A 72,089-nucleotide genomic window follows, 5' to 3' on the forward strand; every position below is an offset into this window, starting at 1 on the left:
AGATATCCTACTTAATGAAATGGTCGTGATTATGTTTAGTTTGTTATTTGGCTCTGTCTTGTCAATTCTTATCAAACATGACTTCTAATGACGGGGGGTTATTTCTGGGCCAGAATTTCTTATTCACATCAAAAGAAGAGAACTCTGAGCTGAAGGCCATTGACTTTGGATTGTCGGATTTTGTCAAACCAGGTATTTTTGAGTCCTTTTTATGCATTCTGCCTGTTTTTCAGTCTTACAATTTTGGTTTTTCACCGCCTTACAGATGAAAGGCTTAATGACATTGTTGGTAGTGCATACTATGTGGCTCCTGAAGTTTTGCATAGAGCTTACAGTACAGAGGCTGATGTCTGGAGTGTTGGTGTGATTGCGTATATTTTACTATGTGGCAGTCGTCCATTTTGGGCACGGACTGAATCTGGGATATTCCGTGCCGTATTGAGAGCTACTCCAAGTTTTGATGAACCTCCATGGCCTTCTCTATCAGATGACGCAAAGGATTTTGTAAAGAGACTTCTAAATAAAGATCCAAGGAAAAGAATGACTGCAGCGCAGGCATTGAGTCAGTTTCTCATCTATCACTTCAGGGTATTCATTTTTCTTCTACTCTATTCTGTTCCTTACAAGTGTATACTGCAGGTCATCCATGGATTAAAAATTATAAGGACGTAAAAGTCCCTTTGGATATTCTAGTGTTCAAGCTCATGAAGACATACATGCGTTCCTCCTCTCTACGAAAAGCAGCTTTAAGAGTATGTATATCTCTGAAATTGCTTTAAAATCAGGTTGAGTTGATTGTTGTGTGAATAATCTGAGTAATAAACCAGTAGACTTAAGACCTAGACATCCATAAGACCTAATTCTCTATCAAAATTCTATATATGTAGGGTTTTCTCTTTAGACCTGCTAGGTGTGTCTTCTTGAGTATTGTTTTTTACGTATTTTTTTTCTCTCTAATTATTTTATTTGCTAATGTTCCAGTGTTTTCTCCATTGCTTTTGTTGATCAAACTTCCTGTATGTTTCCCAATAACTTAGTAGCTATATATATGGTGAGCATTGGAACAGGCTTTGTCTAAGACATTAGCTACTGAAGAGCTGCAGCATTTGAAGGAGCAGTTTGCACTTTTAGAGCCAAACAAAACTAACACTATTAGCTTGGAAAATATCAAAGCGGTTGGTTTCTTTCTGGCTCTTTTTATACACTGTATTAAGAGAATGATGTTTAAAATCTCATAATTTGAGCTGCTGGTCAGGCCTTAATGAAAAATGCAACAGATGCCATGAAGGAATCACGCATTTCAGATTTTCTGGCATCAGTAAGTGGTTTGACTTAGCTTTGAAATGCCTATATATATATATATATATATGATTCAAATGCCATTTTGTGAATATACTGTTTGTTGATACAAATGATTCTGTGTGGAAGCTTAATGCATTGCAATATAGAAGGATGGCTTTTGATGAGTTCTGCGCTGCTGCACTCAGTGTTCATCAGCTTGAAGCACTTGATCGGTGGGAGCAACATGCACGCTGTGCCTATGAACTTTTTGAAAAGGATGGAAACAGAGCTATAGTCATTGAGGAACTAGCTTCGGTATGTTTGATTTTACTGTCACTTTAAATAATTTTGTAAATGAAAATATCAAACAGTTTCCCCCTACTTTAGTTTGTTACAATATCTGGCAACATAGTATAGAGCATACCGTGTTGCTTTCTTTTACAAGCAGTTGTGTTATGTTCTAGTTTGGGTTTGAATTTATCCATAAGAAGTTTCTTTAGTTAGGAAACACATTTCATTTTTCTCATGTGTGGTTTTGACTAAATAATCAGGAGCTTGGGCTTGGTCCATCTGTCCCTGTTCATGCTGTTCTTCACGACTGGATTAGGCACACTGATGGAAAGTTGAGCTTCCTTGGATTTGTTAAGTTATTGCATGGACCATCTCGAAGTCTTGCAAAACCTCACTAGCATGTTTAGTGCCATGGAAAGATCCATTATACTCATGATAATCAACCTGACCAATCAAATTCTGGTCCACACATCACAGTAAAGGATATCTCCCACTGTTGAATTATACTCAACACAAATCATCTGGGATTTTCTCCCTCGTTCTATACTGGAGCCCCTCTACACTTGAAGCCGGAGTAAAACTTGCTTCTACAGCCATTAAATTATGTTTTCCACTGTAAAGTTGTATTATGTTTAAGGTGCAGGTGTTAATGTTTTGTGGTTGTTGTAGATGATCTTACTCCTAATATTCTAACATGTTTTGAGATTCACAACAAGGGGTTTCATTCATGTCCAAGGTCAAACTAAATTTATAGCATTGCTTTTAGACTTGAGCGAAATAGTTTTTAGAACTCTAGGTTTCATCTAATGATCCTAACTATGTTGGTACTGGTAGATTCTAACTAGCTGAAGCATCATAGACTCTGCATTGTGACTATTAATAATAATTGGTAAGTTATGTCTAACAGTTTTAACATTCTCACTAACTCAAGTTTTAGCAGTACCTTTGCATTTTATATTTCAAATTTTAGTCAGATTGAAATTCATCAATTAAATGAAATTAATAACTTAATTCCATATACAACAAATGCAGTGACACTGTTCACTTGCAAGCACGAATAAAGAGTGATTAAGAATGCGTGGGCCAACCCGATTTATCATGGATTTAGGACAGATTGGGTTGAAATTTTTTTATAAATTTCAGTATCGGTTAATTTTTGATCCGGTCCACTAAGAACCCGAATCACCCAGATTGAATCTGTGGTGAACCGGATTGCCTCTCCAATCCACTCACAGGTAAAGAATCACACAATTCTTTTGTATTTGGGTTGCATTTGACTGTTTTTTCTTTTAGCCAACATATTTGGTTGACAAATACAACTATAATATTTTTGTGATTTTGGTTTGTATTTGGGGTTGAACATTATTTTGGATTGTATTTAAATTTATTTAAATTTTAATCATAATTATAATTTAATTTTTTTAGACGGATGAAATTTTTTTTTACTTTTTTAGTTAAGCCTGTTTATCAATCCGCAACCTGTGGTAGGCTGGTCGGACCGGGCTGGATAATTCATTTTGACAATTTACATATAAATAGGGTCTTCTAATATTCTTTTAATTTTTAATTATTCATAAATTTTTATTAGTTTATGACATAGTGAGATTGAGCGAAAACATTAAATACTCGTCACCTTTGAATATAACAGAAAAGAATAACACTGCTTCACCTAATCACTAAATATAGATTGAGAGAAATTTAAAATATTTTTTAAACTAAAACTTAAACAAACCTAATTAAAAATTAAAAGATGAAGATTGTGTTAAAAAATAGAAACCAAAAAATTTCTATTACCCTTCCATCTTGCTGGGACATGTCTAAAATAGTAAAAAAAATCAATAATAACAATTGTATAAAAGGTATTAAAAGCAACAATAACATAATTAAATATTAAATGACTAAAATTCTGAAAAATAAAAATAAAAATCAAGGATTTAATAAAACATAAAAACAAAAATTACGATTAAGTCATAATTCATTTCACCAAATTCTAAACAAAATTATTTTTCATGAGAGAAAAACAAAATTATATATAGTCATTAGATTCTGAGTTTCATAGTGTGATCCATTTGGAAGGAAATAAGTATGTTATCCCATACCTAAAATTGATTGGATAAACAGTACTGTACTTTGCATGTGGAACCTATGCCTCTAAACATCACCTTTAAGTTCATTATCATAAATATGTAGTTGAAGGTTTTTTATCAGTGAGTAAATTATGTAAGTTTTCTTCTGTTTATTTCTTAAAGTTACACAAAATTTCTCACTTTTCATAAATGCAATTCCAAATAAACCTAAAATTATTAATTTCATGTGAAATTCGGAAAACTATCCTTGTTGCGAATATTGATTCATCGCACAAAATTTTCTAACTTTATGATTATTGGATAAGAAGTTACAAATTTTATATGCTACAATGAGAATATTATGTTACAAATTTTGTATTGGTAGGACATGTATTTTTATTACAATTAAATTGAAGTAGTTGATGGTAGGGTTTCTGCTATTCTATTTGTGATAACTTATCTTCCTAAACAATATATATATATATATATATATATATATATATATATATATATATATATATATATATATATATATATATATATATATATATCCACATTTTCTTTATCTCAAAAGTAGTGTAGAAACACAAGAATTTTTTTCATTGAAATGAAAAGAAGAAAAAAAATATGCAACTCTAGTTATTTTGGAAATGTTTAAGATCTTTGACTCATGAACACAAGAAATCAGGTTGATATACATGTATTATCATCATTAGGATTTATCTTTTTTTTTTAAAGAAAGCTAAGTTGAGTTCTTCATCTATATGCATTAAATAATATATAGAAAATCAACTTTATTTAGTTGGAAAAAATCTTATGATTTTGTGAATTCATTTATATATATTATGAGGTTTTCTCTAAGTTTATCAATAAAGTTTCATACTTGAGTTAAGCACTTATTATTGCATGAGATCAATGATACTCTTCTAGTACATAAGAAAAAAACGATTATGTGGAGTTATACATTTATATTTATTTAAATCAATATCAATCATAAACTCTTATACATTAATCAATAATGTGACATAAATAGATAACCCAGGTTTTTACCTAGATCTCAACATTAACGTACGTACACATGCACATAAAAACTTTAAGACAACTTTGAATTGAAGAATTTGAATTTAGAAGAAGGTAGAAGGTTCACGGATTAAAGTCCATTTGTTTGTTCAAGATCTACTTTTCATAGGGAACATTCAGACTCCATGCTGTTTAGTTTCTGTTCTGGTATATTCAATAAGTCTCACATCACTTAAGAGTCGTGGTCAAGTGTAATTTAAATATTTCTACCTCTCTCTACTTATCGAAATGTCTTTTAAAGACAAAATCATGATGAAGTTCAAATGTTCCAAAATAGAGAATACCTCAAAAATATGATTGTCATTCCTAACGATGATCCTACCTCCCTCTACTCTCCTCTACGAAACCGATGAATTGAATCGGAATCGGAACAGTTTCACTTTTTCAAACCTAAAACAGTGGTAAGCCTTTACCGCACCATTTGTTTCAGTACTTTCAGAAATAATGAAGTTGACAAAAGACGATCATAAACTTGAACATTTGGGTCGCTTTGCAGTTTCAGAATTATGGTTTTTCTATATATTAATATTAATATACATATATATTAGCTGGTTCCCATAATTGTAAGTAATTGATGTAGACCATACTCTGATAAGAATGTTAAATACCTTCCTCTTGTTTTGTTCTTCTGCTACAAAGGATTATTGCAATGGTCCCCTCAATGCATTATTTGATGGTTTTATTTTATTCTCAGCTCCAACTCATAAAGCTTTTCCAAATTGCTTTCTACTCAGTCAAACACATTGCTTCCTTTCTTTATTTTTGCAAATAAAGAGTGTAAAGTGTGGTCCTAGTTCAATACACAGTTTTCATTAACATCTTTTTGTGATATTGTTTTTTTTTTCTCCTTTGTTCTTATCTCTCTCGTACATTTTTTCGGTACAATTTCTTTTCAATCTTGTATTCAACTAGAAATTTCATATATTAGCAACTAAATCTTTTTGCATACATTTCTTACAGTATCTTTTGACCATAGAAAGGGCTTTGAAGGGAATCAGAGGGCCTAAGGGATCCTAACCATCCCATTTTTTTATGATTCTTCTACTACATTATGTATGAAATATAATATAATATGACTCTCCTATAATATTTTAATTCTGTTTTAGAATTTAGTATTTTCAATTATAATATTTAATTATAAAGATAACATTTTATCTTTTTTCTAATATATAATATAATTTTATTCTTTACTTATAAGAAAATATGTTAAAATTTCTTATAAATATCATGTGAAGTTTAATTACTTCTTTGTTAGACATAACTCTCCTCAAGAAAATTCTGGCTCTGTCTGATCATTGAAGAAAACAAAAACAGCCTACATAATGATTTACTAGTATGTTTTTAGTCTTTCAAAAAAATGATGAATTAATTTCAGGTATTTTTAACTATCAGAATCTTTTAATATACGTTCTGTTTCTATTTATAAATTAATGTTTTAATAGTTTAATTTAAATTGTCTATAATAGCTAAAAAAAGTAATCATATATTCATTTATGATAAATTTTCTCATTTTTATTTTTATTTTACATATCTTCTTATGCACTATTTTTTTGCTATATATATATTGAGGTTAAAAATTGAAGTGTGAATTTAAATTCATATTGAATAAGAATAAAAAAATTGAGTACATATAAAAAAGAATACTTTTTAAGTTGGAACAGTCTTAAATTTTGATGTGAATTGGGTTCATGTTTCAATGTTATTTGTATTTGGTATCTACATGACTAATTAGTGTTATCACGGTGATTATCTCTGGAAATATCTATCACTTGAAAAAGGAATTAAAATGTTAAGCTCTCTTCAGCCGTTTTTCTTCCTCGAGAAGAGAAATGAAGAAAAGAAGAAGGTGAAAGTAGTTGCAAAACCTTGTTGATTGTGTAGCTTGGGGACTCTCACATATATTGTCATTTCTCTATCACCATATGCTGTGTGTAGGTATGTTGCCAGAGTTCTAATATTCTATTTTAAACTTTTTGACTTTGTCAAAATTATTTTAAACCGTTTACTCTTACAAAAGAAAAGAAAAACTCAATTATTCTATTTTAGGATGGAAAAGGAAAGAAAGTTGGTAATAAAAAACATTATTTTAGTAGCACCTATTTGCCCACTCAATTATTTTCTCCTTTTGCTTACGTAATTCAGAATGTGATGTGCATGCAAAGTTAATATATATAGCTTCTAGGAAACATGATATACTCTAAACACGATATATTGTTTTAGATTTAAAAAAAAATGGATCTAATTTAGTAAGAAAAAACTAAGTTTATGTCTTGCTTTTTCAAATTCAATAATTTTCCTTAAAAAAATGTTATTTTAGATGTTACAATGTTTTATACGAAAACACACTAAGTTAGTAATAAAACATTGAATTGTAAACTGTATTTATTCTTTTTCCTATCCTTATAAATTTTTCAAATTAATTTCTTTTATACTTTTATATCATACGAGGAATTGTTTCGTTATGTTTTAAAAGTTATTGTTTCAGAGAAGACGACAAAAAAATGTAAGAATCTTCATTGAAAATAAGTTACATCAATTTCAATTAGGGTTTTCTTCATTTTTCAAATAAATAATTATATGTTCCTATATTTTACGAATTATTTAAGATGTAGGTTTGAAGATATTAATAACTAATGTTTTTAAATTCACTCATTGAATCAATCAAGACATTCATTCTAATTTCTGGAGATTAATCATGATCAGACTGATATATCAATAAAGCTATAAGGATATAATTAAATAATAATAAAAAAATATATCGTAATTTTATAATGTTAAAAACTGAACTCTAAAACATAATTTATAGATTTTAAGATTTAAAATAGAAACAAAAATTAAAACAGAATATGTTATCAAATTTAAATTAAATTTTTAACAATATTTATTTATAATTGTAATAAGTCTGTAAGTAGAATAAAATTAGAATAACAAATATTTTAGATTAATTTTTAGCTTTAATAAAAAAATATAAAATAATCATTGTAAAATATCTCTCGACTAAACTGGTTCAGATTTTTTTTTTCTTTCACTGATTTTTCTTGTGGTTACTTTAAATATAAACTGGTTTAGATTTTATTTTATTTTTGTTCTTTTCTTTGATTTTCTCGAGGTTTCTTTTGTGGTTACTTTAAATAAGTTATCTGACTATAGTTACCAGTTCGATTTAAGAAAAAAAAAACTAATAACAATGGATTTCGAGGATAAATTCGGTATGACTTGAAGTATTTTTACAACATATAAGACATTTAAAAAAATAATAACCCCAATAATAACAAAAGTGATATTGATAGAAAAATTTGAACAATATTTTAATGAAAGAAAACTACCAAACAAGTTTCATAAGAAGTCTAGAACATTAAACTTGATTGGATAGAGATATTGTGGACACTAATGGTTGTGATGGGTAATGATCTGAAGCCCTTCATTTGTAACACGCAAGATGGTTGTAAGAGTTATAGTGTTCATGTGTGAGAGAAAGCAAGATATAAATTAGATGTTCTTACCAAGGGTAACTTTTGGTGGGAGTTGAAAGTTGTGACATGACATGATGCAATGCAAGTTACTTTTTTAACTACGCCTTCACGTTATGTTAGCTTCAGGTGAAATACTTTGCATAGATATTTGCAGGTGTGCAGCGTGTTTGTTTATAGAGAAATGAGACGAAATGGAAGCGCTTAAATACAAATTCCTCTCTCTTTTGTCTCTAAAAATGAGAATGTGAACAAAGGAAAATTAGCTCATAACGATATGTATATGAAGAATCTAAGAAAGAATATTTACAATTCAAAGAATTTACGAGGAAATTGAAAGTTAAAATATGTTTTCTTGAAGTTTATAATATGTGAAGAAGGAGAAAACTTAAGAGAAAACTTAAATAACATAAAAATCATAAACACATTTGAAATATAGTTTTTAGAATAATTAATTTATGTTTTTATGTTTTTGGATTTTACATTTTATTTTAAAAATTAGTTTATATTTTTATGTTTTTGGATTTTTTTTTTCTTTTAGAGTTTTTATGTTTTCTTAAATTTATGTGTTTTGAGATACCAAATCCTAATATAGACATTTTTAGTTATATATTAAATTTTATTTCATTAAAAAGAGAATTCTCTTTGTTATTGTCTTAGGCTTTATGTTCTTATCAAATATTAACATCTTTGATTGTGGCGAATCTCACTTAACTTATCAATCTGTTAGATTGTGGCGTTCTCTATCCCTATTTATTCCACGTTTTTCTCTGATTTATTTTTGTCATTCTTGTGAAAGATTCAAATTCAGAAACGATCGTATTTTTCCTAAATAAGATTGTATCACTCTAACTATCATATGTTAAATTTAAATTATTTAAATTTTCGGTGAATTAAAAATAGATATCTAATTTCAAGATAAAAAATAGATAAAATCAACATAAAGTTAAAACTCTATGTCCATAATATATATATATATATATATATATATATATATATATATATATATATATATATATATATATATATATATATAAATCATTATCAGCATACTCTAATATGAAATCTAAATATCTGTCATCATACTAAATTAACACCTCTTTGTCCATCTCAATAATAAAATAGTGGATGCAAATATGGCTAAATCACCAAAATTTCAATAAAGAATTGTTTATTTATTTATTTTCATGAACATTATCTTTTTTAATGAAATTATATCATTTAAGTGTAGATGAAGTTTAAATACATTATTTAGTCCCTATAAAAATTAAAATTTAAAATATATCTCTAGAACTGTCAAAATGAGTTAGAACCCGCGAGCCAAAACCCAGCTTACCACGAGTTTGGTCTGGTTTGGGTTGAATTTTTTTTTTAAATTTTAATATGGATTGACTTTTAACCCAGCTCACGTAGAACCTGACTCACTCGGATTGAACCTGTGGTGAGCCTTGGCTCACCAATCCGTAAATAAATGGTTATACAAGTATTTTTTGTTAAGTTAGACTTTGTATTTGGGTCATGTTAGGTTGTTTTTTTTAGCCAACACATAGATAATTTTTATTTTTGTCATTTTGGTTTTTATTTGAATTGTATTAAAATTTATTTAGATTTTAATTAGAATTATAATCTAGTTTTGACTAAAAAAAATTTGTATTTTTTTTAATTAAGTGAACCCGTGAGTCAACCCGTTTAACCCTCTAACCCGCGGTAGGCCAGGTCGAGTTGGAATTTTGTTGACTCGCTAATAAGTGAGAAGAGTTGGGTTGACTCACTAAGTGATCAACCCGTGCTGGGTCGAGCCGGGTCAAGCCGAGTTACCCATTTTGACAGCTCTATATATCTCTCAACAGTATTGAAGATCTCACATCAATTAGAAATAACACAAGTTTATTATACATAAGTTAATGCAAACGTCATCTTACAAATTGATTTTGAAGGATTAAGTTAGACTTAAAATTTATTTCTTAACATAGTATCAAAATCATGAATTAAAGTCTATCATAACTATATTTATTATTTGTTGAGCTTTTCATATCAATTGTCATTAGGTCAGACCATTTATTAATGTTTAGTCCACCTATATCTATCTCAACATAGATAAATATATCGAAGTTTACACATTAAAAAAGAATAAGAACAAATTTATAATATATAAATAAAGACGACCTTATCTTACACACTTATTGATTTGATAACATTAAATTAAAGTCCATCTCACAATAAATAGAAATATAACTCAATTGATTGTAGTTAATGATATTTATTATTTTTGAAACAATTGCGGAATGGAGAGTGTTAATCCGACAATTGTCTCCCCGTAATTAATCGCATAGAATTGCGAAGATTTCGGGTATGGCCTAGACGGGGACTATTTGATGTGAACCAAAGATGTGGCAACAAGACCTTAATCTTTGATTTTAACTAATATCTTTAGTTTGAGTGGAAGTTTAGGGTTTAATTTTGTTTTGTGGTTGTGGATATTTGATCTGTCTGTGATAGCAGTAGTACAAGGGAATTGAGAAGTCAACAGAGGCATTAATGAGAGAGTGGCATGACACGTTGCTGTAATTAAACTTTTCAGATACGAGTCGGGGACCTGGCATATGACATGATTCATAGCTACCTTACCAATCATCATATCATATCATATCAAAAGCATCTCCAATCATGCAACGCGCATCATCACCAACCATTTCATGTGGTGGAACCCTGCTTCTCGTCATCAACTACTGTTCCCATTCCTATTCCTTCTAGCTGTCATTTCCATTCTTTTTGGAAAATCAATTCAACACCTTGCTTTTTCCCACTTTCTTTCTTTTATTCATTCTTACACACACTTGCATAAACCAAAACAATTCTTCTCAAGAGTAGTAGCCTCAAAATAACACCACTTAAACAACCTTTAATTTATACTTTTAACAGATTCAATTCAATTCAAGCACAGCAACTCCGTACACAGTTTTTCTGTGTCCAAAATTAGAACACGAATTCCTGCTATTATCCATGCAATCATGTCCCCATCTCACCCCTTAACTTTTCCACACCTGGGACCCATACCTCCCATCCTAAGCAACTCGACCCATTATGGACAAATTACTCATTAACCACGATTTTCTAAATGACAAATATAATCTGACAAAACACAATAATCCAAAACCAAATTAGCACACAAAGGGACGATGACATCACACGCTAATATAATACATCATTTTCTTCTTCTTGTTTTTTTCTTTCTCAATCTCTACAACAAAAACAGTAATTACTTAACTCACCCAAATTAACAATCTCTGTACACATAGGTAGCAAAGCAAGCACACCGAGAAGAAGCCCCCCCCAAAGAGGTGATTGGAAAATCATAGATGAAAAATGATTGGCATTGGACCGTATAGTGTAGGAGAGGAGAATGTAGTATGGTATAGAGTGAAAAAGAAATAATTGAGGGGGGACATGAAATTAATAGGAGTGACTAGAAGAATCTGGCAGAAGGGGAACGAAGATCCATCTCCTGGGTCCATGCGTTCCGGTCCTGGACGTGCAAGTGCCAGAAGGTTTGAGCCAGTGCGTCCGGGTCCATTGTACTCTCTCCTCCTCCTCCCATTACTCCACTGCTTTGCTCCCCCGATGAATTACCCCTCTGCAATGACGTCGTCAATGTTGCTCCTCTGCCCCACAACATGCAAATTCATCCGTCAATACCTCAACCTCCATTAACATCATCCATCGTTTCTTTCTTTTAACCAGTGTAATTTCTAAACACATTACTCAAGACAGTTATATTTTCCAAACATCATAAATTAACCAAACAATTATTGTTGAACTGCTACATCCCATGTTATGAAGCCTTTTCCAGACTAGTAGTATATATGCAATGTTGGCAAAAGAAAAGAAAGGAACCTGGGTGGGCCGATAAGACCGTCGATGATAACATGAGCTACGTGCACTCCCTGAGGCTGAAATTCCTTGGCCAAACATTGCGACAGTGCTCTCAAAGCAAATTTCCCACAGCCTGTCTCATCTCCCCATTGGGTCCAGTGTTCTCACAGATTCAATTAATTCAACTCAATTTAATTATTCTAGAAGAAGAAGGAGGAGGAGGGGAGTGAAAAGAAAAGATATATAATTGATATTTACATAGTTCGGAGTATCCAGCAATGCCGTTGAGAGACGTGGAACAGCCGGTGAAGAGAAGGGTTCCCTTTCCTCTTTCAACCATGCCGGGCAGCACCTTAATTATATATAGAGTTGGTGAATGAAGGTGGCGATGTAAGAAAAGCACAGTGAGTGAGTATAAGAAACGGTACCTGTTGAGCGCAGTGAAAGGCACCGACAGAAGAAACGGCAAGGGATTTGTGGAAGGAATCGATGCGAAGGTCTTGGAAGGAGGTGGGGTAAGAAGATAAGGGTTGGTATGCATTGTAGACGAGAATTTCGACGAATCCCAGAGACAGCACTCCCTCGAATGCCTCTCTCACGCTTCGGGAATCGGAACAGTCTATTCTTATGGCGAAAACCTGCGCCTTCTCTTCCCTCGCTATTTCGTCCGCGAATCTCGACAATCTCCCTGTACTTAGTTAATTACTTACTTCATTTGTATCTGTCGTACCATAACATATGATAAGAGAATATATAATAGGAATAATAATAAAAGTGGTTACGGACCCAGGTCACGAGCGAGGATGGCGACGGTGTAGCCTTCGTGAGCGAACTTGCGAGCGATGGAGAGACCGAGGTTGGGGCCCACGCCGACGATGGCTGCAATGCCTCGTGAGGAAGCGGAGCTGGCCATGTTTCGCATCTCTGTATGAGAATATGGTTTAAGAAATTGAAGTTTGAAGGAATAATTAAGAGTGGGAATATTATATTATGGAAGGGTTTGGTTTGGTGGAATGAAGAAGAGTGAATAAATGTAGTGAGATATTTAAGTAGTGGAGTGGAGTGAAGATGATGAGTAGTAGGGTGGTTGTGTCTGAATCATTGCCTCCCTTACAACCAGCATTCGCTTACCCTCCTCACTCTTCTTTCTTTCTCTACTACTTCCTCTCAACGTCACTTGCCCCATTCCTAACCATAAATATTACTGCTTTTTTCTACATTCATAATCACACAACCCTAATTTTTTTTATTTTTTTTATAATTTTTCTTAAGAAATGCACTTCTTGAAATTTTTATTCAAATATATCCCAGTACTAAGCAATGATTGATACCAAGACGGTGAAGGAAGATGTACTCCTATTGTATTTATGGTATGATGATACGAGTCACGAGTACGGTAGAATATTTTAAAAGAGTAATATCTCGTTCTTTTTCTAGCAACTACTACATAAGTTATTATTTTATTTTATTGTAACCTTTTATTTATATTTATATTTATTATTATTATTACTATTTGGTTCCTCACCACTTGCGGTTCCAGCTCGGTGGCAGGAACATTGCAGATGTGGTGTTTAGTTGCAGACACGGTGTTCCAGTTCAATAATTATTCACAACAGAACATCATTCATGTCTTGGAACTCAAAGACAACACTACTTCGCTGAAAGTATCGGTTATGTGAACTGTCGGTTCATGCCCTCGCTCCATACAAATATTATCATACAACTTGGACAAACACAACTCAAGTATATTATCCAACATTCACGTCAGGGCTACTCATTTAGGTTTTTTTTTTTTTTTAACATTTTTGTTATGTTCCAAAATCTTAGTTTATAAATGAGGTAAGAAAATGTTTTATATGAAAATAGTAAGTTTGGTTTATTAATTATAAATATTTTTTTATGATAAGCTGATACAAAAAATATGGTGATATATATAGGAATATGTGGTAGATGTTATTAGTATTTTGTTAATGAAAAAAAGTTAAATCCACACCCTTTTTCACTCTCTTCTCAAATCTGTTAAAGTCAATATTATAATCTTTTCTTATAATTTTATCATTGAGTCGTCTATAACTAATATGATTTCTTTTGTTCATTTTTTATATCAATTTTAGAACAAATTCTTTTATCTTGAAATATTGATATTTGATAACAGAACATGAAATGTAGTCATTAAAAAATAAATACTTAGTGATGTTTACCAATGCATTCCTATAGATAAATAAAAAATTTAATTACTCATTTGATGATGTCTATTTTTGTTCAAAAATATTAAATTGGTCTTCAATTTGTTTAGTAAGTGAAAAATTGATGCAATTTGATCTTTTTTATTAATTTTTCTTCAAATTGAGCAAAGATTTTTTTTTCAAAATTTAAGCATTTAAAGAGAGTTTGTTTTGTTTGTATAATTAACATAATCCTACTGTCAAATTTGATGAAAATTTTATGAACAGTCTCAAGAAATTTAACAAAAAAACAAATAACATTAATTTTTTAAAAAATTGTGACCAAATTGCATCGATTTTAACAAATTAGAATCAATGTGAGACTAAAAAAAATTGGATGACCCAACTTGACATTTTTTTAATAAAAATATGGACCAAATAAGTAATTAAACCTAAATAAAATGACATATTTGTACTAGCTTGAATTTTTTAATATATTTCAATCACATCAATTTCAAATCAAATGGATCATTTTAAATACAAGTGTATAAAATTTGTATAAGTTTAATGAATATATTATAAACAACACACTTATTATGGTTTCCTATCAATATCCAATTCCCTTACCAAGTGACTCAAAAGTTTGATCGCTATTGATATAATTGAGGGAAGACGAATAGTATCACTCAACTTGTATATGCATAAGGTCCAAGACGAATTTGGATTTTCTGGTGAATTTTTTGTGTTGTTTTCTATTGTGCCTTCAAAATATCTTAATGATAACTGATTTTGAAATTTTAAGATATATTTAAAAAGATATTTAAAGTACCAATATAATATATTTTTAGTGCTCAACATAGGACATCACTACAAAATTAAGTATATCAATGACATAGTAAAAACACACCACACAATCGTATTAAATAAAAAAATGAATTCTTTTTAATGAGAATTCAAACAATATTTTTTGTGGTGCAAGAGAAATTGTTTTCATTATATCCAGACACGTGAGACATTGTTGGATCATGACTTTGTAATTAAAAGGTTAAATTACTCTTTTGGTCCCTCTATTTATCATGAAACTTCAGTTTGGTCCTCAAGTTTTTCGTTGTCTCAATTTGGTCCTCACTGTTAGTTCGACCAGACAGTGTTAAAGTCAACGCCACGTGTCAATTTCTAGCTTTTTTGAATTTTTTAAATTTTTTACACGTGTCACTTTATAGTTGTGTCATGTGTCAAAAATCATGTAAAAAATTAAAAAAATTCAAAAAAAAAATATTAAAAAATATTAAAAAAAATTCAAAAAAACCAGAAATTGACATGTGACGTTGACTTTAACATCGTCTGGTAAAAGTTAACGGTAAGGACCAGATTGAGTCATTTTAAAAAAAAATGATGACCAAATTGAGACAACGAAAAACTTGAAGATCAAACTAAAATTTCATGACAAATAGAGGGATAAAAAAATAATTTAATCTGATAGATAAATAGTCTAGTTTATAAAAAGTCATTATAAACTCAAAATATCATAACAATTCTAGAAAACAAGTAGCAATCACTTTAAAAAGGGTTGTAGTTTGAAAACATAATTGAGTTTCTTTCTATTTTCCTTTTTTCTAAATATTAATTAAACAATTTTTGACGCAGAAATACCAATCACAACAAATGAAAGATGATACTGTCAAAGATTTAATGTCAAAATAACGCATACTTTAAGAATTTACATTATTGATCCCTTAAAATTGAAAGTCAAATATTTTAAAATAAAGACTTAAACGAAAAAAAAAATTGTTAGATATATTTTCAAAGACATTCTTTAAAGAAAAAAAAATCTATAAATACAGCACATTAACTTATCCTTGAAAAATAGTAAATAATATATTGATCAACTCATACTTGACATTCACTTGTGGTAATTTTGATAGGTTCTAACACCTATCACATACATGATGGTGTTTAGGGAAACGGATATACAAGGTTTATACTAAAAACAAACAATTAAACTAAAATATACATGCATATGAATGTCATGAAGGCTACTTGAGTATTAGCAATTTGTTATTCATTATGGTTATTTTGCATTAATCAAAATCATAATTGGAGTGTATTCAACTATGATCTAACACATATAAATATAAAATATTATTTTTACTGAAATATGTTCATAATTGCCTTTAAAATAAAAGGTCAGTACAAGTAATTTGACAAGTGAGATAATGACTTGTTTTATCATATGAATTGAATATCTCTTGATTCATATTTATATCATGAACTTTGTTCATTTGATATTGAAATTTATGATTTAAATTTACACTCTTTAGAAAGCTATTTTGTGAAAGTCCACTTTTGGAAAGTGAGTTAAAAAGTGAAAATTGAATGTTTTTAAGGAATAGAAGAATGAACTAAGGTACATGAAGGATTTCCGCTTCTAAGTTTATTAATATTATGAAACAAATAATCAACCAAATTAAACTTACTACTTCTAATGTTCTTATTGTTTTATGTGCTAGTCACAACCTTTAAAATCATTTTTTTGGGGGTCAATTATAGATCTAACTCAAAGAGATTCGGAGACCCTTTCTGAACTGTTACTAATCACGACTCACTACATCTTCCAAAGAGGTTTGATAATATAACTTAAAATACATTACAACACAAAGAAAAAAATGTATTATGTAATTTAAAATGACTTTGAGAAGGAAAGGTAACCTTTGTATACTTTTAAGGTGGAAAAATGATTTGACAATTTAAACAGATTAACTTCTTATTAGAAAAATATTAAACAAATAATGTTACTAATAAAAAAAATATGAAAAATATAATAATAATTATTTAAAAAAATAATAATACTAAGACATATATATATATATATATATATATATATATATATATATATATATATCGAATATTAATCAGATCCAACAATTCTTATAACAAAAATAGACCAAAATTAAATAAATAAAGGAGTAGAAGTATCTTGGGTTGAGGTCCACAGAGTGTTGTCTTTAGAGATAAAATGCTTCCACTGCACAGGACAATACACAATCCCCTCCCAAAATACAACAATCCATCAGATCAACCGAGTATAGCGAATAATCTTTGAATCTTATTAACACCACTATTTTTGTACAAGGGTTAGAGCACCCCTTAAGTGTTCTTTTAATTTTAATTCATTATTTGCTAAAAAAAATTTAACATCACTATTTTAAGAGATAGTATAGAGAAGAAAATAAAACACTTTTGAGAGAACTCTAAAATTTGTTGGTGTATCTTTTCATGCACCTAGGTGATATTTATAAGTAGAAAAGAGACACAAGAATCAATCGTAAAAAAAAAAATATAATCGTTAACCATAAATATCATTACCTCATAAAATTAAAAGTGCATGAAGACTTAAGTAACAGTAGGATCATAATTTAACAGTAGAATTTTTATTTTTAATTATTTATTTTTAAAATTATATTAAAATATTTCCAACACTTCTTATTGTCTTTTGACATCATCTCAAATTTCACTCATCTATTGTACCTAACTAAACTTTTGGTCCAATGAAACAAAAACTCTGCCTCTCCACTCTCATAAAAAGTAATTACATTTAATTGGATTCAAAAAATAAATAAATAAAAGAAACCACCCTTGAAATTCTTGTACAAATTTGTGAAGGATCATACAAACTAACAACAACAAACTAAATCAATGAGAACGACAACTAAGTGATTCCGTACAAAGATTAAAAAGTAACTAACTTAAACTTCAAATGTTTTAAACAAAATAGACATCCAGCACCTTGTAAGTAACGATTAAGAATTGAACTTTAAGTTTAACTCAATCCAACAAAATCATCTTTTAAGATGAGGTTTACATCCATTTATATATACTAAATTGACCTTATCTCTAGTCGATGTGAGACTTCTAACACATTCCTATCATGCCGAAGTATATACATGTCGAGTGTGAGACTTGACATTAAAGGATGGTCCTACAACGATTCGATAACAGGTGAAACAATATAACCAATAAACAACAAATCTTGCTAGGATAGACTCTAACAATGATTATGATACCATGTTAATAAGTGAATTTTAAGTCTGACTCAACCTCACAAAACAAACTTTTAAGGTAAGGTTTGTACTCACTTATATACTCCAAATTGACCCAATCTTTAGCCAAGACTTCCAATAGATTTTGTGGGACTGTAAAAGCATAAATTAAAATTGATATTTTATACCATGATTTACTCTCTAAGAAAAAAAGGGTAATGTGAATTATTTGGAAGTTTCCAATCCCAAAAATCTACAACAATTTTAATTTTAATTGGTATTGCTTAGATAAAAAATAAGGAAAAAAGAATTAACATTGTGTTTGGATGATGGATTTCAACAATTTCAAGAAATTGAAATACCTAGTGATTGAATTACTTGTAATTGAATTATCTTCGTTTCTTAAATAATTAGTTTGGATAAAGTAATTGAAATATTTTACATTTCGATTTTCTTGTTTAAATAAAGCAATTCAATGTCTATTTTACTGTGAATTAAACTCTACCTTTAAGTCTAACTTAACTTAGCTCAACCTCAAGTGATTCGACCTATTTCAATTTGAATCTATTTGACCTCAACACAATTTGAATCGATTCTACCTGAGTCGATTTGAATTGATTCAGTCCGAGTTGACTCAACTCAACCTTCTGCAGGGTATATTACTTTAAAACTTATGTATTAGTCAACTCAACTTGACCCTTAGCCTAGGCCGACCTGACTTGAACTTTGGCCAAGACCGACTTAACTCATAACCATCTCGTCTAGACTTTCGGTCTGGGCCTACTCGAGTATAATTTTGGCCTAGGTCGACTCCAGTCAACCTTTGGCTCAAGTTAACTCGGCTTGACGTACGACACGGACAACTAGGCTTGACCTTCAACTCAAACCAACTTGGTTCACAGCCATCTCGTTTCAACCTTCAGCCAAGACTAACTCGGTTTGACATTTGGCCAAGGCCGACCTAGCTCGACCTTCAATTAGGGATGACTCGGCTCGACCTTCGGCTTGGCCTGAGTTAGCTCGACCTTCGGCTTGGACCGACTCAACTGACCTCCACTCAGGCTGACTCGATTTGACTTTCGACCTGGGTCGACTCTTCTTAACCTTGGACTCGTGCTTCTACTTGACCTTCGACCCGAATTGAGTTATCTAGACCTTTTGTACGACTTGACTCGACTTTTTGAACTTCTGAACTTTTTTTGTCTTAAGTAATGAACAATTCCACAATTTGAAAAATGTTAATTTCTTTCGATTTTTAGTGATTTTTAAATTCTACATTTTAGTTATTTGAAATACTCTCTTAAAATTTCTCAATTTCATTTTTTTTTTAATTTTTTCATCCAAATATTTCATTTTTTTAAAAAAAAATTAAACTTTCCAAATAAATTAATTAACGTTTTAAATTGTATCGTCCAAACATACCATAAATGAAGTTATATTCCACATTTGGATCAACTTGGAGTAACTATCCCGTTTACGGAATCCTTTGTTCTTAATGATCCTTAGAGTTGACATTTTCATCTTCTCACGTTTAAATTCCAGTAATATTAAAAAAGTAAAATATAATTAAATTTATATATTATTTGTAATATTTATAATACTGTTCAATAATTAACCCACTTATTGTAAAATAAATATTAATATGAAATGTTAAAAAACTATTGTTTTTCACATGTTTATTTTCAAAGGCCATTTGAAGTTGTCGTATATATCCGCATAAGGGCTACAGATACCCATTTATCCACAAAGGTGGAATTTTAGGTAGCCCAACAGGAATAAGATTCCATACACCTGCCCTCTGTTATTGTCTACACATAATTTTGTTTTGACCATAAAATTGTGTTTTTTTTTTTTTTTTCTTTTTGCATTCACCTTTCAAGTTTTAAAGGGCTAAAAAGGATCACAAACTACCTCAAAATTATAACCACTAAATTAGGGTGCTTCTCAGGGTCAGTTGGGTATAAGTTTTTCTAAAATGAAAGCTTGCAATCAAAGAATAAATAAACTTAAACCTAAAAGGGAAATGTTATTTACATAGCTTGTGGGTAATCTCTTTCAGACTCCAATATTTAAGAACAATAATTCCAATATTTAATAAATTCCTAAGGATATTGTTCAGCTGAATTTGGTACAGCATGATTGCAACGTAAGAATAATAATGGTTTGGGAATAATCCTGGTGCAGAGCGAGAGAGAGAGAGTATCTGGAACCCTGTTTCCTTCACACACAGTACATATATTTGGTTCAAATTTTCATGTTTATTCGCAATTATCAGCGTGCTTTCATTTGGCATTCATGATAATAGAGGAATCAACCATATGGATAATAGTAACACTATGAACTAGTACTCAGAATCCATGATGGGGAAAATGACACGCATTCAATCATTATTATGCGTTTGCCTCCAAAGTAATCTGGAAAAAACCACAACTCATTCCGTAAGCCAATCTCGCTTCGCCATTTTTCTGTTCTCTGTATGTTCCAGAGTTCGGCACATCCTATGTTAAAACTTCAAACACTTGAAAAAAAAAAAAGAAATATCAAAGATAATTGTTGCTGGAACTCGCTATTCTTAGGGACTGAGATCACATCAGAGGAACAAATTGATACTATATTCAAACTACGGTCCCTTGCAGACATGTTTCCTTTTCATCCTTTTTGGCAATCATGCGAATTCGGAAGCGGAGTTCGTGATTTTAAGCCACACGACGAGAGAGAAGTTAGATATGCGTGTTGGAATGCTTTCTGGTTTAGTGCTCCAGTAATAAAGTATCAAAAAAATATTTTTATTTTCATCTACGACTTGTCGTTTTCATCACATTCCACCAATATTCTTTTGTCGTTTGTCAAACCTATCACACTCTCTCTGTATTAACATGTTAATTAATTAATCCAACAATTCATTCCCATAAGGGACAAACCACACCACACCGAGGTGAAGAAACAAAGTATTATAACAACAATTCAAAATTAATTATATAACACTTTTAATTCAAAATATTATTATTATTATTATTACTTTTTTACATTGCAATATTGTCATGCCTGCATGTAGAAAGTTACCCTAGTCTTGTCTGTTAAAAAACTGAAATTTATGAAGCTCAAGTGAGAGGAAAAAATCAATTTGGTTCGAAAAGGTTGGCTATTCTTCTTAAACTCTATATTTATCGTTTTAAACACTTTTCTAACTTTAAAACGAATCTAAATTTCTATATCTTTTTGTCATTCTCTTCCCTTGGTTGATTGCACTACAAATGTAAAAATCGGATAGTTTGTATTCCAATTATGTAGTGTAGAGATTGAATAATCCATAACATGTTTGTATATTATATTTCTCAATTGAGTTTCAGTTATTCAATTTTTTTATTAACATGATATCAATTTATTCACATGTTATTTTAAAAATTTAAAAATTTATATTATTATAATTTTATAATTATTGTCACTTATGTGATAATTTTTATTAGTAATTTCAATTACTATAGTTTGTTTTTTAACATAGTATCAATAAATTTCCAACCTCATTCACAATGTTCTTATCCAAAAATTTAATAATCAACCTTTGGTGAGCAAAGTATTGACCCGTAAAAAAGTTTTCATAAAAATCAGTCTTTAGCGATGTTGTCGTGTGTATTAATTATGAAGGAACCACACATGAATAATGCAATTCTCTTTAACATAAAAAACATTTGAAACATGGCTGCGTTCTCCACTCTTGACACTGAAAATATGTGAAACATTTAAATTAAAACTTCATGCATGTGTTGTAGAACATGGAGGTGATGACTAAACTGAAAAGTTGACTCCACAAGTGAATGCACTTAAAACTTTGACATGATTCATAAGATGGAAGAAGGAATGACAAAAAACTCTATACTAATATTCATGGATAAAGTCCGTGACATATACTAAATAATGAGGTGGGTACAAGTGCCTTTTACCTGCTCATACTTATTTAGTTTTTTATACTTTTCTTAGATAACAATTATTAGTGAGTTTTATTTTAGTTTTTTTTTTAAATCAAATGATCAAAATAAATTTACTAACGAAAAAAACATTAATTATTGAAGAATTATTTAAAAGTTGATTTCATATATTTTTATTTTCTATCTAGGCATATAAAATTGAAGTTATTTTTAAAAATATTAATTTTTAAAATCTATATTTTGGTGAATCTCATTTGAATTGTAATAATATTTTGAAATTTGATTTGAATTATGCTTTAATTTTTTATTTATTTAATTTTATAATTTAAAGATTTGTTTTTAAATAATTGTTTGTGGGTATAATGAGTACCCACAAATATAAAAAAAAACTTGAGAGTATTTTCTCATGGATAGCCAACGAGTAAAGTGACAAATTTCTTTAGGCCATCGCGGATGAACATTACTTGTACCTCTTTAATATCTTCTACGATTAGAGTCAAATCAGATATACAACTAATTTTGCAAAATTCTTAGGATGAAGTAGTTGAAATTAGTGAGAAAAATGATGAAATAAATGATGATTAAAAAAAATATAAAATAACATATAAGAACCACTAATTTAGGTGACATAATTCACACAATGCAATTAAACCACTAAAACTTAATAAACTACAAAAGTTTATTAAAGACTCAACTCAACGTCACAAGTTTCATAAGGAACTTAAAAGTTAATTAAACCTTTGAAATATAATAAAATTGGATTCCAAATTCGGGTAATCTGACAACACACAAAAATAAAAATACAAGTTGACATTATTTGAAGAGTCCCAAAAGAAGTTTTTGTAAAAGAGATCTTTTCCCTTATTCATGATTTTTTCATGCACATCCCTCCACTTAGTGTTAGTGTTGAATAATTCTAAATTAGTTATATCTAATATTTTTGAATTACAAATTTTATAAATATATTATGAATTGTACAACTTAAAATATATTTAGGAGTGATAATATATCCAAAATTTCTTAATTACATAACTCACAATTTATTGAATTTTAAATTATACAGTTTCAAATACATTTTATAATACATGATTTGAAACCCAATTGTACAATACTAAATACATATTCGTCTATACAATTTGTAACACCTTTTTAAATTATGAGTTGCACAAATCTATAATTAATTTTGCAATTATGCAACTCAAAATGTTTGTAATTTATTAGTAATTTGGACCTTTTTCTTATAAAAGTTCAAGAAGAAAGAATTAGAGTGCTAAACGAAATTATCAGTCCAATTAGAATCTAGCCATATTTTATTGGGTCTGCTCCACGATAAATGCGGCTCAGTTACTCCACGGGCTTTTCTTCTTGCAGTCCTATTGTTTTTTTTTTTGCACTCCTAAATTAAGAAATGTTCGTTTTATCTTTATAAATTTATAATAAAAAGACAAGTCTTTACTTCACCTTCTTCCTTCTTACACCCAAATCTTATCTTTGGTTTGTTCTCGACCTTTGTTAAGTCTTTCTTTCTTATTTTGGTTCACCATTTCTTCATCTTGGTTTGATCTTTTACGTATGCTCATGCCTCTAAACCTTTTTACAACTTAAAAAGAATTTCAATGATGAACCCAGACAATGTAGAAACACTCAACGAAGTCTAAAAATAAATGAAGATGAAGAAAAGTTCGGTGCAGAATAAAGAAACACTCAAAGAAGTCAAAGAATAAATGAAGATGAAGAAAGGTTCGGGTGCAGACGTAAAAGAAAGAAGGTGAAGTAAAGACTTGTCCAATTTTATTATAAATTTATAAGGATAAAACGGGTATTCTGTAATTTAGGGGGTGCAGGAAGAAAAACCCTTACTCCACCAGCCGACAGGATTAGGCCCGGTAAGGAAATTAGCTTGACCCCGTATGAAAATCAAAACAACTTTCTTTCTTTAACTCCTCTCCTTTGGTCTCCATCTCCAACTTCTGCACCAGGCTATTCCTAACTTCGCCCCGTCCCGCGATCTCACTGCTCATCTCTCCCTGGATTCTCCGCACTCCATTGCAGATCGATAATTGCAGCATTGGAAAGCACAGTTTCGGGTTTTCGAAAAAGCGCAAACAAGATTTGAATGTGGTGAAGTAGTGTTGCTGGTTTGGGAACGCGATCCATGGAGTGGACGACGCTGCAGCACCTGGATCTGCGCCACGTCGGCCGTGGAGTTAGGCCTCTGCAGCCTCACGCTGCTTGCTTCCATCCTCACCAAGCTCTTGTCGCGGTCGCCATAGGAACCTACATCGTCGGTGAGACACCAACACTATCTCTTTTCGTACCTCTTCGATTCCTCGAACTTAGTTTACCTTGCTAATTCGCAATTCAGTTTGTTTAACTGTGTGCTTGTTATGGTCGTTTGATGGTACTTAACTTGCACTGGAAGCACTAGTTTCTTAAGGCGCGCACTATAGTAGAAGTAATCTTGTGTACTGATTTGATCCGTGACATCTGAGCCGTTGGTAATTAACTACGGTTCTGCTGGGTATTCACAATCATCTACATATGAACTATGAAGCAGACACTCACTCAGACGCTCATATATATATATATATATATATATATATATATATATATATATATTTGTAATGGTTGATGAATGCTCCTGCGGCTTAATTTGAATTGAAACTTTAGTTTTTGAAGGCACAAACACCAGTAGAAGCTATTTTTTATGTTGATTTGATCCGTGATACCTGAGCCGTTGTTAATTAACTACTTTTTTACTGTATATCTATAATCACCTCGTTAGGAACTATGAAGCAGACACTATCACCTCATGTTACATATTTTACCGGATCCAAGTTTGAACTATGAAGCATACATTCTTTCTCACTCTCTCTGAAACGTACATAAGCTCCTAGATTTGTAACATTTTGGTATATGTCATATTTTCCTATAAAGGTCTAAAATTGTGTCATGATCTTTAACATCTCAGCCAAAACTCCTGTTGTGCACCTATTTTTAAAACCTTGTTGCCAACACTTGCTATTATTGAGCCCTCTGGAACAACATATAGATAATTTCTCTCTACATCTTTCAGAAGGAAAATCATAAGCATATGCTGAGGAGTGGGGTTTTTGAGGAAAAAAGGGAAGGGAGTGAAAATATTTCATTTCTAATAAATGTTCTCTAATTAAATGAATAATAAATTTTTTAGAATCATAGAAACAAAGCGATAGATTAGTCTAAACTTGACATCAACCTGGCCTAATAGATTAGTCAAAATGTTTTTCATAAACAAATGATTTATTATGAAAGTTGAGAAAGATTCAAATGCAAAGGATAAAATATCCTTAAGGAAAAAAGATGTCATGAAAAACGAAAAGATAAAAAATATGGACGAAAAACATGCAACATTGCATGCCAGACACTTGAGGGTTTATCAAAGATACTCCTATATAAATGCAATACCGCAAAGAAGGTAGAAAACTTCTTGATTCCTAATGAGCTCAATAAAAGAGTCCAGAGAAAATTCTAGCATATCTTTCTAATAAAATACACCAAAAAATAGCCAACTCAGAACAATGCTAAATCTTTACAGCATGCCTAGCATTACTGAATCCTTCGCATTAATGCACAGAAGGCTGCGGAAGATTCTTGGGACAAACCCGATGCTCACCAAAACACAAGAACTTATTTTTCAAGAAAAGGAAGGTGCCAAACAATGCAAGAACAAATAACAGTCCACATTACACAACAATCAGGAGATAAACTTAGGGATCTTTGAATCTGAAGTAAATCATTGGTTTTAATCCGATCAGGAACAGTAGTCTGAACAAAGGATTTGATCAGGAAGGAGTGCATGATTTTCACAAGAACTTATTCTCAGGGCAGGAGGCATTGCTGTGAAATGAAGTGAGAAACTGAAAATAGGATTTGCAGGAAAATAAATCTTAGATGTTTAGAGACCAAATCCTCTTATCTTATGTGGATTAGAGGACAAATGGATTAGTGCAACAATGTCATAAGAGACTGAACTACTGTTTGTAGCTTTATAGGTTAGTAATGGCTGATATTGTCAAGTACTGTTAGAAAATATGGGTTTAGTAATGTATATGTTATTGTCCTTTCTTTTTTAAATTTAGTCGGGATTCTAATCGATCTATTGTCTTGTGTAAATAAAGTGTTTTCCCATATTTAGAACTCTTGTTTGAGTCTGAGTTGAGTGGACTTATTGTTGTTGCATGGTGCATTTCCTTTTGTGTTGACTTGATTTGGGTTTAACTGTTTTACTTGATGGTTTGTTTCAATGTATGCAGAATTTGATGCATTAACAGGAAGCAAGATTTCCGCTCTTGACATTGGGGCACCTGTTGTACGAATGTCTTATAGTCCTACAAGTGGGCATACTGTGATTGCAATCCTCCAGGTTGACCATAACTGAACTTTTCATGTGCCTTCATTCATCCCTCAAAATAATCCATTTTGCTGTATCTGAAATTCTTAGTGGAAAGTGTAGACATGCTTTCATTATGATGAAAGAAGGATGTAGTTTTGCAAAAGATTGTGGTTTGTTCAGAAACATTAATTTTCTCTCTGTTGCACACAAATGTTCAGGATTTTTTTTTTTTCTGTATTTTTGGCTATAGAGGTGGTAATATGCAAATAAAATCTTGATGGATGTATTGCGGATGATGTGGACAACATTTTAGGAATTAGGATCTTTCTTAACTGATGAAGTATTTGACCTGATGAAATCCAGAAAAAAAAAAAATTAAAATTAAGAAGTTTCACTGAAAAGAATGTTTATATTATTCTTTGATTTTAATGTTAATGTTCATTTAGATACAAAAATGCTTAAGCACAGATTCTCCTATTCATTTCAACTTTTGTTTTTTTTTTCTAATCAGTTTTGATCTTTTATGAATTTCGTTTGTTTCATATTCTGTTACTTAGGTCTTTTTGCAAGTAAGACAATTCACTTGCTATTCCTGTTTTATTTTTTAGTTATGCCCCTCAATTGTATTCTATATTAGTTTATATATTGTGATTGGGCAGTTCTTTTCTTCTTATCGTGCCTGTTGGTTGATTTTACATCTGTAGGATTGTACAATACGGTCTTGTGATTTTGACTTAGAGCAAACATGTGTATTACATTCACCAGAGAAGAAGACAGAGCAAATTTCTTCTGATACAGAAGTTCATATGGCTTTGACCCCACTACAACCTGTTGTTTTCTTTGGGTTTCATAAACGAATGAGTGTGACAGGTTGGATATGCCTTATAATGTGTTTAAACAAATGTGTTTGTACTAGTTTGGTTACTGATGGTGATTGTTTCTGTTAAATATTTTTTTGCACAAATGAAGTTGTTGGAACTGTTGAAGGTGGTAGAGCACCCACAAAAATTAAGACAGACTTGAAGAAGCCTGTTGTCAACCTTGCTTGTCATCCTCGCCTCCCTGTTTTGGTAATGTTTTCACTGTGCATCATTTTAGGAGATTACATTTTCTTGTAAGTACATGTGATGTGGTTCTGGTGTAAGACATTTCTAGTGATGAGTTTCTTATGTTAATGATATACTACAATCCTATGTTTTTTGAATTTGACTGGATTGTTTTTCCATCACAGTATGTTGCTTATGCAGAAGGGTTGATTCGAGCATATAATATTCATACCTATGCTGTTCATTACACACTACAAAGTAAGATGATTTCTTACATATTAATTTCCTATAGATATGCTTTATATTAATAGTTTTTGTATTTATATTGTTTTTACTACTCAGTTGACAATACCATAAAGCTTGTTGGTGCCGGTGCATTTGCCTTTCATCCGACCCTGGAATGGATTTTTGTTGGGGACCGACGAGGTACACTTCTGGTCTGGGATGTATCAACTGAGAGACCTATTATGATTGGAATGTGAGTTTAATTTACTATGATCTGGTTTTTTTCTTGTACCATGATTGGGGCTTAGTCATTGTCACCTATGGTTTCTTATTTATTATTATCCTGTGTTTATATGTAAATATTTGAGTTTAGGCTGCTTCTTATGGTTATATGTAATAATTTTTTGTTATTGAAATTTCAGAAAACAAGTTGGCTCTCATCCTATAACATCAGTTGCTTGGCTCCCCATGTTGCGCTTACTTGTAACTCTATCTAAGGATGGAAATCTTCATGTTTGGGAAACACGTGTTGCAGTTAATCCTAATGGACCTCCCACTCAGGCTAATTTTTTTGAGCCTGCAGGTTGGCTATATTGACTCTTGCTGCCTTTACCTTGAATACCTGATGACTTCCTGTTGGTGTTGAATTTTGATAGCTTATTTTAATTACAATGCAGAATATTTCTGCTTCTACTTTTCCTCTCTCCTCGTAGTTATAGAATCTTTTAATAGATAGATATATAGTGAGAGAACATAATAACAATAGTCATACTTCATTCTTGTACTATTCTTTCTATGAGTGTTTGGCTAATATGTATTAAATTATGATGCAGCTATTGAATCACTTGATATCCCTCGCATCCTTTCTCAACAGGGTGGAGAAACAGTTTATCCATTGCCACGCATCAAATCTTTAGAGTTTCATCCAAAATTTAATTTAGCAGCACTAGTTTTTGCAGTTACGTGCTACCTTACTTTGTTTATACCTTGCTTGTATGTGAATGTGGAAGATAAATTGGTGTTTATTTTATCAGAATGTGACAGTAGCCGACAGTTCAAAAAATAGGGCCAGATACAGTAGAGAAGGGAGAAAGCAACTGTTTGCAGTTTTACAAAGTGCACGAGGATCTTCAGGTAATTGCTTTTCATTTTGTATATAATTAACATTAAAGATATGCTGATGGTAGAGGTGCTTTGCAGCATCTGTTTTAAGGGAAAAACTTTCTGTGTTGGGTTCTTCTGGAGTGTTAGCAGACCATCAACTTCAATCTCAACTACAAGAGCATCATCTTAAAGGGTGAGTTAGAAAATGCAGCTATCTAGAGGATCGGATGTCAATAGTCTCTTATAAGAACATGATAAGGTTAATTATGCTATGCTGTTTGGACTAAGGATCTATTTGGCTTACTTTTTATTTTGTTTGGTTTCATGTTTTCATTAATAATTACAAAATGTGTTACTTTGTTTTCAAAGTTCATTTTGTTTCCACCATTTCCTCTTCTAAAATAGGAAATAAAGTGAATATGGGAAATGGGATTAAAACTTTCTCTTAAACCACTTAGGCTTATATCTATTCTACTACTAAGAGTTTTATCTTGATTGGGTATCCTTCTATGGATCTTGATACCAATATCTGCGTATGGGTTTGGTCAACAAATCTACTAGTATTGAAGTTGTCGAAGTATTGTGTTTTAATTAGTGAAATTTGAAATACTGCACTGTAAGTTTTCTGATTTGTTTTGTTACACGCACGCATGCACTAAGTTGGTCATATCATTAGCCAATGTCACTATGGTGTAGACTAAACATCTTGAGTTGCGTGTGAAGTTTGCAAGCTTGAGAATCTGTAGATCGTTCAATATGTCCAACAACAACTAGGATACGCTCTATAATATCATCTTTCAATTTTGTTTCTGGGCCTGACTCACCTTGAAAATCAAGCTCATAGAATGAGTTGCACCCCATTTATATACTCTAATTTGGTTATATCTTGTTTGCCCTACATATTCTATTCTTTGTCATGGAAAATCCAATTAGATTATTACTGTTTAGTTTAGTTTTGGTCGCAGAGCTACTCTTGTTCAATCCTCTGCCTTTTGTTTTACACCTGTAGTGCAATTTTTGGTTCAGCCAGTTACCGCTGACCCAGGTGTCAGCAGGTTCTTATGTAGTTGAGGAAGCACCTCTGCATGTCTCTGGAGTGTGCTGCTGGGATGTAGGCTCTTAAGGGGTTGAGATCTTGTATCATGTAGAGATACGGTTAATTGTTGATCCTTATAAAGATTTTTCAGTCCTCAACTTTTAAGTTGATTTTGTGATGTTAAATTACACACCTCAAGCCCAAAATCTAGGGGGAACGTCTCAAGTGAAAACTTTTGCTACTGTGAGAAATGAAAACAATAGATGTAGACCATAGAATCATGTTTTAATGGTTAGGATTAAAAGATAAATGCACATAGTTTTCTTAAGTAGTCTTATGGTGAGTAACTAATTTTTAATCTTGATCATATATGTAGGGTTGGATGACTTATGTTTATATTTCTTACATTCTTAAAACGGGGACTGTTTTTACCACACACACACACACACACATATATATTGTAGTGCCAGCATGAGAGGTGAAAGAAGTAAATCTTGATCAAATAAACATACAAAGATGGTCAAGATTATTTTCTTCAATTTTAATCTTAACCATCCATTTTAATAATACAGTTGATGCTCACTTCTATCATCTCTTACCTAATACATTTATATTTACATGTTAGAGTATTTATCTTTGTATTCAATTATTCTATGCATTTATGTTCTAAAATCAAACCAGTATTGTTATTAATGACTTTTTTATAATATCTTTTAAATTTGTTTCTTCCTGTTACATTAAGTCGTTGTCAGATATGCATAAGTTGTTACAGTAGCCTTGACATTCTTTTCAAATTATTATATGATGATCATTGTAAAGTGGAACATAAAGGAGTGTCTTTTCTATTTTATTTTTAAATACTCAACCTTAAATAAGATGGAGATACATATATATAGAGATGTCAAAATGGAATTAAACTCATAAACCAACTTGGCTCACCACGGTTTCAAGTTGTGGGTTGGAAAAAGTTCTTTTTTTTTTTTTTAAATGTGGATTAAATTGAACTTGATTTGGTGGGTTTGAGCTGGGTTGACTTGTACCCTCTAACAACAACTTTTTAGTATATTTTTTACCATTTTTTCATATTTTTATTATAATTATTTACTACTTATAATTATGTAGGCTGGCAATTTGATCTTTTCAAAACTAGATTGTTGTTCAATAATGTTTGAATAATTTGGATGTTTAATTTATTTGTTGGAAAATTATGACACTTTAATTTTTAACTACTATCTTTATAATAATTTAATGTTTGGAGAAATAGGTAAACACTTTGATTGTATTGTTATACAAAAATGAGTTGAGTTAATCCATTTTGATTGTATTGCAATAAGTATATAAAATAAATTGGAACAAGATATCTTTAAGTGAGTCAACCCACTAACCCATCAATCTGTGCTGGGTCGAATTGGGTTACAAAATATTTGGTTCACCAAAAGGTGAGCCGACCCGGATAAGTCGGGTTGTCTCACTTTGGCACCCCAACATATATAGCTGAAAACAGTGTTCTATTCTATTTAGTATGCACCAAATGCAAAATCAGGACACTGTTATATTTTGTTCTATGCCTACCAAAAATAGTTCTAAGTAAACAAAACAACGGCGTTCCATTCCATTTGTTCCTATTTTGTTCTGTTCATGCTACCTTGGGGATGACTTGGTAGGATCAGTTGCTTCTCCTGTCAAATTGTGGGGTCCAAGATAATCTATTATTTCATAATCACTATACACACTCCAAATTTAGTCTTCTGGTAATTGTTTAGTTTAAGCATTAAGTTATCAGTTTGAAATTTGACAATGGTTGGATACTTCCCTAAATTGTGCTTAATTATTTTTTCCGTAAGGATCTGATGTCACTGTTGATATCTGTACTATTTATTGCAGCCAAGGGCATCTTACGATATCAGATATTGCGAGGAAGGCTTTTCTTTATAGTGTATGTTTCTAATTTTATTTATTTATTGTTGTTATTGAATTGGAGTTAATGTTGCATATGGAACTGATCTTCTGCTGTTATCAAATTAAGACTAAAGACAATAAGTTGTCTTCAAGAAATAACAAAAGAAACATCTAGAATTGAGTCATGTAACAGGCTTATCAATCTCTCTTCATATGTAACAGAGAAAACACTCCAGAGTGTTTTATAAGGAAAAAGGAGTTGGGTGTGGGATCCTTGTTACGTGTTGTCTTTTATAAGGTTAAACCCAAAGGACAACTAGAATTCACAATACAGGGTTATTAGTTGTACCAAAAGGAATAGTTCTAACACTCTTTCCACATACATTAAGCACTCTTTTATTTTTAAGGGTTAAATATGTTTTTGATCCCTCAAGTTTCAGTGAATTTTGGAATTAGTCCCTTATCAAAACTTTATACCAATTTAGTCATTCATCTTTCAAAATGTGTGAATTTAGTCCTTTTAACCAAATTTTGTTAAGTTTATCTGATGTTTCAAGCGCATTTCATGATAGTATTTAAGTTAACATTGAAGCAAAAATGTGTCAAACAGTGTAAATAATTTAAATACTATCATGAAATGCGCTTGAAACGTCAGATAAACGTAACAAAATTTGGTTAAAAGGACTAAATTCACGCATTTTGAAATATGAAGGACTAAATTGATCAAAAATTTTGATGAAGGACTAAATCCAAATTTCGCTGAAACTTGAAGGACCAAAAACATATTTAACCCTATTTTTAATTACTGACACACTCTACCAATACATATTTTCGTTGTATCTAAGGTTTTGGATACAATGGGGTCTGATGAACGTATTGGTGCATCACAGGCTTTACTAAAGCCATGTCTTCTAAATGGAATAAGGAGAAAAGAAATTGAAGTCCTTAGGGTAGACCCAATTTTTATACAAAATGTATTCCAGAGAAAATCTGCTGCAGATCAATGAAACATTTTTTTTTTCCTGTTTCCACATACTATGTCATTACATTATGCACTTTAAGAGACAAAGAAGTGAGAGGTCTGCAATTTTGTTTCTTACATCAAGTTTTTCTTAATGATACCTTTACATACTTTTGTAGCATTTTATGGAAGGCCATGCAAAAATTTCTCCTATATCACGCTTGCCCCTTATCACTGTTCTTGATAACAAGCATCATCTGAAGGACTTTCCAGTTTACGAGGTATGATTCATGTAACAGTTTGTTTTGAAAAATTTGTTTTATTTTCTGTTCAATCAACTGACGCCATTGTGCACTGCCAGCCTTTTCATTTGGAGCTAAATTTCTTTAGTAAAGGAAACCGAGTTCTGCATTATCCTGTCAGGGCATACTATATGGATGGACTGAACCTTATGGCACATAATCTTTCTTCTGGATCTGACACTGTCTACCGGAAGCTATATACTTCGGTAACATAGAGAGTAGTATTTTTGACAAACATCATTCTGTATTTGTGATTTTTTGTTGAGATTTTCATTTTACATAATATTGATTTGCTGGAAGTATTTATATATTTCAACCGGAAAATTATGCAAATTTGGCATATTCATCCTTGTAATGTTATTCATTATTTTTCTATAGATTCCTGGAAATGTGGAGTACAGAGCAAAATACCTGATACACAGTAAAAAACAGCGCTTATTTCTTGTAGTTTATGAATTTAGTGGTGCAACAAATGAAGTTGTGCTCTACTGGGAAAATAGTGATGCACAGGTAGCAAACAGTAAAAGCAGCACAGTAAAAGGTATTTCTAACTGGAGTAAACTTTTTTCTCAGTCAGGTTTGGGTCATGTGTTACATCTTAATAATTCAAGTAACCGTCTTGTAGGTAGAGATGCAGCATTTGTTGGCCCCAATGAAAATCAGTTTGCAATCCTTGATGATGACAAAACAGTATTGAGTGTATATACTCTACCAGGAGGGGCCTCTCAAGAAGCTAAGGACAATGAAAATGTTTTTGAAGAGAACCCAACTGCAACTGCAACTGCAGAGACAACTGTTGGTTCAATTCGTGGCCCAACACCGTATATGTTTGAAACTGAAGTTGATCGCATTTTTTCTACTCCATTAGGTGCTTGAATATCTCAACCATATGTGAATCCATTTATCTGTCCATTAACAGACAAATTCGTCACTTGTTGAAATTAGAATATAGCATTAAGTATTGAAAGTGATTTCTGTGAATGTAGATTCATCTTTGATGTTCGCTACTCATGGAAACCAAATTGGAATTGCAAAGCTCATACAAGGGTACCGTCTATCAACTTCAACTGCCAATGGCCAGTACTTATCAACTAATAGTGAGGGGAAAAAGTCAATTAAGTTGAAAAGAAACGAGATTGTACTTCAGGTATCATTTAGAAGTGTGTGTTTCAATTATGGTTACCAAATAGCTCTTAAGTGCATCTTTGAAGTTAAGTGAAAATAGTTGGAAAATATGAGTTAGAAAAAGAGGGAAACAAATTGTTTAGTAGTCTATGTGTTGGTGAAGGTTGGGTTTGCCTCATGGATCTCCAAAAACAAGTGTTAATTTTACAACTTTTGGAACCAATAGAGAGATGCTAAAATGCTTTCATGTTGTTCTCAATTTGTAGTTCTGTGGTTATTTTGTTGGAAAAAAGTGCTAGAATTTTGTGGTTGATTCTTTGGCCTTAGAGTTCATTTGGATACTTCTTTGTGTTATGCTAAAGGACTTTTTAAGGTGGTTGCCACTGGTAGACATTTAGAGTAATTTTTCAATGTTACATGTTTCCTGTCTTGCATATGCATCTCCTTTCATTGAAACAATATGGAGGGTAGTTGTCTGTGGGTATAATTTCTAGTAAAAAATTACTTATACAATTTATGTTGCAATGTTAGAAAGTCACTTGGTCACCTATGTGTCATCAATTACAATCACTAACGTGTGACTCGTAGGTATGTTTAGGTTTGCGTTGCCTAAATATATGACTTAATACAACCTATAATGTTTGGACATTTTTCACCTTACAAGTTAATTTATTGATCACATTATAGTATATAAGTGGATGTAAACCCTATTTTACAAATCAGTTTTATAAAGTTGATTTAGGCCCAAAGCTCACTTTTTAAGATGGTTTTAGAGTTTGTTATAGCAAGGTTTGTTATGCTTATTGGGTCACTGACAATTGGACCACTCACAAATATCCAGTTCTACACTTAATGTGTCCAATTTTCTCAATGTGAAAGTGTGCTTTGAGATGTCACATCAATTTGAGCTATGGTCAAATTATAGTATATGAGTGGATGCCAATTATAGATCCATTGTCCAACTGTTTGTATTACCAGTTTTCCATCCTTCTGGTCTATAGCCCTAGGCATTTGGAGGTTGGAAAGCCGCCTGAAATTTGGTCACCCTTAGGTTGGGAAGGGCTACGTATGGAAAGGTTGACTAGAAAGGCTAAGTTAAGCATCATAAACTATAGCCACTAAGATGCAAGTCTTAGGCGTTCTTAGTATAACATTGACTAGAGATGTGATTTAAATAGATTCTATAAAGCTTGAGCAGTCCTTGCTTTTGAAGTGAGTATTATTGGTTTGAGTTAAGCTATTTCCAAATTCTAAGAAACCATAAAATTGACTCACTCAGATATAAGTGGTATTAGAGCCTATTTTAGATCCATTGTTGGGACACCTACATTTGTCATACTCCAGCTGGTGTTCCTAAGTGTGAGGGGAGTGTTGGAAAGTGACGTTAACTGCAGTAACTTCTACTGTGGTTGCGACCTCTTTGTCGACTGCCTTAATTGCAGTCTCTATAGGGATGATATAAAACTTATAATCTTGGGTAGTGCTTACTTCACTAGTTGTATTGTCACACTCCAGCTAGTGGCCCTTGGGGTGAGGGGCAGTGGTAGAAAGTGACGTTAACTTTGCAATCTCTTTTGTGGACTGTCTTAATTAGTGGTGGTTTAGTCCCACAACAATTAGAGATGTGATTTAAATATAACTTATAGATCTTTGATAGTCCTTACTTTACATATTGGTTTTGTGGGGTTGAGTTAAACTCATCTAGTTTCTTGAAGTAAGAATGGAAGCAATATCTAATGAGCCTTTTCTATCCTCCCCCTATCCATCCAAAATAAAAATGGTTTCGAACCTTCATTCTTGCTTCAGTTGATTATTGTGTTCCTTGTTTGTGGAAATATTATCTAATAGCTCTTTTACATTGTTCTGCTAGGTGCTAATATGTGTTTCTTCAAATTTGGCAGGTGCACTGGCAAGAAACTCTTAGGGGATATGTTGCTGGAATATTAACAACACAGCGAGTCCTTATTGTTTCAGCAGCCCTTGATATACTTGCTGCCACTTCTGCAAATTCTGATAAGGGACTTCCTCCAATATCCTTTATACTTATTTCTATACAACATGAACAAACCATTTATTTACACTAGTGAACTGACTTGTTAAGAGGAGGGGATTGGAGGGAACATAATTGAAGGGGAGGATTTCTTGGAAACTCTTTTTCCCTGCCTCTGCTCCAAACTAATAGACCAAAGAGTTTGTTAAAATTCTCCCTCCTAATTTTAATTTTTTGTGTCACATATATTCTCTTTGTGGAAACCTTAACTCATACTCACTTTAGATCTCTATTGTGGGTTGGGCCGGCCCTCCTTTTTTCTACTGCTACTACTATCAGTATACTTGGTTGGGATGGAAAAGTTAGGCCTATCCTCTCAATCAGTATGCCTTATGCGGGTAATTTTTCTTGCCGCTTGCTAGGATGTCATAATCTGTTAACCATAAATTATTTGATACGCATATTCTATTTATTTTCAACTACTGTACATTTCTTTGTGCAGTCCTACTGATCTATTTATGAGTTTCTCGTGCAGTGTTGGTTGGTTCTTTGAATGACCGATTGTTGCTTGCTAACCCCACGGAAATCAATCCTAGACAAAAGAAGAGGGTTGAGATCAAAAGCTGTCTTGTTGGTCTTCTTGAACCAATTCTTATTGGATTTGCCACAATGCAGCTAAGTTTTGAGCAGAAGCTTGACCTGTCAGAAATATTATACCAAATAACATCAAGGTTTCCTTCTTTTTTTCCTTTAAACTTCTAGAAAAATTCAACTTATGTTTATATAGTGGAAATATTTAGGTAACTTTACCTAACAGGTGCAGTTTGATGTGCATATTTCCATTTTGCTGAAAGTTAGATTATTACCCAAAATTGGTTTAAATAAATCAAATAGTAACACAATATGGTGTTAGTAATTTTTATGTGTTACCGAGTCATATGTATAAAAGTCGAGGCTTAGGTACCATATTTTACTTTTTTTAACTATTAGTTCATGAATGACTACTGTTGGCTTTTTAATTGGTTTCTGATTGCTGTCCTAAAATGCCTTCACAAGACAAGATGATTAAGGATGGTGAAGACCTTAACCATTACAACAGATTATAAAAATCATATAGTTGATGCGGTTAGAACGAGGGGAGCCAATGCTCGAGTTTTGACCTTGACCTAGAGCCATGACTTAAGTAACTTTGAAATGAGACTTCACGCCGTATTTTGTATAAATTCGAGTGGCACCAAATTTCTGATATATACTACACAATGAATCATATCTAATGGGCATAAAATCTGGGTTGTAGACTTCAAAAACTTTTGGCTTTTGCATAAATTTATATTAAAGCTTGTAACACTTGCACTGTTCTTTTATTGGAGTGCAGGTTTGACAGTTTGCGCATAACACCAAGGTCTCTGGATATTCTTGCTAGAGGATCTCCTGTCTGTGGAGATTTAGCTGTGGCTTTGTCACAATCAGGTCCACAGTTCACTCAAGTAGGCAACATAATTCCTTGCTCTTGGCATTTTCGTTTTTGGTTTATTTGAACATATGAGCAGGTGAGTATTTTCATCATAGGTGATGCGCGGTGTTTATGCTGTGAAAGCTCTTCGTTTTTCCACTGCTTTATCTATTTTGAAAGATGAATTTCTGCGTTCCAGAGATTACCCAAAATGCCCCCCCACATCTCATTTATTTCACCGGTTCAGGCAGTTGGGTTATGCCTGTATCAGGTAGGCAAAGTTGGAAATTTGATTGTGCTTTTGATATTTCTGTTGTACATAAAAGAATTATTGAACTATGATGTACGTTTCATTTATTCCTAATTAACTTGAACTATATCTTAAAGATTTTAATCTTTTTTAATATGTTAAGGTTTTGTTTTTGTTAGAATATATGAAAAATATGAGTTCAAATTCTCTATTGAGTTTTTCGTATTATCCCTCTACTGTACTTTTAAAATACACTAATATTGGTATATTAAAAAGGTTTTTAATATATTTTAAAACATTAAAATTAGCGTCAATTAGTGTATCTTAAAGGTTCAACATAGGAATAACATCAAAAACTCATCAAAGAATCCAAATTGGAAAAAATCTTATAATGTTTCATTTCACATTCTTGTGATGATATCTTTGAGTCATTTAGAATATCTTAGATTATATTTTAGGAAATTTTTCACATTTCCTTATAATCTCTAAGGATTTACTTCAATATCTTATAGTTTGCAATTTATTTTCATATTTAGCTAAGGTAAAGGGACATGGAAATATATAATAAAGATACAAATATGATTTCTACACATGCTTCTATGTTTTCTGTTATTCAGTCCATCCATTTGTTACCGTAGATGAGTAGCATTGATGAAATGGATAGGGTTTGTGTATTATATTATGATTTCTATTTATTTTTGTTTCTAGATTGATTTGCTTTTTGGTTTTGTTATTGATTGCCTCTTACTCCTTGTATAACGCTTCAAATTGTCTTTGTCTGGCTTTAGATGTTTATCTTGTATGTTGCTTATATCAATGTTTTTTTTTCTTTCATTTTATAGCTTAGATGTGTTGCTTGATCTAGTGACATGCATCTCTTTTGTGAATGTTGGAACTTTGAGCTCCCATAAATTATGTTTTGGCGTGCAGCTGGTACTGAAAGTTATTTGAATGTCATGATCTACAAGTTTGCTACTTTTCTAATTGAAGGTTATTTTCAGGTTTGGTCAATTTGATAGTGCAAAAGAAACATTTGAAGTTATAGCAGACCATGAAAGTATGCTTGATCTGTTTATATGCCACCTGAATCCAAGTGCCATGCGGCGTCTTGCTCAGAAATTGGAAGAAGAAGGTCTTGACTCAGAATTGAGGAGATACTGTGATAGGATATTACGAGTTCGATCGACTGGATGGACGCAAGGTATATTTGCCAACTTTGCCGCTGAGAGTATGGTTCCAAAAGGACCTGAATGGGGTGGTGGAAACTGGGAAATTAAAACACCTACTGCTGTGAAGGATATACCTCAGTGGGAGCTTGCTGCAGAAGTGACACCATACATGAAAACTGATGATGGTACAATACCATCCATTATTGTAGATCATATTGGTGTGTATTTAGGCTCAATCAAAGGAAGGGGCAATATTGTAGAGGTGAGGGAAGATAGTTTGGTTAAGGTTTTCATGCCTAAAGGTAATGATAATAAAATAAATGGACCTGAAGCATCTTCTGTTAAATCTGTATCTAATCATCAATCGAATGTGGTTGGTAATACCAAAGGCGATTCATTGATGGGTCTGGAAAGCCTTAACCAACAGCTTGTCAGTTCCTCTGCTGATGAACAGGCCAAAGCAGAAGAAGAATTTAAGAAATCCATGTATGGAACTGCTGCCGATGGAAGCAGTAGTGATGAAGAAGGAGTATCCAAAGTAAAAAAGTTACACATAAAAATACGGGACAAGCCAATTGCCTCTTCTACTGTGGATGTGAATAAGATTAAGGAAGCCACTAGACAGTTTAAACTTGGTGAAGCGTTAGCTCCACCTACAAGGACCAGGTCCTCAACTGGTGGAAGCCAGGATCTTGGCCAGATTTTGTCCCTGCCTCCAGCAATTACAGGGTCAGATTCTTCTACTGTTTCGACTCCTGGTGACATTTTTGGTACAGATACATTGACTCAACCTGAACTCGTTTCACAGCCAACTAGTGGCGTTGTGAGTGGGGGACTTAAAGCAGGACCTATTCCCGAGGATTTCTTTCAGAATACAATTCCATCCCTTCAAGTGGCTGCTGGATTACCTCCTGCTGGAACTTTTCTCTCTAAGTACACTCCAGGGGTTGAAAATATTAAGACAACTACTAATCAAGTTGGTGCTTTTGAAGCTGATGCTACTCTTCAAGGTGGTATTCCCCCTCAAACCATTCAACAACCCGTTGTTTCAATCGAGTCCATAGGACTTCCTGATGGTGGTGTCCCACCACAATCCTCATCTCAGGCTGTGGTCATACCTCACTCTCAGTTACAGGCTACCCAGGCTCAAATTTCTAGTCAACCTCTTGATCTTAGCATACTTGGAGCACCAAAGTCTCCCGATTCAGGGAAGACTCAACAAACTGGTTCTCAACAAATTGCTGTGCATCCTGGACAGGTATGTAGAAAGTAAAATGCAGTGATATCTGAATGATACAGGTTCCATGGTTCTCTGAAATATTTGTTCCTTCGTGAGTGTCAAGGAAAGAATTGGGTAGTAATGCGAGAATTAGATGATCTGGATTGAACTTAAGTCACTAGAGAAGAATTTTCATGTCATAATTTTTCGGATGCTAGAGAAGAAATTAGGACAATTTGCCTGAGAAAAGATCTTGATTTAGCTAGTGTGCTTATGAACATGATAGGTTATTTCGTTGGATAATGACACAACTAGGGAATTAGCTTTTCTCTGAACCTGCCCGACATATACATTGTTTCATCATTGTTTCCAATATAATGTCATGAATCTTCTGACAGGTTCCTCGTGGAGCTGCTGCTTCTGTATGTTTCAAGACTGGACTTGCTCACCTGGAGCAAAATAATCTTTCAGATGCGTTGTCTTGCTTTGATGAAGCTTTTCTTGCCTTAGCTAAGGAACAATCTCGTGGAATCGATATAAAAGCTCAAGCAACAATCTGTGCTCAATACAAGATAGCAGTCACTCTTCTCCGGGTACTGAACGCAATTGTTCAATTTTAAACGCAGGTCCCATAGGATGGACATCTTATAAAAATGTAGACAAGCTTTTTTTTCTCTAGGCAATAAGCACAAAATCCGTGTTAAGACTCCTGATATGCTGTAAGTGATGTCGGGTGACTCCTGTTGAATAGCTGAAGTACCAAGCAGGGCAAAAAAGACACCTTACTCTCTACATTATAAGGCTAAAGGGGCTAAAATCCAATTGATTCAAACTTTTCGAATGATACACCTCTTATGTTTGATACCATATACAGCTCAATATAAACTCTTATTAGGCCAGTACTACACATTCTAACCAGTTCATCTGAATATATGCAAAGAAAATGTCATGTTTTTCCCTTATCTATTGTTATTTTATTTGACAGCACAGTTCACAAATCACAAGCTTGTTTGTTGAGATTGGGTACTAGTTGAATCTAAGCTGCAAGACAGAAAATAAATCGTTATCTACACTATTTAAGCTGAAACTATTTTTTGTAAACTTGCGCAGTAAAGTCTTTAACCTTGCAGTCTACAAATGTTGGCTTTCTCTGTTTAGACATGAACCTTCGAAATTGCTTCGACTCTATAGTTTTGTAATGCAGTGGATGATTGTTAAATTGTATTACCTTTATTCTTGCAGGAAATTGGACGTCTGCAGAAAGTCCATGGTCCGAGTGCAATAAGTGCAAAAGATGAGATGGCTAGACTTTCACGTCATCTTGGTTCCCTGCCACTTCTAGCTAAGCACAGAATAAATTGCATTCGAACTGCCATCAAAAGAAACATGGATGTACAAAATTATGCCTATTCGAAGCAAATGTTAGAATTACTGTTGTCTAAAGCACCTTCAAACAAGCAGGAGGAATTTAGAAGCCTGATCGACCTGTGTGTTCAGAGGGGTTTGGCAAACAAGTCCATTGATCCTTTGGAAGATCCCTCACAATTCTGTGCTGCCACATTAAGCAGGCTGTCAACCATTGGATATGATGTCTGTGATCTCTGTGGAGCCAAATTTTCGGCCGTGACTGCACCTGGATGCATTGTCTGCGGAATGGGAAGCATCAAGAGATCAGATGCTCTTGCCGGAGGAGGACCAGTTCCCTCTCCGTTTGGTTGAGTGTCTCAGATGGATTATAATCTTTGTTATATACGATACGACCTTTGCTACCCCGCGGAAAGTATTGCAAATAGAGACAACCTTGTAGAGAAAGTATACAAGAGATTATGGGGTATCAAATATTGCGCCATATCTGGAGAGATTATAAGGTTTATCATCTATTGCGAACACTGCTTTCGAGTTTTGATGCGATTGTGGGCTTTCTCTTTTTTTCCTATGATTCATTGCTTGTGATTACTGAGCGTGTTGTTCTCCTGTAATGTAGTTGTATTGAGCCTTTGCCATGATAGAGAAACGAAGTTGCAGATCAATTGCATTTGGTAAATATTGCTCTCGTCCTTTACGGTCAGTATACACATTCGGCTATGCATGTAAATTTAAGATGGGATCTTATTTGATGTGCATAAAAGAAAATCGACATATTTTTATCCAGTATGATGTGAAAATCCCGGGGAATAGTTATTGCACTTGTGTTTGTGTGAAGATATTTCAATTTAATTTACGGAATGAGTTTATCGATTAATAGTTTTATCATATTATTACAAGGAATCATTTAATACACGGAAAATATAATTGAAAACAACAGCTTAATATTTTTAATTAATTTTTAAACTATTATTATTAAGTGGAGTACTGTTAACAGACTGGCGTCAATATATTCTTTCATTAGTTAAACTTCATTAAAAATTGAGTTTATTCGATTGGACATCAGAGTTGTACTATATTATATCTGATATTTTTCATTAAATAATAATGTCTAGAGAATTTGATATTTAATAACAAAGTCTAGTTAACATGGAGTTTAGATCTAGACATTGTTTAGGAATAAAATTAAATCTAGATATTGTTTAGATATCTTAAACGGTCTTTGGTAAAATAAACCTGAATTTTCATGTTACTTTGATTAATCGTTGAATTTCCAGGGAAAGCAATATGAATATTAATCGATAACGGATATATAATCATACAGTTTGTTATTTCTCCTTAATAAAACATTATTTTACTCTATTCTAAATTAACAAGAAGAAAAAAATAATAATTCTTCCTTTCCTTTTGTTCTAGTTACTTTCTTTCCTTCTGTCATTTTCTATTTACTAATGAAAGCATTGCAGTGTACAATATTTTCGTCGATCCACTATATTGTTTTATACTTGAAAATTTATCGCGACCTAAAAGCTAATATCGGTTGATTTTTATATTTGACTTAAAATTTTCTAAATTGCGTGTGTATTTTTTTAGAATTAAAGATGTATAATTTAAATGATAAATTACACTTATAATTGATTATATGTATAGAAGCTAGCTCATAATGAATCACTACATACACACAGATGACCGATTAGATATAATAGTTAATATGATTTTTAAGATAATTATAATAAAAATCACCAGTTAAATAATAACATAAAACTGAGCATACATGAATTTTTCCAGTCGCTGCTCAATTTTGTGTATATTCTTACGCCAACAAAAATCCACGGGATGCTGACGTTGTTAAACGTTGTTCTATTTGGTGCCATGGGTTAAACCAACATATGATATTATTATAAACCCAAAAAGTTGCAGCCAAAATGAATGTCTAAGATTTAAAAACTCTCCATTTCTATGTATATCTCCGAAAAGCATAACTAACCAGCAATGACCCAAATGCCAAAACCCATTCCCAACTGAGAAAACATTACGCGTTTTGGCTTATGTACTTTCTGTGTGAACCACCAATGTACAAAAAACCCACCACATCAAACTTTAAGAAACCAGTTCTCAGAACTTACTGGTGTAAAAGTAACCTGAAACTAAAATCATAGGGCATCATTTGTACCATCTGTGATAGAGAATCTCTTCCCCTCTTTTCAAGGCATTCAACTGCTTGGTTTCTCATTTCGTCAGGTAGTTGGAGGCAGACCCAATCCAACAAAGATTCTAAGTCCTTTGCAAAGTCCAGTAAATACCAGTCCAACAACTTGGGGATTATTAACTTGTTTGATTTTGTGATACCAACTGAAGCTTGTAAATAGTCTCTCTTTGCTGCTTCTAACTCATCATCAACTTGTGATGCTGTATAAACTCTCACCTAAAATAAAATATAATAAAATAAAATAATAACACAGTAATCAACATCCTTGTGTAAAATGGAACAGTGGAATTGGAAGAACATTCTATATCTTATAAGGGGCTTGGTTTCATGTTTTGGATGTGATGTTCGTAAACTAATTATAACTTCCGTATCCAAAAGGTGTTTTTTTTCCCAACAAGCTTCCAAATACGCTCTTATGGTGTGATTGATTTTATGTCATGTGGAACCAAAATCACGTCATGATGTATAAAGCTTCTATTTCTAACCTTATAATTACTGTCTGCAATGTGAAATTAATTAGCTTCAGGTTTCTTACTATAGAATCAATATGTCTGACAATGGCAAGCTGTGCCAGAAAATTTTCAATTCTAATTTGATTTAAGAAATTTTAGGTGCAGAAGACATGATATTGGTAACATAAGAACTTCTCCACAAGCATTTGGGATCTGACAAACTTTTCCATAAATACTTCAAAAAGAGAAAAATAAAAGGAAAATTGAAGTTATTTACTTCCTATGCTAAAATAACTTGTGTATGTTAATCTATGGAAGCTCTCTCATATAATTTTTCTGAGTTTTTATTTTTAACTTTGTGTAAGCTAATTTTAACATGTGAATTTTATTTTTCTTGTTTATCCCCTTCAGAAATGTTTATGGAAAAACTCATCTAGACTGTCCCTAAAGCTCAAAAACATTGCCACATAAAAATTTTATCTTGTAAACTAAGATAGAAAACACATACTGCAGGTGAAGACCAACTTCCACAGGAAAGTGCAAATGTTACTAAGGGCTCAGACCATTCCAGGCCAAATATGCTTTGTGCTTTAACCTCATCATTTTTTGCAGCTTTTGGACACGTCTGTCACAGGAACCCAAGAGGAAATTAAGTTTTTTAGGGCATTCAATGCAGTAAGTATAAAAGCACAAGAACAAAAAAAATGAAATAAAGTCAACTTTATTTTCTATGAACTCTAAATTCAAAAGAAAGGACAAGATTTTTGCACTTACAAACTTGAGGTGATAAGGCAGTCTCAAGATGAAATGCTCCAGGGTAATTGCATTGAGTAACTGGCCCCCCACTACAATAGTTGCCTGAAACATTCATTGCCCTTTCTTAGTTAATTAACTTGGACATTTTATTAGACAGATATATAGAAAGGACATTAATACTCAGATAGTGTTTTCTAGAAGCATACAGGTAAACTAAACAATCACTACAAGTTAGACAGAAGAACCAGATATGCTTCTACTGCTTTGAATATTCATGTTTAATAACATCATCATCAGTAACAATAACAAACATAATATTAATGAATGTTGAGAATATAGCCCAAATAAATGTATGTACCTTCTGCATTAATGCTACAACCATTTCTGGACTCTCAGGAATGCCATGCTCTAAATATGCCTACAACATTGAAACCAAAATCATTTAAGATGTTTGTTCTCAGTATGTTTAGCAAGCTCAGATGACGTCAAGTTCAACTCAAATCTAGAACTAAAAGACCCAATTCTTCCGCCGTGCATTTTAATGATATGCAATAAAGTAGCACAAAGGTGTCTTACATTCATCATGCAGGAATTGTAGACGTTTATCCAGAATGCAAGTTTTTCTTGATGAGTAAGACCCTTTAAGTTGAGAGAAGCTAGTTTCCCAAGTAAGAACCTGAATTTTTGGGCAAGATTAGATAGACACCCATAGTTTCCTCAATCAAAAACAGTTAATAGCAGTCGATAACTACTTACTTTAATCTGTGGATCAGAAACACAGCATTTGATGCCCGGTTCATATCAACAGTGGAGGCTTTGACTTCACATAATCTTTTATATGGACCGACTTCTCTTGTTTTGGATTCTGAACAGATACTATAAGGATCACAAAATTGATCCTTTTCCTTGCCGAATTGGTTGAAAGCTGATGCAGAGCGCGAAGGCGTTTTTGCTTCCCCAATTTTGTCCTTGGATGTACCAATTCTAACAAAAATGCTACTCAAGCACTTTACAATATCCTCTGAAACTCTATTCGGTGTGATATCAACTTCTGACACCTTATCATCTGATGAACTTGAAGAACTCTGAGCCCTTTCATGGTCTGCTAATCTCCAGTCCAACTGTGCAAGCAAAACAAAAAACAATGATGTTGAATGTACAGAACAATAAACACTAAGTACATGTTGGATTCAGCTTAATTTGAAGAAACATCCACTTATTATGTTAGCTATAACAAACAAGGAGTTCCAAACCTCAAGTGACAGATTGAAATAACTTTGAATGATATTTGTGAGGTTATCATCAAGGTACCTGTAACCTCAAGTGATCCATGCACTTCTCAGCTGATTCTTGCTTGAGCGGAGATTTCTTTATTGGAGAAGTAACTTTGGTTGGTGTTTTCTTTTCCGGTGATTGTTTATCCTTCACAAAGTTACCAAATGATCGATTCTCTTTTCCCCTTCCCTCTTCCGGGATAGATGAGAATGAATCTTGTTTTCTGTGCAATTGCTTTCCATGGACTAGCTTCCCAGCGTGTTCATTGATAGTGTCAGAAGAGAACAGTAGTTTTCTGCTGGAGGCACTTCTGGCAAGAGAAGGATGAGGCCTACCCATCATAGTTGAATTGAACTCACTTTGAGACATAGATTTTGATCTCTGATGCTTGGAACTCCTGATTGTGTTTTGGTCAATAGGGTCATTCAAATTCTCTGCATTCCTCTTGGAGGAAATGTACACAGCTTCCTGATATAAACCTTGACGAAAGTTCACAACCTGCTCTTCAAGTCTAACCACCTCCTCCTCCAACACTGCTACTTCAGCCAACAGCTCCAATGTCTAGAACAAGTACACACATTTCTCATTACTCTCCTTGTATTCATAAATCAGCAAAACAACAGTAAAAATAGTAACAAAATTTCAACTCAATTCCTTAACTACTTTTTGCTTCGCTATTCTAAAGTTTCACTTCAATTCAATGCAAAACTTTATTCCACATATCATTGAGATAAAACTTATACTAATTAAAAAATAATGCCAGCAATACTTACAAAACTATATTAACTTTTAATGATAAAAAAGAAATAGTGATTAAGTACTATAATTCAAACCAGGGGAATTGAGTCTAGCGAAAGGAACCAATCCCTCAACATGAGATATTCATATTTGAATGTCCGCTGGAAAAAGGAACCAGTCCCTTGATCGGGATTGAAGCAATGAACAAACTCATCGTTTTAAAGTGATGGGGTGTTTTGATTTCCGTTTCAAACAATTCAGACTTATGTTCATTACAGTTCCTATTGATTTGGAATGTGTATTAACAATAAAACACACTTAATGTGTGTGATTAAACAACAGAGAGAGAGAGAGAGAGAGAGACTAACATAAGGAGGAAGATAAGGAGGAAGACGAGGCAGAGATCCCAAAGGCCTTGTGAATGCTCTTTCTAAAGCTCTATGAACATTCTCTTCATGTCTGAGCTTCCTCTTCAACTTATCTACCTGCATTTGCACCAACCTTGAAAACATGAAGGGCTAGTGATTTTGCAGAACGAACCAAAAAATTCGATGAAAGAAAAAAGGGAACACAATGTAAAAACAAGGTTTGAAGAAGATTCAAAGTACATCTTGAATCAAAGCCATTTTCCTTTCTCGATTGGATCGGCGCCCATTCTTGTGCCCACCCATTGTTCTCTTCCCTCCAGTTTCCATCTTCCCCTGCTTTCCACATCCACCAATAAGCAAATCATCATCATAAAACTCAATTTCCCCCCACTCAAAAAAGTTAAATAAAGTAAACACCACAAATAAATAAAATAATTAAGTATTCGTTTCGTAAAAGAAGCTGAAGAACCCAGTTTAGATTTGGATCAAAAGCGCACACCTTTTTTCATCAGTTAATAAGAATCATTCACAAACGGTTAAAGAAGCCTAGTCTATGCTTCAAAATGAAGTTTTTTCTTTCTTTTATTTCAAAAAAAAAAAATAAGAATGTAGTAGAAGAAGAGGAAGAAGAAGTTACTTTAGAATCATTTAAAGGAGGTTTCACCGAGTGAAGAGTGGTGCGTGTTCTGCTATTCATTTCTCGTTCAACTTTCTCGCGAAACGAGAAAGAGAAAAATGAAATCTGCTTCAAAAAACTGGGTTACTCAAATGCAAAAGCTGGAAGCATTGTGAGACGGAGAAGAAGGTGGTTTCATACAATTGAGGAGCGGGAAATGGGGAATGCGAGTTTTCTGCAAAAAGATTTTTTTTTTTTTCTTATGCTTTTGTGTGCAGAATAATAATAATAATATTGTTGTTGTTGTTATGACAAATCTTGAACAGAGTGAAAGATGATAAGAAAGGGCCAGAGCAACATAAGAAGAAGCAAAACGACGAGGTTGTCCAGTTTCTTGCTTCCTCCAAGTAAAGCCTTCCACTTGGTTTCCTTTCAGTAGCTACACCAACCAACCTCTTCTTCACTCAAATTAACCAATAAATTTAGATCAAATAAATAAATAAATAAAAACGCCAAACCAATTAATAACATGCTACTTATTAATTGCAACTCTTTTCAACAGTAAAGATCATTCTTTCCTGATGATAAATATAGTTGAATCACAATTTAAAGTTTTTTTATTTATAATAATTATTTTGAAAAATCTATCATATTTTAAATGAATTGGTTGTGCAAAAAAATAGTTGATAATACATAAAGATTATACTTTTCTTGACAAAATTTTCATTTTCGAGAAATTTTTTCACACCCTTGACCAGGTAGGTGTCATTTCCCTCTTCAATTTTTTAACTCCAAGAATATCTGGTAAGAAAGTTAGACTCTTGAATAATTATTGATTTCTTCAAACATTAATGTCTAGTTCTTAACGAAGAGATACCCTAGTTAAAAAAGTGTTTCCTTTTTATATATAAAAAGAATAGTAGATATCTTTGTTAGGAGATAACTCGGTTCCAACCAAATATTATTACGGCATCTTCTTCTAAATACTCAACTCTACTATGAATCAGAAAATGAACTAAAAACTTGTGATTAAACTCTGAAAAAATCTTGGGTTGATTTTTATGCTGGAATAAAACGGTATACTTTTTTTTTTATGGGAATATTTAATTTACTTTGAGAGCATGCTTTGGGAGTGGGCATGGAATTTGATGCATGGGAGATATTGTGTATGTGTGGGTGAAAGAGAGAGATGGTGGAAAGGAAAAGGGTGAGAGAGGATATGAATACACTTTTTGCCTTTGGCATTGTGTGTGAATCGTGAAAGTGAGGGTGACAAACCCCTTTCATAATGAATTAACGTGCCACCCACCTTCTCCTCCCTCTTATTCTCTTTCTCTCTCTTTTTCTTTCTCTTCTATCTCACATTCCCCACATTAACTTCATAAATTTTAAATATTATTAACTCTCTTCTCTTTCCTCTTTCTTAATTCATTCAACTTAATGTTTAAAAGCTTTGGTAAAACGATTATTAGTGCTTAAACAAGTTTCATAAGAATTCATTTATTTTCATCACTTTCCATGCTGAAAGGTGAAAATTCCCTACTTTCACTTTATCTTTGCTAAAAAACAATAATTTAGAAAGAAATGAAAAAAGAAGAAGGAAGTGAATGGAAGAGTTGAGTGATGGTTGTCGGGGCATGTGATAACAACCAAACTTTGAAAGGCATCGTCCTTAAGTACCATGCCAAAAGTGTAGAGGGACCATCATCAACTAAATACTTTATTAGATTAAATGTCATTATATTAATTAATCATAAGCAGAATCATTAATGAAACCATACATGCAATTCTATTTCCTTACTTATATGCTGGATCTGCTTCCTACCCCATCCAAAACCATTAACTAAAATACCTTTTGAGGTAAGCAACCCAACGTGCTACTTAATAACACACATTTATTTATTATACACTTTTTCACTACAGAACAAATTCTTAGTTATCAATCCCGATTAGAGAAAGACGTAGGTTGAACGAACAAAACACTTTTTTTTTTTTATTTCTAACTTATTTTACTAAAAGTTTTTGGTATCATTTAGTACCTTCTTATTTAATCATAAATTGAGATAAACCAAGCTCCAGCTTTCTCTGCCACAACCTTACACTGTATATGTTTTTTCTTACCTCTCTCTGGTTATAAGTAATTAATCAGTTCATTCGATAATATATACAGGTGTAAAGTGCATTTTTTAACTATATATTATTATTAATTTGCATTGAATAGTAAGCTTAGGGAATTGTTGGTACGTAAGAGATTGTGTGAAGTTATCATATCAAAGTGAAAGGTGTTGATGACACCCCACTTTAATTTCTATGAGGTGGATAATGTTGTATCCATGAAAAACTTTTTACCTGATATAGTGGACTAATTTGTCTCATAAACAATGTGTCTTATAGGATAATTACTAAGTTGTTGGATGGAAGAATTTGTCTGGTGATGATTATAAGTCTTTTAAAGATAACATTATTATTGTGCAAAAATCTAATCATTAGTAGAAGAAAGACTATAAAGAATGGATGAGAATTAAAATTGACTTTTGACAAGACTTATTTCTTCACATTTCATTGGCATACCTAAGTCTTATGTTTCTCCTTTTCTATTGTTTTTCTACTCACTCATTGTGTTTTCATGTTAGTTAATTCAAATATACCATCTATAATAAATTTGATTAAAAATAGTTTGTAGATGATTTTTTATATAGAATACAAATATTAAATAACACCCTCCAAAAAATAATATAGATGAGATGACCGTTAAATGTTGACCAATTAAACCTGGTTATTTTTTATAGCTTATATTTTTCAACCAATAATTAGAAAAAGTTGGTACAGTTAACAAAACTGCAAAAGAAGATACTACAGTTCTTGATGTATTGAATTGTTTATTATCTTGCACGTAGTGAGTGAAACATAAGAAGCCAATCCATTTAATTTCAATGTGTATCATATATATATATATATATATATATATATATATATATATATATATATATATATATATATATTATTGTCCAATGTTAAATTGTAAATAATTTCTGGATCGTATTGGGAACATGTGATTAAATTAAGATTGGAGACATGATTAAGAAGCAAGCAACGTGGTCAGTGTTTCTACTTGAATGTTGCAAATTTTACATTTGAATTTATACTAAATACAATTCCCAATTAATTAATATTAATGTTATAAATTATATGTATACAAGATCTGGCAGAAATTCTTGTTTCTTGCTCCTGGAAATGTTTTATGTTTGATTATCTGTTATCTGTGCTGATTATTACTACAAACCAATTTGAATATATATATATATATATATATATATATATATATATATATATATATATATATATATATATATATATATATATATATATAACTATGAGCGACTCATTAGAAAGGAAATAAAAGAAAATTCCAATTGTTGTAGATTGTTTCCAAGAGACAATACATCTATACTTTAGTCTAGTAGCTGATATTTAGGAAAATAAATAGTATTTGAATAACCACATATTTTATTTTATGTAGTAATTTATTAATAGTTTTATAGACCATATATTTTAATATATTTTACTTTTTTTTAATATGACTTAATATCATTCATTCCAATATGATCAATGCAACTAGTAAATATAACAATTTTTTTATCACTGAATACATATATATTAGAAAATTTGTCATAATTTATACATTTTAGATTTTGTTTTACTAACTAATATACAACTTTCCCATATAATAAATAATTAATTATGTATATAGATAAAATTATTTGTTATTTTTGTCAATTAAGTTTATACATAAGTATTTATTATTATCTTATCAACAATAAACTTTATTCTGAGCAGGAATTATTTGTTGTCTCGTATAATTTTAACTTTACACGTGTTTAGATAGTACAGAAAAAATTTTAAATAATAAGAATTTTAGTGATTAAAAAATGTTAGTCGTATACTTAACTAATTTAAATATCAATTTATAAAATAAAAAATTATTAGTTATTAGAATAGTTATTATTATGAATAAAAAATTATAATTTGTTATTAAATTGGTCACTAATTAAATGGAGACTAATTTATAAATTAATTCTCTGGTACTAAAATTTTGACAACTAATATTTAATGACTAATTTTCTTTGGTACCAAAAATCTTGGTAGCTGAATTTTAGAAACTAATAATTTTTTTTTTGTTAATTGATATCTAAATTGAGTATTATAGTGACTAATAATTTTTTATTACTAAAATTAATTGTTAATGAGAGTTTTTTTTGTAGTGAAACTTTGGATATGTATCAGGAATAAATCACCTATTGGTTTAAATAAGTTTAATGTTTTTTTATTTACCTTAAAATATTTTCCTTCCAATAATGTCAATTTTTTTCCTATTACAAACTTATTAAAATAATGTGTCAAATTCACTTGTTAAACATCTTACTTTGTCTATATATAATATGCTTTTATCTATATATCAATTTAGCAAGTTTAGTTTAGGGTTTAGGCATAATTTCAAAACGCAATTAAACTCATTAAAATCAATCTTAGGTGGAGCCATATTAGTTAAACGGATTGTATCACACTTATTTTTACTAGTAATTTTACTATTTGTCAATCTCAATTAGGGATGTAAAAAAAATTCGTATCCGCAGATAAAACCTGCAACGGGTGGAAAACAAATATTAAAAATAGATACCCGCTATCCGCAGGTGTGGGTATTTTTGATACTCGCATGTTAACGGGACGGGTATCATAGTATCCATACATGTGGACACCTGTATCTGCTAAACTTTAATTCACAAAATACCCTATATATATATATATATATATATATATATATATATATATATATATATATATATATATATATATATATATTAGTAAAAAATATTTTGACCTAATTTTTTCTAAGTTGCACATCTTGTTGTCTTCTGTCTTCATTCTTTCAACTTCAAGTATTGATACATTGTCTTCATCGAGGTACACCCCTTGACATTCTTCTCTTTCCCTTCTTTGAAATTGGACATATACATCAAAACCTGTATAGAGAGTGACGTTTATGGTATGCTTGTTGTCAAATGATGAAATCAAAATAAGAATACTTGACACGTAGCAGTTAATGTTTATTATTTGTTTATTTTGTTTATTTTTCATGAATCAATATGAGAAAGTGGACTTGTTGAACAAAACACTAATTAAAGAATTTTCATTGTGTTGAACGTTGTTTTATATTTACTTTTATAATTATTTGAAAATTTGAGTTTATTTAAACTTTATTTAAAATTTATGACAGTGATATATTTTATTTTATTTGAATTTATGATTAAATATTTATTCAGTGGGTAGGGTACGAAGGAGCGATTACCCGTCCAGTTGACATCCCTTATCTCAATCCTACATTTGTGGGATTAAAGTTTTCATATTCTTGTATTTCTAATCATATAATTGATTAATCATCCCTTGTTTACATGTTGATGCATTTTTTATTTGTTTTATTTTGCCTTTGCTGAAAAAAAATCACCTTCTCTTTTTTAAAGAAACAATAGCTAATAATGTCTGAAATATCTTTGGCAAGTGTTACCATCCAAATGCTCCGCATATGCCTGAAAGTAACTTGAAGAAAATTATGACCGTACCCTTTTACATATACAAAAATATGGAGACATACAAAGGCACATTAAAAGTTGTTTTTTCATGTAAATAAGTTCCTTAAATTTTTGGCAAGGCAAACATACAGGGTTTATAGAGAGAAAACCGCATATGTACTTTTATATTTATTACGAACAACTCAGTCAACAAACAACTGTAATATGGCCAAGAAAACAACTACAACAAGACAAAAGCATACTAAGTTATGGGTAGATGCTTGCATTTAATATGATGCTTACATTTAATGATGCAACTTTACATTTATGTAACTTATTTTTATCTGTTGAGTTTCCAAATACATTTTTTTCTAATTATATGTTTTATAATCATACATAGAAAAAACATATTAAAAAATTAATAATAGTATATGTATTTAATATATATATATATATATATATTAATTTAAATGTTATCCTCTCCTAAGTAGACATATTAATTATTTATTAACGAAAAGCAAAGGGCAAAGTCACGTGGTTTGAGTAAGCATTTTCTGGCAAAGTTGCACGCTGCATTCACTCTCTGTCTCCTATCATAAGCCAACCACGCATGTAATGTAATGTAACTCAGCTTTTACTGCTCAACTCATCACACATTATTTTAGTTACCTTTCTCGCAGCTGGAGGCAAATTTATACCAACAATAAAAAAATGGATTATAATAATATCATCTATTCAAATAAGATTACTCCTTATAATAATATTTACTAAAGAGCAATATCATACGATCTTTCTCAATAATTACTAAGAAATTCTAACAAGTATGTGGAGAAGTTGTTAAAACTAATATTTTATTTAGACTAGTTAGAAAAGCATAAAGGAGTAACTAATTACTGAATATTTGTAGCATCACTTAAAGCAATGATAATATTATTAATTGTTATCGATGATAATATTTTTCTGTGGAAATTTATTGAAAACTTTTACTATAAAACAGTTAAAGTTTAAAGATGGGGACTTTAACATTCATTTTATTGATGAATTAATAAAGTATTATTAGTGACAAATTCATTACCAATTCTGTTGATAATAAAAATTTTAATTTATAAATAGATTTATTACGGATAAATATTTCTATCATTAATAAAAAAATTAAAATATATCAATAAAATTAACTGAACATTTTTTTTCTGACAATAAAATGTTGTTACTCGTTACAAATTTTTTTCTAATTACTAGTATACATTACTTAGAATAAATATGGCTAAGTATTGAATGGATTATTTCTCATAGATATTATTTTATGTGCGTCTAATATTGTTAATAGAGAATGCGAATGATATATTTTTAATAAAATCAATCCTCAATAATAATTGTATTACTCAAATTAATCCATCATGTTTAGAGAATGTGCAAATAAAAATAATATCATATCATTATCCATATTGTTAAAGGATATATTAGATTGAAGACTATAGGGGAGAAGTAGTGAGATATACAAAGCTTGTGGTGATACATCGGAAATAAACTAAAAGTGGAATGAAGAGCTTTATTTTAAAGGAGAAGATAAAGAGCATTATGTTGAAGGAATGACATAAGGAGCATTATACCAACATTGGTGAAAATATGACAACAACATCTAATGTGGTAAAAACATTGATGCGGTGAGGAAAAACATGAAATTAATAATTGAATAAGTTTGAGCAAAATGAGAATGAAGTGACAAAGATGTATAAATTATTGGGGTGAAGTGCAACTTATGGTAGGAAAAGTCAAGAAACATATGGATGAAAGAGGGTGGTGATGTTAACACTACATTTTCCACTCTAGTTTAGTGAAAAGGAGATCGAGAACAAAGATTTCGTGCATACAAAATTGAAAAAGAAAATCATAAATAATGTGTAAGCAATAAAAGAACATATTATATATCACTTTCACAAAAGGAAATGTGAGACTAAAGTAGTAATAATATGGAATAATCGACCGTCAATGAAAAGGAAAAATAAGGTTTTGGCAAGTCCCTTTATAGAGGATGAAGTGAAAGAAGTTGTGTAAATATAATTGCTCCAAAAGTCCAAATCATCTTTACATGAGATTATGACACTTTTAGTTGGTATCTTTTATATTACAAAAGTGTACATGAGAAATATCAAGGTTTATGTTTACTTTTTTTTTAGTAACGATAGAATTTAAGAGCTGTATACTTTCGTGATATTATGAAATATCTTCAAAATATTTACACTTAATATTTTATGGTATAATAATCTATTATCAAATTTTGTTATATTTTTAAGATATTATAAAATATCTCTAAGATATTTACTATTAACATTTTATGATATAATTGTCGAGAATTTTTCAAATATGTGATATGTAGGATAATATAAAATCTTCACCTGGTCAATTATTTTAATAGATGTGGTCCATTTGTCAATCAATTTTATAATTATTACATAAATTTTTATATTGTAATTCCATATAATTGACAATAATTTATTATAACAATTACTTTAATTACTCTGTGATGAATAAAGAACTTTATAAATTTTACAATTGTTTTGTGCTTTGTGTCATCAAAATTTAGAGAGTTAGGGTTTCAAACTAAAGAACACATTAAAGGATCCTCGTGACATTGGCAATGGCTAAAAGTTAATCTTTATCCATTTCTTTCCGTATTAGTTTTACATCTGGTATCAGAACAAGATTAAATACATTTGCCTTGTTTTGAATCTGTCGTGGTTATCTTTTTGGATTTTTTATTTGTGTTGTTATTATGGATACAAAAGGTCTCAGAGCATCAGCATTATGACCCTTCTAGAGTTTGTCGAAATCGCTCTAAGGGATCTAAGATTTGTTTTGTGTACGTGGAGAACATTGCCACTTGCTTATGGCAATTGACACCATTGTTTAGATGGTGGTGTGATGATTATTTTTAGGTTGAAGATGAATTAAAAATGCACATTCTGTATCGTTAAAATAATGGAGTATAAAATTTTGTCTTATATCCATTTTTTAACATGAAACATTTTCTGGTTTGATGGTCAAGTAGTGCATTTTGTTTTAATTACAATATGAGTTCACTAAGGATTGACATATGATTATTCATTTTAAATATACTTGATAAAAGAACTCCTTCATATAAGACTGAAGAAAATATTAATATATGTTTTTGTACTATTTTTGTAAGTACTATATTTTTTGGTACGTAATATATGTTTTGCATTGATAAAACATAATAGTTTTATCACCTAGTTATATGAGTCTAATCGAGTAAAACTTTAGACTACAGACAATTTTATGTCACTTGATTCATTCATTAAGACATGTGTTTGCATCGATAAAACATAATCATTTGGTTACATGAATCTAACTGAGTAAGACTTTAGTCCATAAATAAGTTTTATGTTACTAGATTCATTCGTTAAGACATGTTCGCATTGGTCAAACATAATAGTTTCATAATTTGCTTATATGAGTCTACTTTAGTAAGATTTTAGCCCACAGACAAATTTTATATCACTGGATTCATTCATTGAAACAAACGTGTGTTTGCATCGATATAACATAATATCATTTGGTTATATGGTTATATGAGTCTAATTGGGTAAGACTTTAGCTCAGAGGCAAGTTTTATGTCCCTAGATTCATTTATTAATACATGTTGCCATTTGTAAGTTTTATGTTTACATTGATTAACATTTATTAATACATGTAAGCCCACAAATAAGATTTATGTCACTAGGTTCATTCATTAAGATAGACGTTTGTTTGCATCGGTATCACATAATAGTTTTATCATTTCGTCATATGAATCTAATTGAGTAACAGTTTACCCTAGAGGCAGGTTTTATGTCCCCAAGATTCATTTACTAATACATGTTTGCATTGGTAAAACATTATGTTTGTTATAGTCTCAAATTATGATGATGAACATGTACTTTAAAATGTACAATTTCTCTTAGTGAATATTTCTGATATCCATTATGGTATTTCTAAACTAAACAAAGAAAGAAAGGATAATAATAAGTTTTGGGAGAAGATCCATTTGGGTTGAATAGATATTAATTATGCTATTAGAAAAATTAGAATCATCGTTATTACTGAGAAACACTTTAGATGTTGTTGATCTATATGAGGAGTGTGAGAGGTTAAATTGTCTTTTTGTGACGTTAATAAAGACCAACCTTTATGTTGGTATTCGGGGTTTTGTTGATTAGCATGACAATGTGAGAACAATATAGGGTATGCAAAACCTAAGGAGAACAATGAGAAGTGAGCATTGCATCTATACATGAAGCAATATGAGTTCACATAAGGAGGCCATTAGGACATAAAATTTAGTTTTAAGCAGTGGTTTTATTTTGTGCTTAGAAAATGTCTTTTGTGTTCCTATTTTTGGTAAAAACTTAATTCTAATTTTGCGATTTGCATCTCTGGGTGTTTCCTTTAATTTTATGGAATATGGTTTTACATTGTTGGATAAATCAAAAGTTTTTTGTTTTTGTGAATTGTGATGGTCTTTACTCTGTTAAATTACAAATTATATTACTTATAGTTAAATGCATGTTTTTATTGGGTCAATGTGTTGTGAATAAGAGTTTCTCTATGTTATGGCACCAAAGATTGGAACATATCTCCATTAAGAGAATCAAGCGATTACTAAATGATGAAGTACTTAGTACTTTATATTTTGTTGATTTTGAGACTTATGTGGATTGCATTAAGGGTAACCAAACTAACAAGTGAAAAAAAAAAAGGAGTTCAAACCTACTAGAAATAATTCATACATATATTTATGGAATCTCAGATATTTCATAACCTTCATAAATGATTACTCATAATATATGTATCCTTACTTCCTTCATTCTAAGGATGAAGCTTCAGATGCCTTTAAAGTTTTTAAGGCTGAAGTAGAGTTACAATGTGAAAAACAACTTAAGATCGTAAGATTGGATAGAGGTGGAGAGTACTATGGTAGAAACTAGAACCAACGATTATTAGTCGGTATTTCATTGGATATGTTGAAAAGTTTAAAGGTTATAATGTTTTATTGTCCATCTTATAACACTAGAATTGTGGAATCAAGAAACGTAAAGTTTCTTGTAAATGACTTTATTAGTGAGAGTGAATTAATTCAAAATAATCATAATGAAGTTCAATCCTCTAAATCAAATGAAACACTCATAGTCATTCGTGATCCTTCAGTTCAAGAGCGTATTAGACAACTAGTTATTTGAGTTTCATAAATTGTTGGAGATAGATCAAGTTGTTGAGGAACAAGTTGAACAACAAGTTTCTCATTGAGGTAGTAAACCAATATTAATAAGATCTACAAGGATCAAATGATCAATCAACAATTTCTAGAGATTATAGTTAAGAGTCTTTGATGAAAGACTTGATATATTGTGATACATGAAAGATAATACTCACTTTTGGAGGATCTGTCACCATGATCCTTGTATTTAGTTTCATGTATTGATTGATAATGGGATAAATGAACCAAACCAAGTGCAAGAATGTTTAAAATTTCCTAATTATGTGATATGTGGGATAATCTAAGATATTCAATGGTCAATTATTTTCATAGATCTGATACATTTGTCAACCAATTTTATAATTGTTGCATAAATTTTGATGTCATAATCCCATATAATTAACAACAATTTATTATGGCAATTACTTTGTGATTAGGGATGGCAACGGGGCGGGGCGGGGACGGGTTTCACTATCCCATACCCATCCCCGCATAAAAAATTCATCCCCATCCCCATACCCAAACCCAACGGGTATCAAACTTTTTTCCCATCCCCATCCCCACCGGGTAACGGGTATAATCTCGTACCCATACCCGTACCCATGTTCTAACTACTTCAATATTAATTTTTATAAAAGAAAAAAAATTACGGTAAAGAAAACATAATATTATGAAATATTTAATATTAGGAGGATTTTCTTCGATGCCAAATACATTAAAATAAATTATAATTGTTTATATTTTATATTAGAATACCAAATAAAATTTCATGTGAACCAAAACATTTATTAAATTTGCAAACTACAACATTAATGAACTTAGTTGATAAAATTAAAAAATATTTCAAAAAAGTATAAAAGGAAAACAAATATTCAAATTAAAATATATTTTAAATGTTTGTTTACTTCAATTTTTTAAATTCTAATGAATCTCTTTTTTATACACTAATAAAAGTTATAATATATCACTTGATCAAAATGACACAAAGAACAAATATTCAAATTAAAATATATTTTAAATATTTTTTTACTTCAATTTTTTAAATTATAATGAATCTCTTTTTTATACACTAATAAAAAGTTATAATACATCACTTGATCAAAATAACACAAAAAACAAATAATAAACATAATAATAAAATTTTGACATAGATTTTGTATCTTTTGAACTTCAATATATGTTGCATAGTGACAAAAAAATATTCATAGAAATTACATTAAATTTTTATATTGTAGTAAATAAAAGTTATTTATACAATTAAAGTAAAAAAAATTACAGTATGATTAATAGTGAGTTATAAAATAACAAATAATTAGATAGAATATATCGAAATATTTTATTCTACATGATGAAAATAAACAATAAATAAAAATATTAAAAAACTAACAAATGTGTGTTTTAGAAATAATTTGAGAGACTATCGAAAGAAATCGCACAAAGGAAATCAAATGTATAATTAAGGTATGATAAAATGAAAAAAACCTTAGAGAACTAATTATTAAATTATGTTTGAAGTGGTTAAAAATAAATAGAAATATCATTAGTGACCAAAAAATTTATCATTAAATTACAAATAAATTAGTAATTAAATTGGTCACTAAATCAAGTACCGATTCGATCATTGAATCAGTCGCTAATTTAGACAATAAATCAACTACTACCACCAATGACGAAAAATAGTGACTGATATGGGTTACTGACTAAATCAGTCACCATTTCATTTTTTCTTGTAGTGAATTATCATATACTATTCCTAAATATCATTATATATATATATATATATAATTTTAACCACTTCAAACAGAATTTAAAGTGAAACAATTACATTATGATATATTATTCTACATGATGAAAATAAAAACAATAAATAAAAATATTAAAAAACTAACAAATGTGTGTTTTAGAAATAATTTGAGAGACTATCGAAAAAAATCACACAAAGGAAATCAAATGTATAACTAAGGTATGATAAGACGAAAAATATCTCAGAGAACTAAGAAAACTTTTCAAATATCAACATATATACTTAATGGTTGAAAAATAACGAAAATTACTTTAATGAAACAAAAGAGTTCTTCAAATTAAACAAAAATTAATAATAATAATAATAATAATAAGTAAAGAATTTTTTTTATATTACCTTAAATTGAGAGTATAAACATTCTCATGTGAAAGGAAAATTTATAATAAATAAAAATATTAAAAAATAATATAAATATTCAAATGTAAGGCATAATTTTTTTTATTAACATACATTATTTTAACATAATTACATAAAGGTTATGATAAGATAAAAAATATATTGGAGATGAGAATGAGTTTAATGACAAATGAAATAATTAAAAGAAATAAAAAATAGAATATATATATATATATATATATATATATATATATATATATGGGTTACTTGATTAATTGTGAATATTTTAATAATTTAAACGAGAATGAAGATATGGCGGGGACGGGTATTATGGCGGGTATATGTACATCCTCATACCCATCCCCATACCCAACTGAAAAAGTCGGGGATTCCCCATACCCATACCCATACCCAGTCAATGCGGGGATTCCCCGTCAAAACGGGGACGGGTTCGGGTAATACCCACGGGGACGGGTTTATTTGCCATCTCTATTTGTGATGGACAAAGTGGAGCTCTATAAATTTTAGAGATGCTTTATGCTTTAAGTCATCAAATCTGCTTTCTTCTACCATATAATATACCATCAAAGTTTAGAGAGTGCGAGTTTGAAACTAGAAAGCACATTAAATATTCTCGTGACAATGACAATGACAGAAGGTTGGTCCTTATTATTTTCTCCGTGTTAGTTTTACAATAATAACTTATTATCATTTGTTATATCTTAAAATTATTATAATAACAATTTTTATATAATATCTTCGAGATATAATACTTGAGTATATTCATGTATAACAACATATGTTTAATATATTTGTTTACTTATGGCCTAAGAAGTCCATAAATACATATTATCATAGGAAGTATGATAATTTAATAATTAATTTACTCATGTATCCTATCTTACTGGCTTGGACGTCAAAGAATCTTTGCAAATGGACCTTCATCTCTTGGTTATTGAAAACCCGATTAGACGTCAACAATCAACTCAGTCAGATCTGATAATAATAAAATATGTTTTCACTATATACTACCTATATATTAGAATACACATGTTATTACTTTTTTTGGAAATTAAAAATATATTTGAACTTTAATTAAAATTAGAACATTTTGGAAAAAATTATTAAATAAATGAAAAATAATTAAAGTTTATTTATATATTATAAAAGAGAATATGTATGTTTTTATTACTCGTGTATAACAAGGAGAGATAGTAATAGTAATGTGGCGGTGGTAGTGAAATGTTAGAGGTTGAGCATCCTAATTAATGTGCCAACAATAGAAGTTGGTTGGAGAGGATTTATTAGTACGTAGGGAACATCCCATTCTCATCTTATTTTCCTTCACCATTTCTCAACTATATCCTCATCAATTTCACATTCTTTTTAGTACTTCTCTTATTTTCCAAATTATAATTACCATACATTCATTTTTTTTTTAAACTTAAAGAGAACAAGCATTATATGGAAAATATATATACTAAATGAAAATTCTTTAGTATTTTGAGAAATTAAAACATTAATATAATTTATTATTTATTTTAAAAATCGATGTTAAAAATAAACATATCGATATTTTTTTTTGTAAGATATCCTTCATTAACTTTTAATTATAATATTTATTACTACATGAACTTAGGGGTGATAATATAGGCTTAGCCCAGTAGACCCGTCAAAAGAACGTGGGACGGGCCAGGACATTGGGTCCGCTGACCCGTAGAAACCCGACATGTAACTTGTGCGAGCTGGCTCGCTAACCCTCATCAAAAAACTTTCACTTATGTGTGTCAAAGTATAAATATGAATACGAATATAATAAAAATATTGAATTATCAATTTATTAACCAACTTTCCAAAATCGTTGCTTAATTTTGTAAACTTGTTAAAATTTTCTAATTTGTTGAATATTCAAAGCTTTATCATAAACTTTAAAAAAAAATAAAAAATAGGCAGGCTAGCCTGCAGCCCACACTAATACAGAACGGATCAAAATTTTCAATTCAAATTGAAAATGCAGAATGGACTAGTCCGACCCGCATTTTATCAAAGTACGAACCGGTCCTGTCTGTATTGCCACCCTACATGAACTAAGTCCATAATTTTAATATCTTTTGACAACAACCAGAAGTTGTCATTTAATGTCTCTCTCATATATATCACCTGGACTATCTCGATTAAAAGATTAAAACTGTTTATTATCATGATAAGCAGCATTATATTTATAATAAAAAATAAAATAAAAAAACATTTTCTTTTTAAATTTAAATTCATAACAATAATAAGTAATCACTAAACCAAATAAAAGGTAAGAAGAAAATGGAGGTTTAATGTAGTGAGTGTGTAAGCATTGATGAGAAGGAGGTCTCATAAATACAGCAGCAAATAGAAGGTTATAAGAAGCAGCTCTGGGACCATTTGAGCTATTGATGAAGCTAGAATTATTAATTGAGGGTGACATTGTAATAACATGAAAATGGATAAACTTAAGAAAATTCTGGGATAGACAAGTTGAGATATGAATCGAAAAGTCTTATAGTATTTATTTCTCCTACTTTGTGGAGTGATTAGCGATGTGATAAGATAAAGAGGATGGTCAACGCCCTAGCATTACTTTTCATAAAGGGTAACCATTTTCATGTATTTAGCAAATAATAGAGTAAGCCATTTCAAAAACTTAAAGAGTCTAAGATATTTTTATTATGAATGGAATAATGACTTCATTGGTGGGGCTTTTTTAAGAGTTATACTTTTGTCCCATATTCGGTTTTTAATGAGTATAAGTTGATATTTTATTACATGCTTGGCTTTATCATAATCGGTCACAAAATCAATTCGTAGATTAATATGGTATTGGTGTTTAAATCCAATCACGTGCCTCGAGTCTATGAATTAGGAAGAGTATTCATATTATGATTTTATAATGGTTTTTTATATCAGTTTTGTGAGTGTCTTAGTAAGTATTTTAGAGATATTGAGTTAATAGAAAGAACATGAAAAGTATATATCTTAATCATTTAGTTTCTTTGTTATTATCTTACCTCTCAATTTGTTTCTCTTATCCCTTTATGGTTGAGTCATACAATGGTGGATTTTGACAAAAAAAATGTTGGAGAGGACAAAGTAATATAATTTTGAGATAATTAAATTGGATCATTAATATAATGTTTTAATAAATGACTTCTCTAACTGAATTAATAATTAATATAATGCTTCAAAATATCTAAAGAAATATAGTTTATCTTCTTTTCATCAATAGTTTTTCTTTATCACTTTTAAAAAATGAATTTATTCTTTATTCTTAATCAATATACTACTTTTTATAAATAACATTAAAAAATAATTTATCATAGTACTTTTTTTATAATTGAGACACATAATTATTAAAAGAAAAATATATTATAGTCAAGTCACAATTAAAATCGGTTATGAAAAAACATATAATACATTATTCATTTTTCTTCTATATTCATAAAAAATTGAATATACAAAAAGCTCATGAGATAAAAAATAATGTTTTTTCATTATTTAGACAAGAGACAAGAAAGGGATAGGATAAATGAGAAATGAGAGTAAAAATAATGAGTTTGTTTTTAACTTTTTGTTTTCTTCAAAAACAAAAAGAAAATGTATGAGAGTGAGAAATTATTACAATTTGTGAAGAACTAAAAAGATAATGAGAAAGAATAAAAATGATTTTAATAAATATTTGGTTTAATTACTCTTTTAATTCGTGTTTTGGTTTAAAAATGTTAAATTGGTCCTCCAATTTTTTTAGTTTCAATTTGATCTCAATTATTGAAAAATTGGTACAATTTTATCTTTTACCATAAATTTCGTTAAATTTTTTAAAATAAATCAATGACTTTTTTATTAAAATTGAAACTCTTAATATGGATAGTTTATTTGTTAGTGTAATTAACATAATTGTAGGATCAATTTTTGGACAAAAAGAGACCAAAAGAGAAATTAAATCTAAATATTTTTATTCTTTATTATATTTAATTTTATGTTTTATTATTTATTAATACTAAATATTGTGTTTTATAAAATAAATAAAAAATATATAATTTAACTTTCATTAATTTCTAAAATATATTATTTACATTTTAATAAATTTTAAATATATATTATAAATTAAAAAAATTCAAAATTTAGGGGGTCATGACCCCTCCCTGCCTCCATTAAAATCCGCCACTGGAGTCATACATAGGAACTTTGTAAAAGGTTCAACCTCTAAGTGTTCCTTATTAATTGTATCTGTTATTTATTGTTGATAAAAAAATAAAGTAATGTCGAATGTTTTGAGAAGAGATTACTATCAATGTCATGAGTAAACTCAATATCATGACACTACCATCTATAAAAAGTCTTAAAGCTAAATGTTTATAATATTTATCTAACCTTTTTTAATATTTGAATACCTTGTATTAGGGTATATTTAATAGTTTCATGTCACTTAAAAATTGAGACTAATAATGACCGACTCTTAAAATGTTATCTCAAAACATTTAAAGTTGGAACATTAACATCGTCTATAAGAACAAAAACTCCTTTAGCTCTCGACTAAAAAGTTTTTTTCAGTATGTTTAATAGTCTCATTTTGCTTAAGAGCTAAGACTAAGAATAATTTAAATATATTTTTCTCCTTCAACCTTCTAAGATGTTTTTTAAGGTCAAAACTTTCAAATTTTAAAGAACAATACTTCAAATACGATATTTGACTATACAATATTTAACTATATTTATGATGTTATCTCAATAAAATTAAAGTAGGAACACCTTAGCTACACCAAAATACATAGTTTGAATAACAATTACTTTTTGTACATATTAAAAACATGATCATTAAAAATCGTAGAGAAAATTGAGACAAAATTTTTATAAATATTTTGATCAACTATAATTGTATCGTGGTTGTCGTTAATTATTTCTAACTTACAACAACAGCCTCTTATTAATGACGGATCATAAATTGTTAAGAAATTTTAACCGTTGTTAAAAACTATATCTACTATAGTTATGATACTAAGATAAACTAATGATGATGCATTTAAATTCCTCCATCTCATCAATATATTTTAATGTGTATGTGTTAATATATATATATATATATATATATATATATATAATTAATAAATAAAAATCCTAAAATAAAATTTTAGTTATATGTATAATATGAGTTATTTAAGATTAAAATAATTAATTTATATTTTTCTATAGTGTACTGAATGTACCGACTAACTATGCATTTTGTAGACAAATAATCCGATAAGTGAGGATCATCCATTAGAGAAATTTGTTATTTGTCTTAATAATAATTTTTTATACAAGAAACAATAAATAATAACATTATTATGTTTTCTATACAGGAGAAGTAATAAATACTAACATTATAATTCATAAATATTAAGTTATTATGCTTTGGGTCTATAAGAAATTGTTGTTGCAAAATATAAAAATTACAATTGTATTAAATTTTAATAAAGGAGTGTTGTGATGTGTTGCAATAAGAGTTTAATTATATTAATTTTTTATTGAAAAATGAATTTTAATTATATTAATATTTAATTTAATTAAGTGAAAGGTGGTTATATGACTCACAACACATATAACTATGTAAAATTGTAATTATTCACTAAAATATTTGAACAGATAATACAATAGAAAATTTTAAAAAAATATATATAATTTACAGAATTTTACTATTTTATTTAACAATCTTACTATAATACGATTATACATGAAATCTCACTCATCAATATTATGTAAATTATAATATGGTATGATTTTACAATTTAAATATCAATCTTCACTTCCTTAATTCCAGTCTAATCAAAATAAGCATGCACTTATTTTTTTAATTTAAAATCTCAAATCATCCAACGAAATATGAAGCTTTTAAATTGATTAATCGTGTTGAATATTAAATGATTGGTCATGTATGTTAATGATTAACATGACCGATTGATTTATAAACTGGTCAATCGTTCTTGATTCTTTAATGAATCGATAAGTGTTGTACAAGAACTAAAATTCTAATTCATTTTGATACATCTAACAATGAAAAATAGTATATCTCAACTATTTTTTACCAGATATACCAAGTTATAACAATTTTTGAAAAAGTAATAAGATCCACCTAAATAAATTATAATGAAAATTTGAAGTTGAAATTCTAAATAGTGCATCACATCCTAGAGCCACTCCAGGAGCGTATTTCAATCCCTTTTCACAAATTAATACTGCATCATCAACACTACACACGGTTGAATATTTGAAACCATATACGGTTAAATATTTTTTACTCACGTAAATCAAATTTTACTTACTAGTTCTAACATATTTTTCAAGTCTCCATTCAGTTTTTTTCATACTCGAAATATTCCATTGTTTTTTTTTTAAATTTAAGATTCACCGGTGGGTCGATTTACAGAGAAGACAACTAAAAAAATGAATTTGGGAAAGACTTGATTAATCTACGAAATAAATGGTAGTAAGTAAGTAATGAAAGGATGGGTTTTGACATGAGTAAGGTAAAAGGTTGATTAAGAAAGTAGTTTGATCCTTTATGGATGAGGGATGAGTGGGGAAAATGAGCCAGCACACACAACACCATAAATTTCAGGGCTTATTCCAGAACTATCTATTACTCACCACACACCCCCAAAAGCATAAAGTGCAAACACGACAACTTAATTTCATGTCATTTCTGAAAACTGCAAAGACAGCAAGTCACCAATATGATTGGGACGTTTATATATTTTAATATATATATTATAATAACTGAATGAATTATTTTTTTGATATATATTTCAAGTACGATTTTTCATTATTACTTGTTAAAAATTTATGTATTTTTTTTTACAAGAGATGAAATTATCAAGAGATTGTTACAAAATTCAAATTTCGTATCTTGCTTTTCTTTAAAAGTATCTATTATAATTATAATGAATAATAATAATATAATAATAATAATAATAATAAATAAAATAAAAGACATGTGGTAAAAAGAAAAGTTCCTTGTTTAATAGCATCCACTCAATTCTTAGATTTTATCACTTTAGAGAGGAGTCATTGTGAAGTTACTGATACTGTGTATCAATTCTTTCACATGAAACCAACAGGAAAATAATGATTTCACTTTTTCCTTTTTTCTTACATATTTGTTACAAATTATGTTTTGTCTCTTATTTTTTTTTCTTCTAAAATTAAGAATTATACAATAAAAATAACAGGCAAATATTGTTTTAAAAAATATATATATAAATTAATTTAGATAACTAATCAAAGATTTTTCGAAATATAAAGTTGATGTCTGATTCAATACACATGTTATAGTAGTTAATTCATCCCATCCTACCATCATTATTAAAATTTTCACATTTAATTAGGTCTTTTTTTTAAATTCTTTATAAACAATTCGTTAAAAAACAAAATTTCTGATAATTTTTGTATGAATTTTAAAGTTCCACGAAATATTTTAAACAAACTTCAAAAAATATAATTTTTTTAGTATTGCAGGTATTCTTATCTTTAAAAATCGTGTTTTATTAATTTTACTAAATGTATATTTTCCTAATTTTATCACTTATCATAAGACTTGTCACTTAATTGTTATCTTTTAAGAACAAATACTTAATTCAATTGGAGAAAAAAAATATCCAGTCTAATTTAATCTCTGAAAGAAAAAAAAACAGTCCGCTGCTCCTTCAAGTTTAGAAATTTATGGATTGTATTGTATTTCTTCACTATTTTTTTAGTTAAAATTTTTAAGAGTTAATTTGGGTCCGGTAATTTTTAAAGTGCTAAGTTGACTTACATTGAATGCTCTAAAATACAAGAAAAATAAATGAAGGATTAAAGTATATCCCATACAATAAAAAATATTTATTCTTTTAAAAAACTAAAGCACATTTAAATCCAAATCAGATCCTCCTACTGTGGTGTTTATGTAGCAAAATATAAATCAAAGATCAATAACAAAGAGAATGAAGGAATAAAGAGAGTATAAAAAAAAAGCTAGAAAAAAAAAACAAGAGTTGAAAAGGTTATTACATATAGAGATGATATAATGTTTGTGGAAAAAATTTGTGTAAAGATATCTTAACTCACCAAACATAGCTACTGAAGAATTGGTTATGTAAAGATCTTTGTCCATAGGATCGTTATCTTAATCCTGCTTCTGATCCAAAGATATATGTTAAAATAAAAAGCCTTAAAGTGCTCTTCTTGTTGTTGATGTCACACAGCGAAACCTGATTTGTGTGGCACTTTATATAAAGTCAGCTTTCGACTTTTGTTCATATATTGAAAATTACGACTCCTGAACCAACCTACAGTCCTTTATAATTTCATTTTAGAATAGCATAATGTTAGGAATCTAAGTGATTATAAGTCTCACATTTGTTAAAAATAGAAAGTGGAGCACTATATAAGAATAAAGACCCATTGTCTTAAAGTTTTGGATTGAGAGTGGTGTCAATACCTTATGTGATTGGGCTCAGGTCTCATTGATGTGTTCTGTAATCCTAACAAGTGGTATCAGAGCCGATGATTGAAACCCCTCTATCATTGCCTTAAGGTTTTGGATTGAGAGTGATGTCAATACCTTATGTGATTGGGCTGAGGTCTCATTGGTGTGTTGTATCTCTCCAATGATACCCCTTCTTATAATCCTAACACATAACAGCAGGATTGGAATCAAAGTGATGAACCAAAGTTTAAACTCTTGTTTTGAAAAAGTATTCACATTTAGCATCAATCCAAACTATATATCTTGAATTTGTCTTTAAAGATATACGTGGTGAAAAACAAAAAAGAAAGAAAAGTTGGGGGAGCCATGAAAAAGAGCAAAAGAAATATGATTAGAAGGTACAATGAATTCAATTTCAACTGTTGAAGTATATGTTTGGAACAACTCACATCAACTGTTTCAGTTGAAAAAAAAGTTAAGTTAGGTTTCAAATGACAGGAGATCCTTTTTAAGAAAATTTGTGTGTGTGTGTTTATACATAAATCTTATCACTCTCTTTACGAAGTGGTGGAGTTAAAGCAAAGAATGTAGTATTGGTGTTAGGGTAACACGACTTTGACTAAATGATCTGGTTTTACTATTTAGACCTAAAAAACATTAGATGGATCCGCATGAGTCATAGTCTGCGCATGCTGTCAAAAGTGGTCCTGAGAAAGATTTTGGACCACCACCTAAATAATCCAACTGCATCATGGTCCAACTGAATAGACTGAAGCAATGGAAGATTTTCTACTTGTGTAGAGTCAGAGACAACCAACAACACTTTAACCGTTTCATGCAAACTAGGAATGTGCACATACAACCTTGCATATCTCAAACTGTATGCACAAATGCTAAATTTGGATTTTGTTGTTTGGCAGCATCGTTGGCGAGGTCAATGTCTTGCTACTCCTACATCACAAATCAATTTCTGCCAATTGTGAAGGGAAATTGATGGTCCCAAAACATGATGGTTTTTTTTTTTTTTTTTTTTTTACGTGGAATAATGACAGAGAAGGGAAACATCATCTCCAGACTACCAAATAAGATAGAACCCCAATGACATGTTAAGGATGTTTGTGTTATATAAACTTGAAATTTTTTTCTAGCAATCGTGTTTATGCTATGGATTTTGTGTTATTGGAGGTTGAGCAGGAAGAATATAGAAACATGATGATTCCTCTTTGGTCGTCATCACCCTGCTGGCTTTGAAACAGTCTTATCTGCATATGTCCTTGTTGGATAAGATTGAGTTATTGCATACAAGAGACCTACTTCCTAAGGCAGCACTATACCCAATGTATATTTAGTGGAGCATTTAATAATCATTGATCAATAAATATATTTAATGTCTCTTTTTTAGAATCCTAAGTAATTCAGAGATCTTTCATAATATATTTTAACTTGTATAATGTAAAAGTGCATTTTCAAACTCTGTAATCAACGATACATTTATCAATTTGAAAATTTATTCTAAAATGTAGAGTCAAAAATATATTTGCATTTTACATTATTTATAATAATTAAAAAATATCAAATTATATAACACTGAAAAAATATATATTTTTAATATACACAATATAACAATATATTTGACATTTTTAATTAATTATTTTTCAAATTTTATTAAAAAATTAACTCTTTAATAATTTAGCCTTTACCAACTATATATAAACCATGGGATGGAAATAAAGGCCCACGTTCAATTATATAAGATGGAAGACACAAAAGCCCACCAGGGGAACAGGCCAATGGTCATACTAATAATACAAAGAAAACTCTATTTGCAGCTAGCTTATTATAAATTATTTTCTATTCCAACTGCTAAGAATACATTCCAAAATTTTTCTAGAAATTTTTAAAGAAAATAATGGTGAAAAAAAAGTGATTGTAAAATCCCCTAATGTTATCCACTTCAATCCAAAGTTGTTCCAATCTAAAAATAGCATGATGAAATGCGGAAACATGATATAAATTTCAAAACTATTTTGAAATCTAAAAAGGGTAAAAACACTATGGTCTTTTTTATCCAAAGTATATATGCAAGAAAACCTTAACATGTAGGTACTTTAATAGTCTCACATTAAATGTCTGGTATAGAGGGTTATGAAGTACCAATGATTTTCCAACTGCGGGTACTTTGGAAGACAACTCTCGCACCACACCAAAGGACCAAGACTAGAAGGGAGCAAGGTACCATCATTTTTTTCTTTTAATTCTTAAAATATATTATATTGTCACTCATTTTTATTTCACAAACATTATAGTCTCTTATTTTGTATATTAAGTTATTTAACGAAAGTGTTGATTATATAGCATAAATAAACTAACTTAATTTTGGAAATTAGTTTTCAAAATCATTGAAAAATTATTCTATTTAGAAACTAATTTTAGAATATAATTAAATGTTAAACTTTTGAGAATTTAATTCTAACATAACTTTTTTTAGAGGCCGGGACGAAATTTCAAAATAGTTTCCCAATATTATCCA

At 30.5% G+C, this 72,089-nt stretch overlaps 4 protein-coding genes across 8 annotated transcripts in view; 2 read left to right on the forward strand and 2 right to left on the reverse strand.

Moving 5' to 3' along the window:
* LOC114174884 (CDPK-related kinase 5-like) overlaps window positions 1-2,350 on the forward strand; it is a 3,926-nt gene extending 1,576 nt beyond the window's left edge. Inside the window, exons 5-11 of the mRNA XM_028059617.2 lie at window positions 114-192; window positions 266-562; window positions 640-752; window positions 1,068-1,175; window positions 1,256-1,318; window positions 1,429-1,596; window positions 1,833-2,350. Of these exons, the coding sequence (XP_027915418.2) occupies window positions 114-192; window positions 266-562; window positions 640-752; window positions 1,068-1,175; window positions 1,256-1,318; window positions 1,429-1,596; window positions 1,833-1,970 (966 nt within the window). The 3' untranslated portion in view covers window positions 1,971-2,350. The remainder of the gene's footprint in view (window positions 1-113; window positions 193-265; window positions 563-639; window positions 753-1,067; window positions 1,176-1,255; window positions 1,319-1,428; window positions 1,597-1,832) is intronic.
* An 8,984-nt stretch (window positions 2,351-11,334) lies between these two features.
* On the reverse strand, window positions 11,335-13,256 carry LOC114176594 (NAD(P)-binding Rossmann-fold superfamily protein). The gene is made up of 5 exons (XM_028061677.2): window positions 12,848-13,256; window positions 12,490-12,749; window positions 12,320-12,413; window positions 12,083-12,194; window positions 11,335-11,850 (listed from the first exon to the last, which is right to left on the reverse strand). Exons 1-5 carry the CDS (start codon window positions 12,981-12,983, stop codon window positions 11,655-11,657), a joined length of 798 nt encoding a protein of 265 aa, XP_027917478.1. The 5' UTR covers window positions 12,984-13,256; the 3' UTR covers window positions 11,335-11,654.
* Window positions 13,257-24,132: 10,876 nt separating this feature from the next.
* Window positions 24,133-42,497, forward strand: LOC114178620 (uncharacterized). 3 transcript variants are annotated; one of them, XR_003603344.2, is made up of 25 exons: window positions 24,133-24,480; window positions 26,488-26,597; window positions 27,272-27,437; window positions 27,537-27,637; window positions 27,799-27,871; window positions 27,956-28,091; window positions 28,261-28,421; window positions 28,672-28,796; window positions 28,873-28,972; window positions 29,039-29,135; window positions 31,863-31,914; window positions 33,018-33,119; window positions 33,200-33,346; window positions 33,519-33,681; window positions 33,766-34,008; window positions 34,127-34,287; window positions 36,167-36,295; window positions 36,536-36,653; window positions 36,791-36,986; window positions 37,631-37,742; window positions 37,825-37,979; window positions 38,960-40,385; window positions 40,745-40,939; window positions 41,589-42,214; window positions 42,331-42,497. XR_003603344.2 is itself a non-coding variant. In XM_028064626.2 (24 exons), exons 1-24 carry the CDS (start codon window positions 24,348-24,350, stop codon window positions 42,063-42,065), a joined length of 4,878 nt encoding a protein of 1,625 aa, XP_027920427.1. In that variant the 5' UTR covers window positions 24,133-24,347; the 3' UTR covers window positions 42,066-42,497. The 3 variants fall into 3 exon arrangements, 2 of the variants coding, with proteins under 2 accessions (XP_027920427.1, XP_027920428.1); XM_028064626.2 differs by having other exon boundaries at window positions 41,589-42,497; XM_028064627.2 differs by lacking the exons at window positions 24,133-24,480; window positions 26,488-26,597; window positions 27,272-27,437 and having other exon boundaries at window positions 27,956-28,039; window positions 41,589-42,497.
* Window positions 42,498-43,588: 1,091 nt separating this feature from the next.
* LOC114176165 (uncharacterized) lies at window positions 43,589-48,591 on the reverse strand. Of its 3 annotated transcripts, none has more exons than XM_028061110.2 (10): window positions 48,147-48,591; window positions 47,750-47,842; window positions 47,510-47,626; window positions 46,440-46,964; window positions 45,885-46,249; window positions 45,705-45,804; window positions 45,487-45,546; window positions 45,147-45,230; window positions 44,881-44,997; window positions 43,589-44,136 (listed from the first exon to the last, which is right to left on the reverse strand). In XM_028061110.2, the coding sequence occupies exons 1-10, from the start codon at window positions 48,204-48,206 to the stop codon at window positions 43,834-43,836; spliced, it is 1,824 nt and encodes a 607-aa protein (XP_027916911.1). In that variant the 5' UTR covers window positions 48,207-48,591; the 3' UTR covers window positions 43,589-43,833. The 3 variants fall into 3 exon arrangements, with proteins under 3 accessions (XP_027916911.1, XP_027916909.1, XP_027916912.1); XM_028061108.2 differs by having other exon boundaries at window positions 47,750-47,845; XM_028061111.2 differs by having other exon boundaries at window positions 47,510-47,642; window positions 48,147-48,168.
* Window positions 48,592-72,089: the final 23,498 nt, after the last annotated feature.

Source organism: Vigna unguiculata, chromosome 3 (genome assembly GCF_037176805.1).
Source record: "Vigna unguiculata cultivar grain cowpea cultivar isolate G323 ecotype 2 chromosome 3, ASM3717680v1, whole genome shotgun sequence".
Classification (NCBI taxonomy): Eukaryota; Viridiplantae; Streptophyta; class Magnoliopsida; order Fabales; family Fabaceae; genus Vigna; species Vigna unguiculata.

Coding starts and splice junctions, on each gene's coding strand:
- LOC114176165 (XM_028061108.2), bottom strand. CDS start 48,206: ATGAATAGCAGAACACGCACCACTCTTCACTCGGTGAAACCTCCTTTA. Junction 46,250..46,439: donor TGGATCACTTGAGGTTACAG/GTACCTTGATGA, acceptor TTGCTTGCACAG/TTGGACTGGAGATTAGCAGA. Junction 44,998..45,146: donor TGCCTTATCACCTCAAGTTT/GTAAGTGCAAAA, acceptor TTCCTGTGACAG/ACGTGTCCAAAAGCTGCAAA.
- LOC114176594 (XM_028061677.2), bottom strand. CDS start 12,983: ATGCGAAACATGGCCAGCTCCGCTTCCTCACGAGGCATTGCAGCCATC. Junction 12,414..12,489: donor CCTTTCACTGCGCTCAACAG/GTACCGTTTCTT, acceptor TATATAATTAAG/GTGCTGCCCGGCATGGTTGA. Junction 11,851..12,082: donor GGTCTTATCGGCCCACCCAG/GTTCCTTTCTTT, acceptor GTTGTGGGGCAG/AGGAGCAACATTGACGACGT.
- LOC114178620 (XM_028064626.2), top strand. CDS start 24,348: ATGGAGTGGACGACGCTGCAGCACCTGGATCTGCGCCACGTCGGCCGT. Junction 36,654..36,790: donor AATCAGTATGCCTTATGCGG/GTAATTTTTCTT, acceptor TTTCTCGTGCAG/TGTTGGTTGGTTCTTTGAAT. Junction 37,980..38,959: donor TTGGGTTATGCCTGTATCAG/GTAGGCAAAGTT, acceptor GGTTATTTTCAG/GTTTGGTCAATTTGATAGTG.